The sequence below is a fragment of the Aulostomus chinensis genome, chromosome 16 (assembly GCF_037954235.1).
Source record: "Aulostomus chinensis isolate RoL2024-O1b breed Wild chromosome 16, RoL_Achi_v1.0, whole genome shotgun sequence".
NCBI lineage: Eukaryota > Metazoa > Chordata > Actinopteri > Syngnathiformes > Aulostomidae > Aulostomus > Aulostomus chinensis.
Window position 1 is genome coordinate 23,675,342 of NC_141335.1, and position 55,719 is coordinate 23,731,060.

At 44.4% G+C, this 55,719-nt stretch overlaps 5 protein-coding genes across 13 annotated transcripts; 3 read left to right on the forward strand and 2 right to left on the reverse strand.

The window, feature by feature from the left end:
• Window positions 1-3,817: 3,817 nt before the first annotated feature.
• LOC147247897 (mechanosensitive cation channel TMEM63B-like) lies at window positions 3,818-24,989 on the reverse strand. 4 transcript variants are annotated; one of them, XM_086181217.1, is made up of 24 exons: window positions 24,555-24,989; window positions 17,125-17,346; window positions 16,900-16,979; window positions 15,297-15,359; window positions 14,492-14,582; window positions 14,355-14,392; window positions 14,104-14,246; window positions 13,198-13,249; window positions 12,985-13,093; window positions 12,824-12,894; window positions 12,192-12,272; window positions 11,939-12,062; window positions 11,417-11,550; window positions 11,195-11,332; window positions 10,915-11,068; window positions 10,683-10,789; window positions 10,488-10,574; window positions 10,303-10,368; window positions 9,717-9,879; window positions 8,708-8,813; window positions 8,360-8,527; window positions 8,107-8,222; window positions 7,948-8,019; window positions 3,818-7,127 (listed from the first exon to the last, which is right to left on the reverse strand). In XM_086181217.1, exons 2-24 carry the CDS (start codon window positions 17,320-17,322, stop codon window positions 6,948-6,950), a joined length of 2,541 nt encoding a protein of 846 aa, XP_086037343.1. In that variant the 5' UTR covers window positions 17,323-17,346; window positions 24,555-24,989; the 3' UTR covers window positions 3,818-6,947. The 4 variants fall into 4 exon arrangements, with proteins under 4 accessions (XP_086037343.1, XP_086037344.1, XP_086037345.1 ...); XM_086181218.1 differs by lacking the exon at window positions 24,555-24,989 and adding an exon at window positions 24,102-24,486; XM_086181219.1 differs by lacking the exon at window positions 15,297-15,359 and adding an exon at window positions 15,656-15,697 and having other exon boundaries at window positions 3,819-7,127; window positions 24,555-24,986.
• Window positions 23,978-26,641, forward strand: mrpl14 (mitochondrial ribosomal protein L14). Of its 2 annotated transcripts, none has more exons than XM_086181228.1 (3): window positions 23,978-24,013; window positions 25,505-25,604; window positions 26,125-26,641. In XM_086181228.1, the coding sequence occupies exons 2-3, from the start codon at window positions 25,528-25,530 to the stop codon at window positions 26,489-26,491; spliced, it is 444 nt and encodes a 147-aa protein (XP_086037354.1). In that variant the 5' UTR covers window positions 23,978-24,013; window positions 25,505-25,527; the 3' UTR covers window positions 26,492-26,641. The 2 variants fall into 2 exon arrangements, with proteins under 2 accessions (XP_086037354.1, XP_086037353.1); XM_086181227.1 differs by lacking the exon at window positions 23,978-24,013 and adding an exon at window positions 25,048-25,309.
• A 41-nt stretch (window positions 26,642-26,682) lies between these two features.
• Window positions 26,683-38,367, reverse strand: LOC147247899 (calpain-1 catalytic subunit-like). Of its 5 annotated transcripts, none has more exons than XM_086181225.1 (23): window positions 38,266-38,367; window positions 36,800-36,864; window positions 35,551-35,797; window positions 35,136-35,205; window positions 33,944-34,062; window positions 33,713-33,846; window positions 33,436-33,604; window positions 33,206-33,289; window positions 33,035-33,120; window positions 32,847-32,921; window positions 31,664-31,824; window positions 31,402-31,571; window positions 31,302-31,313; window positions 30,976-31,187; window positions 30,853-30,892; window positions 30,532-30,597; window positions 30,301-30,358; window positions 30,048-30,112; window positions 29,892-29,960; window positions 29,735-29,813; window positions 29,527-29,640; window positions 29,373-29,431; window positions 26,683-28,769 (listed from the first exon to the last, which is right to left on the reverse strand). In XM_086181225.1, the coding sequence occupies exons 3-23, from the start codon at window positions 35,794-35,796 to the stop codon at window positions 28,743-28,745; spliced, it is 2,115 nt and encodes a 704-aa protein (XP_086037351.1). In that variant the 5' UTR covers window position 35,797; window positions 36,800-36,864; window positions 38,266-38,367; the 3' UTR covers window positions 26,683-28,742. The 5 variants fall into 5 exon arrangements, with proteins under 5 accessions (XP_086037351.1, XP_086037350.1, XP_086037348.1 ...); XM_086181224.1 differs by having other exon boundaries at window positions 36,847-36,864; window positions 38,266-38,366; XM_086181222.1 differs by lacking the exon at window positions 38,266-38,367 and adding an exon at window positions 37,221-38,242 and having other exon boundaries at window positions 36,847-37,098.
• A 2,475-nt stretch (window positions 38,368-40,842) lies between these two features.
• On the forward strand, window positions 40,843-47,890 carry LOC147247900 (calpain-2 catalytic subunit-like). The gene is made up of 21 exons (XM_086181230.1): window positions 40,843-41,092; window positions 41,242-41,311; window positions 41,499-41,617; window positions 42,435-42,568; window positions 42,669-42,837; window positions 42,934-43,017; window positions 43,107-43,192; window positions 43,280-43,354; window positions 43,438-43,598; window positions 43,897-44,066; window positions 44,158-44,169; window positions 44,246-44,457; window positions 44,594-44,630; window positions 44,716-44,781; window positions 44,857-44,914; window positions 45,011-45,075; window positions 45,224-45,292; window positions 45,376-45,454; window positions 47,150-47,266; window positions 47,361-47,419; window positions 47,516-47,890. Exons 1-21 carry the CDS (start codon window positions 40,856-40,858, stop codon window positions 47,537-47,539), a joined length of 2,103 nt encoding a protein of 700 aa, XP_086037356.1. The 5' UTR covers window positions 40,843-40,855; the 3' UTR covers window positions 47,540-47,890.
• Window positions 47,891-48,141: 251 nt separating this feature from the next.
• LOC147247901 (calpain-2 catalytic subunit-like) lies at window positions 48,142-54,947 on the forward strand. The gene is made up of 21 exons (XM_086181229.1): window positions 48,142-48,446; window positions 48,814-48,883; window positions 49,339-49,457; window positions 49,540-49,673; window positions 49,755-49,923; window positions 50,001-50,084; window positions 50,274-50,359; window positions 51,180-51,254; window positions 51,608-51,768; window positions 51,854-52,023; window positions 52,124-52,135; window positions 52,289-52,500; window positions 52,587-52,623; window positions 52,709-52,774; window positions 52,953-53,010; window positions 53,094-53,158; window positions 53,318-53,386; window positions 53,472-53,550; window positions 54,334-54,450; window positions 54,537-54,595; window positions 54,685-54,947. Exons 1-21 carry the CDS (start codon window positions 48,210-48,212, stop codon window positions 54,706-54,708), a joined length of 2,103 nt encoding a protein of 700 aa, XP_086037355.1. The 5' UTR covers window positions 48,142-48,209; the 3' UTR covers window positions 54,709-54,947.
• Window positions 54,948-55,719: the final 772 nt, after the last annotated feature.

Genomic DNA, 55,719 nt, shown 5'->3' on the forward strand with positions numbered 1-55,719 from the left:
GGAGCAGAGGCAGCATCTCACCTGCAGGCCGGCTCTTCACAGACTCACATTAATATTTGATGCCCCATAAAAGTAGCCTCCCTACATTATCAGCCAGTTCAAGGCCTGCATGTTTGTGTTCATAAGAGAGAGAGAGAGAGAGAGAGAGAGAGAGAGAGAGAGAGAGAGAGAGAGAGAGAGAGAGCATTATGGATAAAAAACCCTGACCTAAAAACTTTCTAGGTCACAGGCTTTACAGGCTGGATGGTGAGTCTGTAGATCCAATTTAGAAAGTGTGCGTCTTGTTAACGAGGTGCCCATGTTAGCAATGTATGACTAAGACAAATGAACACACATATACAGTACACACACACACACAGGCACACACACACGTGCATGGACACACACTCAAGGTTTAAATCTTTTTTTTTGTTCTAGGTGATGCGCCTGAAGTCTCTGCCAGCTCCCTAATAAGAACAAAACAAAACAAGAGGAGACACGAGACGGTGGAAGCTGAGGAGGTGAGATGGAACTTCAAAGCTTCCTGGCAGCTTGTTCAGCTCGCAGAAACCTTTATTTCCAGCCATCGAGGTGGTTTTACCTCACAGCGTCACCGTAGTCATGATTCAGATGATTCACTCTGGTCAGGGAGGCTTTCCAGACCTGAGCCAGCTGCACAAAGACTTTATCATATAGTAGAAAGAACATTAAAGAATATGACTCCTCTCTCTAGTTAACGCTGACCTTACTTCTTATTTTCTTGCAAAGAAGCAAAAAAAAAAAAAAGCAAGAATGAAAGAAGGCCCACAGCTCTTTCCTTTTCATCTCTGCTCGTCCATTTCACTCCATCTTCAATCATCATTGAAGTAATTCTCTTCCTCTGAGTTCTTCCTGTGCGACGCGTTCCCCAAACTTGCACTTAGGCTGCAAAGCTGACGTACAGCACCTGCTAAACATCTTGTATTTCCATTTATCAAGTGTGTACGTGCTCATAGCGTTTACAGTGTCGGGAATACTCTCTGTGGCAGAGTGATTCATGGTGCTACGGAGAGCCTGGTCCTTCAGTCTCCGAGTCGGAGCGTTTATTGGTCATCACTCCTCCTTTAGTATGCAAAAAAAAAATCTCTCGTCCTGCAGTTTATACCGAGTTTTATCAGCATGCAGGCAGCATCTTTGCATAGTGATACACTCCTTGAGTGTGTAATAGTGTTGATGCGTTACGACTATAATAGCTCGCTTTGCTCTTCACCACAATTGCTCAACTGTGTAATTCTGAATATGAGCACACGCAGCTCCTCAGAGGTCGCCCCCTAGTTGGTTATTTCAGTGTCTTCTTGCTCATTTAACAACTTGTTGCAGGATTCTAGACCCTAGATGGATTCTCTTCCTGGTTTCTGGGGAGCCTCTGTGAATGAAGCCTTCACCATATTTCTTGTGCGTCTTTTATCATTGTAAATGTGTTTAAAAATGTTGCTAGCACGTATTGTTGGTGTGTGGTTAAAGCTAACGGCTAGGCTAACCACTAGCTGCGGTGTCAACAGAACAGCAGATGGCCTTTAATATATAGAAAAAGCAAAGTTAGTCCCCTCCAAACGTGGTTGGTGTGCAAAGGCGAGCCTGTGTTGTTGGATCCCACAGACGAGCCGCTGTCTCACAAATGGCTGGAAAATGTAATGCTGGTTCTGATAGAAAGGTATCAGACTGCAGACCTGTCAGAGCGCCCATGATGAGCCTTTTCCACAACAAAAGTGGCTACAATGAGCATGTGAGTCCGTGAACGGAGCTGTGGAAGATCAGATGAATCACATCTTTTTTATCATCGTGTGGAAGGACGGGTGTGTGGGAAGAAGGTTAGCTGGCGGAGGCGGTGTGATGCTTTGGTTAAACTCGCAGGGAAACCTTGGATCCTTCCACTCATGAGGACTTCGACACGGACCTCATACCTAAACACTGTTGCGTACCAGCTGCCCTCCTTTCATAAAAACTGCTGCAGTGCCAGCAGAGGGCATCCAACACACAACTGACAGGACTGTAGGGATCTGCTGTTAATGTCTTGGTGCCAGGTACCACTGAACACTGGGGAGGTCTGAGAGTCCAGACCTTAACACACAGTACAGAACCTACGCAACACCAGAGGGTGGTTGTAATGTTATGGCTGACAGGTTTAAGTACAATGATACCTCTACTCGTGTTGTATACTTGTTGAAAGAGTCCACAAGCTGTGTACTTGTGTTTGTCACGCTCGTTGTAGTTCGTCTGTGATACAGTGCGGTATTTCTACTGCATAACACACTGGGACACACTTGATACACTCCTCGCTGACCTCATTTCACTTCGGGTGGTTGACTACAATTCCATGGATTTCAAGACCAAGTCAGACTTGTGCGTCAACAAATGAACCTGTAGGAAGTGCTGGGGTCAGTGATGCTTTATCGGTACGATGTAGGATGACTTTGTAGAGACTGCTTGATTAACATGACAATAAAAAAACAATGAAAATGAGCCAGAATTCTGGTGCCACATACATTTTGAAAGGTTTTTTTTTTTTTTTTTTCCATTAGGATTCGACTTCTTCAGCTGGTGTGTGCGTCTGACATGAATCGTGGAGGTGAACTTAAATCAAACACGGTCATCGATGTGACATCACGATTCAGTGATTGAACCACTGGTATTTGGAGAAGCGCACACTTGTCTTCCTTTGCTAAACACAGAAGTCTGTGCGTTCATGCGGAATCCAATATTATGAAGGTTCAAAACCGCGTCGCTCCACACAAACTCAATCGCAAATGAGCGACCTCAAGGCTGCTTAATTTCATTTGTACCTGCCATAATGTCCTCCATTTACCTTGTTAGAATGCAAATTCCTGGACATCTGGGACAGAGGGGGCTTTATGTCCGGGTGTATGAATTGCTTGAGGGAGAGAGAGAAAATGAATCAGAGCAGGCAGTTGTGTGTGTGTGTGTGTGTGTGTGTGTGTGTGTGTGTGTGTGTGTGTGTGTGTGTGTGTGTGTGTGCGCGCGCGCGCTCTCACATCAGGCACAAGAGGTGAAGCAAGATTCAGGACGTGACACTCGCAAGTGGCGCTTACTCTTCCTGTTTTTAAACGGGTTTCGATGAACTAGCATCCTGTATTTCACCGCTTTTATCAGCGGAGGCAGCCGGTGCTCAACATCGCGCTGCTGTAACAACAATGTTCCTGGCTGTCCTGGGTCCCTCATCCCACCAAGTTCAGAGAAAATCTGTGTAACCCTTACAGAAGTAGCATTAATGTCAAAGCGCCCCCAGATTTGATCAACTATTACTGCTTACCATAGAAGAGTAATGATCTTTTGATCCAATCTCACTAATTGAGCCCATCAGTGACTTGGGTCAGTGGTTGTGCTGCACACCACACCAACTAGCAGTAAATAATGTATTGATATTGCTCAGTTTTTCATGACTAGCAGGATGAAACGTGTTGATTCTTTCTAAAGTTCCACCCGCGGCTGCGTATTTGTGAGAGCAGAGGGAATATTTGATTTTACAAATTGTTCTTTTTAAAAAAAAAACAACAACAACTAAAAACTAAAAAAGTGAAAACCCATGGAAGTGGTAATGGTGAGATTTTTGTGGAGAGCTGCATCACAAGATGTTTGCCCAAGTTTACTGCACCACAAAATTGGTATTTTCTCACAAAATTAGCCTTTAAATCCCCTTCCTACCATTTGGAAATTACAGCACTCCCCATAGCCATTTTGATAAAATTTGGATTAACTGTGCAGCTCTAGTCACACATATCACATTATTTATATTTTGTAATATTCAAATAAATCCCATGAAGAAAGCAATTAAACAAATCCAGACTCTTATTGTCAGACGTGATTAAATACAGATTTATTGTTCAAAGAGCTGGAATAAATCCCAGATATATCTGTATACCTGTGGTACAGACAGCCCTTGGCAGAGAATGATGAAAGTGACAGTCAAACGCTGAGATCTGCTACAGTTACTCGTCCTACACAGCAACATGTACAACTAAAAAAAAAAAAAAAAAAAAAAAAAGTTTAAAAAAAAAAGGGACAAGCACAAAAACAACTTGCACAGGTTTGAGATGCAGACAGTTTACCATCCATCCGCAGGACGTTGAAGGATCGACATCCATCAGAGTACTTGGTTATTTACAGAAACAATCCATTTATTTCCAGTGAACCCAACTGTATACAGATGCAAAGAGGCTGGTCTAAGAGGAGATGGCTAACAGAGAACTAGAAATCATGGTAGACTAACAAACGTAGCTCTGAAATCAAACAAGGCGTCCTGCCACGGGACTCCACGCCAGTCGGTTCAGTTAAGTTACAAAAAAACCCTTCAGTTCTGGTTAGTGAGCGACTCCACCTTTTAGCTGATCATGCTCGTCCCACGTTAAGACGGTTGAAGGAACTCCCTCAGACCTGGACAGTATCTCTGACAGAACGCGCTCGAAGACTTCCCAGAGGTATTTAAAAAAAAAATGGAGGTATAAAACAATAAAATCACCTTATCGTGACTAGAAGAGCACCGTACTCCTGTTAGTACCGCGGTACCCGTGATAGGCACCACTGTCGCCATGGAGCCATCATGGGAACAGTTTGGGCCGGCCGCTGCTGTCGTGACACTCGCAGCCCTTCTCTGTCAGTCATATAAGTGAGATGAGGATTAGTGCACATTTCCCACAATGGTTCTCTGAGCAGCTCTACAATACTTTTCTCATAATACAACCCAATGATAATAATTACAAACTGGTCCGCTGTCGGACTGTAGTGGTACTTTTTCCCGCTTCACCAACAAACAACTCACAGTGTTGTCTTGACTACAGGAGGAAATATAGAAATCTGATGAGTCCTGAGTAGGTTCACGTATCTGTGCGGCTGCTGTCCTGCGTTCACATTATGACTTGGCGTTTGTGTGTGGGTTAAGAGTGTATCAGAACCAGTTCCACTGCGTACGTATGGGTGACAACATGACCTGCGCTCCAGCAGCACGCGGTGACAATCCTGGCAGATGTTGGACGATATCAGGACAACATGATTAAGCATTTACTCGTGCTTTCAAAGGGGAAAGCATTAGTGTTGCCTAAAAGGAAAGTTCCAGTATTTTTTCCAACCTTCGCGCCATCTTATCATCACGTGTTCTGGTTATCACGAGATCAAAATAATGACTTTTTCAATATTGAATGAGAACACAATGACCTGAACCACATAACAGCTGCAGTGTTTCTAAAGGGTCGTTTCCACCGTGACAGACTCAGGTGGTTATTTGAATTGTCAGAAAACATCCTTGACAGACTGAATCCGAACATCGCGAAGCATCTAGTCGCCTGCGACACTGAGAAACTGCTCCAAAAAATAAATACAATTTCCAAATGTGACGGTTATTATTCTTGGGATCCGCCTAAAACCAGCAGTGATGAGAACTCAGAAGGGGAATTTAGAGCAACTCTGACTGAGCTGGAGACGGTCGCTTAGCCCGGAGGATCACGGGAAACAATCCATCAGGTAGGTAAGAGAGTGAGACCTCACTTACGTATCAGACACACACTCCTAGTGGACCCACTCTGACGCAGGCTGTTGCTCCGTATGCTAGGTGCCAGTTGTGGTCGCGGCGTTCTCATTCAATACGAAGGAGGAAGAAACACACAATTCAAATCACTGACCATCAATTTGACCCAAACAAGGGGGAAGGTGGAAAAAAAGACTAAAAAGTACCAGACCTTCCTTCAACTAGCATAAAGCTGAGTTGTGATCATAACCGGATCCGCTCCTCGTCCACAGGTGTAACCGCTAACCTCACGTGTGACCTGCCTCAGATTTGATATGTTATCTCACACATGACTCCAACAATCTACCAAGCAGCACTGGGAGACTGTAACATTGCTCAAGGACATCTGGTAGTTGCAATACGTGGCAGACACCTAATCTGAATAATCGCTTCCAAAATCTGTACATGAAGACGTAAACATATGAACAAAACAAAAAACAAAAGATACAACTGAAAACAATAGATAAAGAGAACCAATCAAAATGAGTATCAAACTGACCCAGAAAACAAAACTGGGCCTTTCTCTCCATCCTCCGAGCAGCACAGGAGGAACCAGAGGGCTCTGGACCTCTTGACCTCCTGCAGCGGCTGTGCAACAAAGTTCCCCTACGATGGCAGCAGAGGTAGCAGCAGTCCAACAGCAGTCCCAACGCCACCTCGGAGCCGTTCTCATTCGTGGGCCGAGTGATCTCCCACGGTGGGGGGCGGGGGGTCATTGAGTTTTACACCTTCAGATTAAAAGCCATGCAAAAATGGCTGTTTCACAAAAGCAGAGTTGTGTAGCTGTCTCGAGTCAAAGTGTCCGTATTAGTAGCGAGGCCTACGTGGGACTGAATCATTTTTGGGACAGGTCACCTGCTGGCTTCCTGCTACCTTCTCCCAGTTTGCTGCTTATTCAAGGGAAGCATCTAGTGCAGACATGTAGGGATGCTAGCTAAGGATTATGGGAAAATCCCTCCGCCCTTTTGACTTGAAGCCATGTCGTACTACAGTACCTTAGTGAGCTTATAGGACAGTTCCTCTCTTTCAAGTGCAACAATGTTAGAGAAATACAGACAGAACTAATTACCCCCCCCCCCGCCCCGCCCCTTACAAGACAAGGCAATCAGCTCTACATCATGTGCAGTGTTTTGGGGTTTTCCTTGGATGTTCAAGGGGGGGCCACAAGATGGTGCTGCACTTCTATTTTTAGAGTAGATTCCCTGTGCAGGTACACAGAGAGAATGTCTTTGATGAGACCCAGTGAGGGAAATGTCCGTGAGTGAGAATCCATTCCATCCTTAGTACTCGATGTGCTTCTGTTAGTTGACATCCCTCGATGGAGGTTGACATGCTTTGGAGAGCTGCTGGTTCAGCTCCCGGTTTAATTCACATGTTCAGTGCAGTTAAACTTTTTCTGTGGCAGGCAGCATCAGCGTCGCACTTCATTATCAATGAGACTGTCCTCACCAGACTGGAAGTCCTCATTCAGGCCATTTTCCATGTTGATTATTTCCTCGTCCTGCGAGGACCCCTGGCCGTCATCCTCTCCGCTGCCTGACCCCGCCTCCTCAGAATTTGGGTCTTGAAGCACCTGAGCAATGTACATCTGCTGCAGAGGGGGGGAAAAAAAAGTACAATGTTTCAGTCTGAGCTTTGTAACTGCAGCATAGAATAAATGTGCAGGCTTCAGCAGGATGAGAGACGCTAAGTTTTTGAAGAGCAAAAAAAAATGACCAAATTCCCAAATAAAAAGTCCTTAAGAGGGAAAATCTGAAACCAACAGTGAATATTGACTTATCCAGCTTGTACAGACTTTTAATAAACCTCCACATGTTGTGTTTTCTCAAGGTTGAATTTTTTCTTTTTATATGTTGTCATGGAAAGCCGTAGACCTGGAGACTCCGACCGTAGCCGGAATCGGAGCAGAGGAGGTTGTGAGTACTTTGGCATGTGTTCATGTGCTGTCTAATCCGATTCTTTCACAGGGAGACCAGGACGGTGACAGACGCAGTTACAAAACTCCACTGGTGTTTAGTTGAGATTAAATGAAGGTTTGAGAACAGCTGTGGTGTGAGAAGGAGCTGGTGTGATCCCAGATCCCAAAATAGTCTCTAGTGCCATAAAAGGATTTCTCTCAAGGACCCAGAATTCATAGGGGCATTAGGGAATTTTTGCTTTGTGCATTTTCTCTCCCAGGTTTCCAAATGTTTTATAATCTCACTGAATATTGCTACTAATAAATTATAAATGAGATTGTGTTTTTTATTTTCATATTTCTCTTTAAAAAAAAAAAAAAAAGAATTGTACCTTTTCCCAGGGGAACCTGATGTGTGGAGGAAGTTTTCAAGCATGCATGTCATCTGTAGCAGCAGCTGATTGGCTGATACAAGCAGGCCCTGTTATGATCAAAAACCCAACTCCATACTTACTGCTGCCTTGTTGGAGGCAGGCACGCACACCGAACGTCCGTTCTCCATCCCATCCACCTCCTGGGTGTCAATCTGATTTAGAAAAATCAATGTTCTAACATGACTTGCTGAATTTAAAAGAACACAAATATTTTTTGCAAACGAGGTAAATCGAGCTACCTTGTAGTTGTGAGCGCTGAGATATTTAAAGTGTCCAAAGCAGACGTGAGAAAGGCAGATGATGATTGTGATGATCAAAACCACAAAGGTGAACATGGATGTCGCAGCTGAAAAACCTGCAGAAGCAGTGAAACAATCATCTGTCAGGTGCTCGTACACAAAATAATCAAGATAAAGCAGAGAGGAGATACGTTGTGAAGGAAGTTGGATGTGTGAGATCATTAGCGGCCAGTAGGTGGAGCTCTTGTCTTACCAGAGCGCACAGTGGAGAAGAAAAGAAGCCAAAAGAGACAGAGAATAGGAGCGGCCACCACTTGGTTGACAGCTCCAGAGTGGATCTTCTTGTCCAGTTTGGACGGCAGGTAGGCGTAGTACATGTTGTATCTGTCCGCTAGGTGTTTCAGCAGCATGTACATCAGGCCTGCACAGAGAGGCCACAACTGTCAGGGGAAATAATCCTATTAGGGCTGACTGATAAGCATCTCACTGAAGAACAGAGCCTGTCTGCTGCCGGCCCCCTCACGTTCTCCCTTCCATCATTGAATCAGGACACTTATCTCGATGTGACGCGGCAGTAGATACAACAAAGGCCAGAACTAACCAAAAGGGACGATGATTGGGCAGGTGATGCTATAGGTCATGACCACGGTGAAGACGCACATCATCCAGGCGTAGGCTGCTCCGAACTGGAACTCGTAAGCTTGGTGCTACGCAATGACAGAAAAAGACAGAAACACAACAATGCCGATATATTAAACTTATAGTCGAGTGAAGGCTGCACTACAACGCCGACACGCTTTGTTTCCCGCTGATCACTTAATTATACACGCCAGTCGCCTCTTTCTATTGTTGATTCAATTAAACAACCAGTTGAGTGTTCAAACGAACATAAGCTCATTTCTCATCGTTTCATACGACTTCCCACAAACGAGACCCCACACTCACATGACACTTGTTGAAACCCCTTTCCTGCTTTCACTTGTAACAGATACTTGCATTAATTATTCCCCTCAGGTTTCTCACCTTCACCTGTTCATCCCCACATATCCTGCTTTCTCCTCTACCTTCATTAGACCACACACAGGAAACGTCCAAGTACCATCTGGGTACTTGATGAAGACTAGACAGGTCGATGCTGGGAGGCTAGTGAGAACGGCCCCTTACTCACCCACGACCTTATATTTCACAAACACAGCTTTCTTCATAGAGAACCAACCAGGGACCTAGCAAATTTCTATTTTTTAAAAAAAAATTTTTTACTCAGAGAAAGCGTTTAAAACAATAAAAATGGATGCAATGTTGGTTGTCAGCTTTGGACAAATTCATAAACATGTTGGATTGGTTCTGCAATGCATGCAAGGTTTTTTTTCCAAACTAATAATTGTTTTCACCCGACTTCTCGCAACAAAACCTGAGACGGTCCTAAGTCTTTAGAGCATTTAGAGACTGAACTCTGAGTCTGCATCTCCTTTGCTGTGGACAGGAAAACAATACAATGTTCCATTCGTTTTCAACATTGAAGCAAAATCAGCTTTTCAAAGTCTTCAATCTGACACACTTCCCATGGATCCATGAAGGCTTTCTGCTTTGTCAACAGGACACACACTCACCCTCTTGACGTTCCTCCGCTCGGCTGCAGACCGGGCCAGGCAAAGGCGGATCATGTACATAAGTAGACCTGGGATCCTCAGCAGGTCCATGGCGTTACCGATGAACGCCGAAGCAATGACATAGTTGACGAAGAAGGCGCCATTGTCAGGAAGGAACACGCACCTAAAGAGGAAGGACAAGTGAACAGACTGTTGACAGGAATCAATCTCACTTCTGAAGAATGAAAGATGTACTGGAGGGTGCGACGTAATTACAGTGTTAAATCGGTAGCGGTTATTACTCTGGATTTATGAAATTAAACACTTGATTAAACCCTGGTTTTTAAATTCCTGCATTCGCTGACTATTTGATATGATCATCAAACACAACGAGTCTCCAATGTGTGCAAAGTGATGTTCCTCCTGCACACCAACATCCAGAGGCTTGACAGCAGCAGCATCCTCAGCTACGTCTAATCACTTTTGTGTACCACACTTATCAAAAAGGTCTTTTAGCCATTTCATGGTTTTATATATATATATACACTTACTAAAAAAACAAAAAAAAAACAGGAAACTACCTGCAGAACAAATGTATGCTACTTACTCAAATCTCACTGTAGCATCTGCCAAGAATCTTTTATCAAAAAGCCAACGGAAGAAAACATCCAAACTGCAGAGATACACGGACAAAGAGATGAGCAATAAATGTGCGGGGCTGGAAAAGAATCATGAAAATACATCATTAGGTTTCACTGCACTGCAGGAAATGAAATTAAAACCATGTTTTACCTGCTGAGCCCCAGCGAGGGCAGCAACAGGACCATGAAGATTAGGAACGTGTAACATTTGTGCATCGTAGTCCTGTTCTCTCCTGACCTACAGGGCCAGAAGAAATATTTACATATTTACATTTTTTTTAAAAACACACGATCACACAAGCTCAGAACACGTCTCACTGTTCACTGGAGAAGCTGTTAACCATACCGGGTCCAGTGGGCCTCAAAGAATGCAGAGTAGTAGACAATGGTGGGAAGTAAAGCGGAGAAGGACCACAGGAGGAGGGTGGGGAAGAACTGGGTGATGATTGGATTCTGGGGGGCAGAGCACAGACATGAACATGCTGGGTCAAGAAGTTTGAGGGTTCCTTTCCCGAGTGTGCAGCAGCAGCACGCACACTTGTCATGGTTTTCAAAGCTTAGTTTTGTTAAACACTCACATTCAGGTACTCCACTGGTTTGGTAACATTGAACTTGTCCATGGTGGAGATGATGATGGCTGGGGTCGTGAGGAAGAAGAGGAGGAGGAAGAGGACCAAGTTGATGATCAAACAGCGGATCCACCAGGAGAATCCTCCCACAGACAGATGCTCCCTGTGGGATAAAGGTTAGACTGACACTGGGCCATGACCCGCTGTTATGGATACAGCTGGCCAGTAAACTGATACCAGTGTTCCAAAAAAAAAAAAGATCTTCTACGGTGAGAAAAGTCCAACTTACCAGTAGACATTTTGTGGATCCGGGGCATAGCCGACAGTCCAGTTGTGTGTGTGCAGCTTGCTGCTGAACACAGAGTTTTTGGGTTCCCGTCGACATCGACAGCCTTGACACTTACAGGCGTTGAAGTCCTTCAAGATTCTGAGATGAACACATTCAATCAAACAGATCACAAAATGTCTCTAAAACAGTCTCCCAGACGAACACTCATGTAAATACACTCACATAGCGGTTATGGACTCGTTTTGAAAGGTGACGAAGGCCATCCCTAAAGGCTTCCTGTTGACTTTCTCTCTCTCCTTCCTGTAGTCATCTTTTAGTTGGGCCTCCAGCTTGGTATAGTAGCTCACTGCTTCCTCCTGTAAGGAGCATGAGGCTTTATTATCTCTAGTTATTCAAGCAGTCATTAGCTTACATTCAAATAAGAAACATCTTTAGGTTATCTTTGTAACTCTGGTTCTCTGATTAGCATCATCAAGGCGACTTCAACTGGCTAATGATCTGTAGTTATGAGGAGGTTCTGTTGAATATGGAGGAGCAGGAGCTCAACCCAACATATTCTTCTCCAGGGTACCATCAGTGGACTGTAAAATTAGACAGATGCCTCCTTTAATATTCATCTCCACAATCTCAATTAGTATCAGCTAGCAAACAACATCAGATAAACAAACTTGGTGAAAACACCAACAGGTGAAATGTTTCCGGGCGGCGTTGTTTTGAGATAAAGTAAGGATGTGTCACTCTGACCTGCTCACAGCCTTTAATGATGCAACAGCAAAGATGTCCGCAGGGCTTCGGGTTTATCATGGTGGTAATGTGCTCTTTGGCCTGCAGATCCAGGAAGAATTTCTTGCTGCGCTCTGCCTTCTTCCTGCATACAAAGCATCAGCTGTGTCACACTGAAGGAGGATTACTTTACTGAAAAAAGCTCAGGTCCTAGAGCAAATGCTAAGACAGGGTAACACACACACACACACACACGTATGAGTCAAACTGGTACCTTTCAGAGTTAAGGTACATCAGCCTGGCCACATTGTAACAGATACGAGCTTCTAGGACGCCACAGTTTTCATACGCCTGCCTATAAAATAAATGCACGGGAAGAAAGAATGACTGGATTATATTTCAGAAAACACAAATGTAGACTTACAGTACGTATCATCTTTACGTCTCAACTAATTTCAACAAAATACCCCCCCCAAAAAAATCGGAAAATTAATCCAGATTTTTTTATTTTTATAATCATGAATGATTACAGCAAAGATTATTTTGAATTTCCATAACGAGTGTGGTTCTGCTCGTAGTACAGTCCATGTAATATAAGACATACGTTACTTGTGACATTTGGTTGATACAATTTAGTGGAGTGGGAGTGCAGACGTCCCCTCCACGCTATTAGCAAATGACACATGACTGGCATAATTCTGTCCATCTGGCTTCCATTACGCACAATTACACTTATAGGCCTGCCATTGTCTGAGCCCTGCTACAAGGACCAGGACAGGAAAAGCTGATGTTAACAGGAAAAAGCATGTTTCTCATACACCATAATACAGTTACCGCACAGCTGCCATGTGGACGGAGCAGTGCACCGTCTATCTAAGCAGGCAGAGCTCAGCTGAGGGCGCTTACTCAAAGTGTTGCTTTATGTCAGTTTCCTCTGCGTATTTGGAGATGCCATTGACAAATAAAGTGCGTTTCACCTGTAAAGAAGCAAAAACAGGGAGGGAATTACAAGAGCATTCAGGCCTTCTGTGCATGTGACAAGGTTGTGTGAGACAGTCGCCACCCACCAGGTCGTCCTCTTTGTAGTGCATCTTGGAGGTATGTCTTCTCATGCTGTACACCGTCAGTAACAGGTAGAGGAACGCAAAGATGGTGTGCAGCCACAGTAGTGTGTTACTGGGTGATTGCAACGGTAAGAATGATTTAGTGACAGCGTGGGGCAATGACACACCTAATTAAAGTGCAATATACAGTAAGCTAATAAAGTAGGATTGACTTACTCTGCATTCAGGTTTGCTATCGTCGTTCGCCCAAAGCTATAGGCATTGTTTTCTGATGACAAAATACAAAGAAACAAGACGATGACTCCTTTGAAGTACTGGCCTGGGAATTGAGTGGGCTTCAGCTTAAATTGGTAGAGCAGTAACAGGACATGTGGCACGGTAATTTTCCATTAACCAAACAAAATGAAAAGCATGAGCTCTTTGACGGCAAACACACTCGTGACACGGGATGGAGACGAAGAGCACGTAGAGACGCGGTCAAGAAGGAACAATCCTACAACCCGGAGGTCAGTTTGAACTGTTGGGACGTCCACCTCCCTGAATGAACATGAGTTTAAAATATTTTGACGCTTTGGTGTGCGGAGTACATCTGCAAATACTGCATTGTGAATTTCAGAATGTTTCTGAGTCTTTAAAACAACAGCCCTTACCAGGTTGCTAAGCGTATCCGCAGTGTAGTTTGTTCATGGTGTAACATTTACTTTAATCTTCTAACAACTGAATTTATGCTTCAAAAACCACAAACGAGGTGTTTGTTGGTGAAGACTTCACAAAACTAAATGTTTAAATCTCCAAAGCTTGTGTTTGTGTACATAATGTGCTGACCAGAGTCTTTACTCAGTGCCCTTCACTGAAATTGTGCCATGTTACTTGAAATAAAGACCACAGGCTTGTTCATCAGCCGCTCTGATAGCTTACTCAAACCAACATTTGCATAAGTTTGTGCACAAATGAAAATATAACAAACCTCTTTTCACATATAAAAAGATAAAAAGGGTTTTCTTAACATTTTAAAGAAAAAGATCCTTGCAACACAGCTAAAACAGTCGCGAAGAAAAAATAAAAACCTGCTTATTAAGGATTTTAGATGTCCTCACACGTCTTCGCTACTGCACTACTTACCAAGTAAGTTTCCCGAGAAGTTTACAGGTAGGATGATACCCACAGAGAGCACGCCCACCACCACTAGCAGACCAATGATGTGGCGCTGAAAGGACAAGTAATGCACAGCATCCTCCCCACACTTCTCCCTGATCTCATCATCCCTGGGGAAGATCCCATCAACAAAGTCAACAACTTCTGTTTAGCGTGAGTGAATATTAGATTCACTTTAATCCGTGTTCATTGAATTACGTAACAGTAGATTGACTTACTTGATGCGGAAAATGGCGGTTAGCCAGGAGCAGAAGCCCTTCACAAAGAACGAAACAATGACAAATGTGAGGTTGCAAACCCATTTTTATGTCCAAAATGCTGTTCGTCCAGGACGGAAGCACAAAGCCATACTTACAGTGTCTCTCTGATCAATGTCCACCGAGCTGGACACGGAGGTGAGGCGCTCGTAGCGTTCAGGTGTGTCTGACGTCAAGGCAGATGCCACACTGTAGGCAGCAGACACACACTTCCATGAGGTTCCAACCCAACACCGCAACATGGACCAAGCACGAGATGTTAGTTCTTTTGAGTCTCAACACACTGGGATTATCCTCAGTATGAAAAGGTGGAAAAGATAAACACACACACGTGCGGTGAAATGGGCTGAAGAGACTCATCCTTGTTTATCCCCTGTGGGCTGCACACAGGATAGAACAGGAACGATCTCTACAGCCACGTCCCCTGCAGCACAGCGATTCAACTTTTCACAAGTGGAACTCCTCATCACAGAGGATGTGACACAGATGTTAGAAGGAAATGCTCTACAGGAAGAGAATCCACAGAGGGATGGACAGACATCCAGCGTTCAACAAGACAGTTTTAGTTTGTCCAGCAGAGCCACAGGTTAGAACAGAGAAGCATACTAATATATATGATCTATTACATACAAATGTGATTGTCGGGTCGATTCATTTTGTATGACAGGACACAGGCTCTGCTGGAAATCCAGCAGGGGTCAAGTGTTCAAAACTACATGAGGTTCTGACGTCATCCTGGACGCTACCATATCTCTAGTGGAATGAGGAGAGAGCCTGCAGCTGTAATGCTCCTCTCCCACATTCCTGGGAGAGGTTGGAGTGGCTCATCTCAGGACAAGCTACTGAGGAGGTGCACCACGTTGGGGCCTGTCTAGGAACAACCACAAATCAGGGAAGCATTACCTCTGCCTGTAAGCATCCTGTCTGTGCGGCTCATGCAGTGCGCTCACACAGAGGAAGTCCATGCTTCATAAAGAGGTCAATACACAGATTAGCACAAAGAGATCTGATTAGCATGGTGAGAGAGGGCAGGGACACCCAACAGCGCAAGTACAAGAGTGACAAGGAGAGGGAGAATAATTAGGAGCCTGGTACTGGCAAATGCCTGGAGGAGAAGGAGGAAAAAACACTAAACCATCAAGAGTGAGAAACAGGCTGAAACCCACAGCGGCCTGGGTAGAATGAAGAGTTATGTGTTTGGTTATCTACAGAGTGAGGAAGAAAAAAAGGCGGTGAGTCTACAATATGGAGATTAAACATACTATTCCCGATCATCCAGACGGCTGTATCGCTGATCCATTCTTCTGATGAAAAAGAGAAGCAAAACAACGCCATTCAGCTTAGTTAAGATGAAACAGTCCTGCTGGCTAGTGAGGCAGCAGGTTCAGACAAAAACCGTGGAAGCATTTCACCCCACAGGCATACTAATGAAGACTCCCGGTCATTTTGCTTTACATTATGGTCTCACACATTTAGCCAACAGCTACAACACTGTTTTAGACAATTATTAACTTCACAATCTAAATCTGAACAAATGGGTCTTGAGCGTTTTCACAGTGTCATGGGACAACAAACAACTTTTTCTGTCTGCTAGAAGAGTAGCCCCCCACTCATCCTCCCACTATGCTGCAAACCCACAAGCAGCTGCAAAAATAGTGAAGCCGCGACATCACACAGACACAGTAGGGGAATGTAGGGGATGGAGCACTGTGTCATCGAGTTTCCAGGGTTCACAGTCAAGCAGGCCTCTCCCTTACTCAAAGACAGATCAGTCCACTTAGACTGTAACACCTACAACACGAGCAGTGCGTCAATCTGGCTGCGAGAAATGGATCAGTGAGCAGACGTCAGTAAATTACCATAAAACTTTTTGTCGTGCATGGTTATATAATAGCGGGGAACTAAACGCTGAGTGCGGTACTCATGGTTTCGGGTCTTAAGAGAAATTAGATCTAAACGACTCCTCATCGCTCTTTCTTCCCTTATTTCAGGTCTAATAAGAGTCAGAGTGAACAAACATGGAGGAGGTCAGTGACAAAGCATGATAATGCGCTATTCCTATAAAAAGGAAAGCTGCTGACATGAACTTCCCGTCTGGGTAGGATCCTTGTGATGTTTGCATCGGTCAGAAAACTGCACCCTCACAACAAAAACTACTCCATTTGCAGTGCCAGCCAATACTGGCCAACAGCTCCGTATAAATCAGCTCCTCGCGGGCTGCCTGCTACACTGGCTCTATAGAAGGCACCGTCCACACCTCTGCAAACAAGGCATGCTGACTTCTCCAGCGACCACATGGAACTCGCCTGACGTCACAGGAGAATCAATTCTCACTCCATTTTTGTCAAATACCAAAAATAGTTGGAGTTCTTTCACATTTTAGAATGGATTGCAAAGTAATTCATCATAAAAACAACAGTGTTTCCGTTCCTACTCACTGGCATGTGCACCAAAAATCATGTAGTTTCCTTCATTACTTAAACAAGTAAATTTGAAAGCCAATTACCTGTCAGCATCAGTCACCAGAGCGAGGCGCCCATAGTCCCACGCTACTTTGCGCAAGAAGGAGAACACAACCAGCAGCCCCTGGAAGTACAAAATTAACAATGGCCATCACAACTCAGAGACGTTTCCAGACGCCTTACATAAACTAACTGATGGTGTTTCAAATCGACTCCTGGAAGCCTCTGATGTCAAACTGAAGCCTGAGCCTTTGGCTAGAAGAACTCACCAAAAAGCACATAAAGTCAAGAGCGAGGACAGTGGGCACCCCACCAAAGGGTAAGCCCTGCAGCACTGTGCTGCGAATCCGAGCCGAGTAGCAGAAGTCCTTGGAGGTGGAGTTGGGTGCGGGCGTCGTGCAGGCCTCCCCATCGGAGCATGCTTGCACTGCCCAGATGGGCAAAGTTAATATCAACACTCGGTGCATCCCTCACTGCAGCATGCCGACAACCTGTAAGGAAGAAGCAACACCGTCATAAGACCATCATAGCTGATCCGTGGCAGCAGCTTTTGTTTGGCCATGCTTATTACACATCGCTTACGAATGATGAGAATGTGCCTTCACCCAGTGCACGGAAGAAATACAAGAAACAGAAATAGAACATCAAGTCAGTGAAGGCATCATCAAATCTAACTTTCCTCTACCGAGTCTGACGTCTGTGTCTTGCCTTTAGTCACATGTTTGACCACTCGTATGGCAACTGGAACCTGCTTGTTTCAGCCGCTTTCTGTTCCTTGTTCAAGTTAAACTACAACAGGGTGCCAATTCAACATATTTTCTACTTCTTCTCAACAAGAAACACACTGACGATGCAATAATCAGCGCTTTCTACAGGCATCTGTGAGACGGGGATCAGAAATGACATCCTACATTTATACTCTTTAGTTTTTTGGGAGCCACAGCCAAAGCCAAGAGGAAATATCAGTCTCTTTAGTTTGCAAGTTGTTCAGGTTAATTCAGCAGTGGCTGGGCTCCATCGTCTAGGCAGGTAGAAAAGACTCAGCTTGCCTGGGCTTGCCTGCTGGACACTGTTAATACAGTCTGAGAAAATGATGACTCAACCAGTGTGACTATGTTTCAGTCATCCAATTATAAAAGGCAAGAAGTGTGTGTGAGTGAGTGTGAGTGTGTGTGTGTGTGTGTGAGTCAACCTGTTGGTCAGGCTTCACATGAGCCATCATTACATTTGTACTTTATTTCTGCTCCATGAGAAGCAGTTGACTTGACTAACAGGGGAAAACATTGCTAACAGCTATCAATAGCATGTGAGCAACACGCTACACGCATCTTGAGCCCTTTCTGATATGAGATTCAGCTATCGCACCACCGGGCCCTTACAGTGCTGGCTTTGTCCATCAACACTGAACCAAACAAAGCTGCTATCAAGGCCCAGTCAAGATTATTTTCTTAATAATCTTTCTTGCTGCCACTCAACATGTCTGAACTACAAATCTTCTCTTTACTGTTGAAACTTGTTGCTACTTTCTAATCTGAATGGGAGCTGCTGAACACACTGCTGTTGACTCTTAGAAAGAAAGGTGTTTTGTCATTGTGTGGGTGATGGCGGGTCTGCTAGAGCTCTTCCTGTCAGGGTCCCATCCTGTTTCCAAGGGGAAACTGATGATGGAGGAAACTCCTCACAGTCACCTTGGCTTTCTTTGCGGTTTCCTTATGGGAAAAAAAAAAAACCTCTGAAGGGATATAATCATAATGCAATGCACTATTTCCTGGAGTGCTATACTGATAATGAAAGGCATTAATTCATCAACAAAAGTTCTGCAGGAATTATTTGCATTAACTTTTAAGACAAATTTACTTTCCAATGTTGCAGAATAGCCTGAGATCTGAAAAATTCCCCTTTTTTGGCTCTGAAATGTACTTTCTTTTTCTGATTCAGGCTAGACTTCCTTTCTTTAGGTCTTGCAGGTTCCTCCTGACCCCTGAAACACTAAAGGTTACGCCATTCACTAGACTTGAACTGCTTAAATCGATAAGTTACATTGAAAGTGTTTTTTTTTGCCTTAAGAGATGCACGTTTTCAGCTCACAAAGATATTTTCCTTCCTCGTGAATCACATCTTTGTGACTACTTTGTGATTACTGAGCATGCAGCTGAGTTAGTGAAGAGACGTTTCTGGACAGTTTTCAATTTGTTTTGGTGCTGTGGCCATTAGCTTCAAGCTACATCTCTGGCCAAATCTTTCTGGACTCTCACATCACAAAGAAGTAACGCAGGTGGGAAGCATTTCTTTGCAAAGCCAAAATCACCTATTTACGCCCATTTAAAAGCAAAAAACAAAAAAAACTTTTTCGGTCCAAGTATTGCTTCAATTCAAATGATGAAACTTGATGGTTTAGAAACTTCTAACTAAATAGAAGACCTTACAGCCCCTGATTCATGTTTGAAATAAGACAGAGAATTTTTTTCTGACATTGGAGGTTTCAAACTTGAGATATTGATCAAAAAAGGTTGTCACTTCTGATAAGGAGCTGTGTTGTCTGAGCTGTGTGGAAAGGCTCCAGAGTGGAGGATCCCACTTACAGGGTTAAATGTGTCCCACAGGCTGAACTGAGGGTTCAGGGAGGGCTAGAAGACATGTAGGTATTCTGCTGCGAGCAGCTAATGTGTTTGCACAGTTGCACTGCTATACTTGTGCCCTTCGACCCACTACTAGCAGCATTCACAACGCTGCTCATCTGCCCTAACACTAAGTCATTTATCCGCTCCCTAGAATGCTGTGACATCACTAGAGCGGGATGCAGCCAGAGCTCAACAATAAGCCGATAGAGACCACAGGGTTCAAATGGACCGGTCTCAACCCAAGGAGGACACAACATACCCCCCTGTGCCTTCAACCGCACGGCTGCACGCCCTGAACCCAACGCTGTTTAACATTCAACATCAACATCCTCAAACACAACTTCTACCTAAACTCATCTTAATCAGGATACAGTCAGGCAGTTCAAATATCTTTTCTGCTTGAGAAGCTTCACTGTTACACTGTTTACATTGTCTGCACTTTATTCACTCACTCCAGTCACCTTACTCTTCATTTTACATTGTGTACATACTGTATGTAGTATATTTATTGTATTTTTATCTTTAATCTTATTTTTATTCTCTTATTTATTCCCACTGTCATGTCCCTGTTTTGTTTTGGTTTTTTTTCTATTGTTTTTTAATGTCATGCTGCTCAGTTGTACTGTACTTTAATTGCCCCTCAGGGATAAATAAAGTCATCTGAATCTGAATCTGAATCTGAAATCAATAAGTTGAGACCAGAGCTCCGGACAGCACGCAGGTACAATTTAGGCAAAACACTGATGTTAAAATGCGCTCGTCCTCTCTGAATTCAAGTCCACCATAAACTTTTCGGCAGCATAGCAAGTGAAATACATCGTCTCTGAAGAAACTAAGAGGGTTCTTTCTTTTCCTTAGACTTCACCAAAGTCTTTTGCTTCTAACTTCATCATATTTTCTGTGTCTAGATTCCTAGATAGAAGCGCTCTGTGACTAACTCCAGCATGACTCTGTGGAACAGAACTGCTGCGCCACCTTTCCACCTCATACTGGTTGCTATGGTACCGTCAGTCAGGCACACATTCTCAAAATACAAATAAACATAAAGGGCAGCCGGGGAGACATTCCATCCATATAAAACTCAACATAACATAGAGAGATGCTGCCATTTGCTCTGAAGTTTCACTGTCCTGCACAATGTAATTTACTGGATTATCTGGGATATGCAAGTTTAGAACATCAGAGGGGGAAAAAAAGGCCAGGCAAACAGCTGGAACGCTCAGGATGGGTGAATAATACAGATGCACACTGAAATCCAGTGAGCAACAGCACACACATTCATGACGTCCTGCAATTTATTTCATGTTATTCTTCTGATCTGTTTATAACTCATTATTCCTTTTATAGTTAATATTTGACTTGCTTGTTCTTCCAAGCAACACCCAGATTGTTACTTCCACTTTACCTCCTCAATGAATAAAAGCAAGTTTAAAAAAGGAGAATCACTCACAAGTTGTCATTAGGGGGCGGCGTGGCTCAGGGGTGGAGTGGCCGTCCAGCAAACGAAGGGTCGCTGGTTCGATCCTCACTTCCCCCAGTTAACTATGTCAAAGTATCCTTGAGCAAGATACTGAACCCCAAATTGCTCCTGATGACCCTGCAACGGACTGGTGACTCATCCAGGGTGAACCCTGCCTCTCGCACAATGTCAGCTGGGATAGGCTCCAGCCCCCCCGCGACCCTTAACGGATAAACGGTATAGAAAATGGATGGCTGGATGGTTGCAATTAGTAAGCACAGCTAGTTCTGTTAAACTGCTACAAGTGTCTGCAACACCCAAACAAACTGTTCCAAATGTAACATGTTGTTAGTTAATGCTATCCAGCCAGATAACATCCAGCCAACCACTCCCATAAAGGAGAGAGCTATCGTTGGCTTTCATAAGAACAAGTTCCACGTCTAGAAAACTCTTGATTTCAGTCTGCTCTTGAATCTACATGTGATTGTTCAGACCGTGAGCACAGTCTTTGACAGAAATAGTTTGGGGTTTTGTTTTTTTGTTGTTGTTGTGTTGTTTTGTTGTTTTGTTTTTTACACACCCACACACCCCTTATGGATTGCTTCGACCTTGAAGAGAAAAAAAAAAAAAGGACTTCAAAGTAGAACCTCAGTGGACTCATGTTGGTGGTGCCTTCAACATGAGTCCACTGAGGTTCTACTTCGTAGTAGAACCTCAGTGGACTCATGTTGAAGGCACCACCAACGCCCTTTTAATGGTTGTCCAGTCAATAATGAAGAAACCTGAAACAAGAAGTGCATGCACATCCTGAGAGGACGATGCCATCACAGTTTCACTACAAATGCATTATGCAACACCTCACACTCTCAACCCGGCTATTCAGGCAACACTACTGGCTGATAACGCAGGTTTGCACACATTAGCTCACTGATATTAGCCTGTGAATCATTAACGATGCAAATACTCCCACTCAGCTGTGATTGTCACAGATCAAGGAAAGCACCGGGGTAATGGATGCCTTCACTATGTCACAGCATGTACGTGGATTAATGCAACAACCACAAGAGAAGAGGGGGCAGGGTTGCTGCTGCTGCTGCTGCTATATGACAAAAACACTCCAGACAACAACAGCTGCTTCCAGTTTTTTGTTGATCTGGCAGCAACGGAGCACAATTCCAGATCCAGATCCAAGACAAGCCACCCACCAAAAGCCTCAAGCTGTAAATTATCAAACAAATTGCATTATCGATGCTTCTGTCCTTGAGGTCTACTTTATAAAGAGGGGACAGCGAGTGGCTCCCCATTTTTACTGTAAACCGAGGCCTTAAATGATTTCATTTAAGAGACCACAAAAAAAAAATGTAAATCACTTCATTGTTTAGTCATTAATTGTGTGGATGCAACTATGTGACGAGGGCTGCGCAATAAAAAAATAATAATAAATCAATACAGGAATATACGGTGGTTTTTCTCACGATACAGTATCAATACTCCAGCCCCGGACATTGATGCAGCCGCACCGTCACCTCCATGCAGCTGCCAGTGGTTCAGTCAGACAGAGACCTGTCATGGCAGACAGTGTTAAATTAAAATGAACATTAAAGCCGACATCCGTGTGCACTGAAACAAATGTGCAGAATACACACGCGTTGTACGCAGCAAGTTGCATTTTCAGTTTTAATTAAAAGTTATCAGTAAATTATGTAGATTGTATCAGTCTGGATTGCATCACATCAGAATTTTCATCGTTAAAAAGTCACCATTCAATAACCAAAGCAGGTCATGAGAGCTTCGTGTAACACCGACCCACAAACGTTTGATCAAAAATGTGCCTTCGTTAACATCAGGTTGTGGATAGGCTTTCATATGTTTCTTTGTCCTGTCCATGCCACAAAATCCAACAAATACTAATGTCATGAGTCAGGCCTTAAAATACAAATCTGATGCGAAAAGCAATGAAAGTAAACACATTCTTGACCTTGTATTTTTCTGCAATGTAAATTTCTCAGGGACTGATCCTTTATTTGTACAGGGTGGAGATGGTACGGCCTGACAGCTTAAAACACAAACCAGGGGACATGTGTCAAGATTGCAATTTCATAAATAGTAATAGTAATTAATAGTAATTTTTCGAGACAATCACACTTTTAGTTTAAGAAGAAATTAGCAGCAAATGCTTGATATAGATTCATTTCTCTTTGTGTGAATTGTCAATAGAAACTAGGGCTTACTAATGGAACAAAAAATGCAATTGCAATTATTGGAGTGATATTGCAGCTGTGGTATGATTCACAACAATAGAAGGGAACTTGTGCCTCCAGGCCATTTGGTAAAAGATCAAATATGGATATATTGTGAAGGTCCAGCGAAAATGTAATGAACGTCAGTCAGGACATGGAACTGTTTCTCATCTTCAACTTAGACAGTCCTTTTTTTAAGATATAATGGAAATCTATTAAAATGAACACATTTTGTCTTGTATTATGATGCATTCACACATTTATTCGTCGTTTGCACTGCCTAAGATACAGTTTACAGTTTCAAGTGACAGAAATGTAAGGGTAGGGAACCAAGAGCGTCACCACATTATGTATTGGAGGAATACTTATCACAACTCTTCACCTTGGTAGAGTCAATAATTCACTGATGCAACAAAAATAATCAGATCAATCGTGGTTATTATTGCAGCCTTATGGCCTCTGGCATGAGGCAACACGGACATAAATATTACGTCAGACGTGCACAAATGAAAGGGGTCTTCTATCTTGAATGAAATGTGATTTAACAGTAATAAAGCAGTGGCGTTCGAAGCAGGCAGCCAGCTGGTGTTACACGTCACATAATTCGTTACCGTCAGGAGAGAGTCTGGACACGGCGTTGCTCAACCGCTAACACACAGATAGGCGACACGTGTTAGGAATTACTGATCTGAATCATCTGCTCCGGGTCAAATTCCCACCACAGTCCGCCTAGAAACTAGAACTACTTTGTGTCACGTCAATATCTTCTCCTTGTATCTTTTACAGTACTGCCGGGTACACGCCATCCCTCCGACAGCTGACAGACGAGCATTGTCGGGTAGATCCTGGCGCCCCGCTCGGTTCCAAGCCTTGAATTATTAATACGACAGCAAATATCCTAAACGAACCGAATACGTCCGACTCACCGAGGACCGGCAGGAGGGCTTCACCCACGGGTTGTGGCTGGAGTGTAACGATAGTGAACAACAAAAACAATCCTAAATCTCAGCTGCCTAATTGGATTATGCTAACTAAAACAAACTAAAGTGACTCGCCTGCGTTCGTTTTAAAAACAAGACCAAACAAAAAAAAATAAATAAAATAAAACGTTGGCTGCTAAAGTTTGAAGCGCAAAGTAGCTCCAATGTCCCTTCAGTATTCTTCGGCAAGAGGTCGTGTTGACGTTACACCGCGTTATGCAACGTTAATGTGACTTTAGCTGGTGTCTTTTATTGTTCTATCACCACACCATTAATTCTAGCCAAAGGCTGACAAAGCTCTCAAAAAAAAAAAGAAAAAAAAAACTACCGAGACACAACTGTTGCTTACCACCCAGTAGGAGTGATTTCTAGAGGGGAACTCGAGACAAACACACTTACCTGGTTATGATACGCAGCAGGGGCACAACCTGTCACACTGAAGTTGGTTAATGTGAGCTAGCACTCAACCGTGACGTTTAGGTTAGCTATTAGCTCCTCGGTGTAGCAAATAACAGGTGGAGGCTACCGAACCGCCGTCGACAAATTTCCCTGCATCAAAGGGGATCCAGATGAAAAAAAAAGAAAGAAAAAAAAACTCGGGCAAGACCCTAAACTTAGCCAAAGTTATTTTAGACTTGGATCGTTATTTAACATAACAGTCTTCGATCAGTTTAAAATGATGCACAAGTCGACGCTCCCACGACCGTGACAGCCGGTTGGACCGCTCTCCAAACCTAACCAGCCGAACGGGAGGTTTAGAGGTTTACGTAAATAGAAGTAGACGACTAAGATGTCGCCATCACGCCGGCCCGTCAAGAGGCTCTTTGTTGTGTCGCTTCTATGCTGGTTTATATCTATGTTTGCTGGGGCGGGCGCATGAAATGACGTCAACAAAGTAATACACAAGCTATTCGTAGCCAGCAGGTGGCCGGCAAACTAATTGTGGAGTTAACTGCGTTCGGGTTGACTTGTTCAGTTAAGATCAAATTATTTAAAGTGTTTGACACGTAAAATGCATATACACCCAGCCAATATTTTGAATGGGTGTTATTTCCGATGCCAGGCTTTGTTATGTTTCTCGGCTCGGCAATGGGCAGTCGGTCGCTTGTTGATGACGCCTTCCGTTTGACATTGGGATAGACTGCGAAAGAAGGGTAACGCGATAGACATTTTTATCGTATAATTTTTGCTTTGAGATTCACTTGTGCTCTTATTAGGGACAGAGTTTTAAAAATACCTGGAAATATGCAGCTCCAGTTAGCATTTGGCTTCACATGAAGATGCAGTGTCAGCGACTGCTAGCGGCAGGCTTAGCTTCTCTGCTAACCATGTGTCATTTCTCCTTACAGCGGATTTAAGGCTCGATGAAGTTATGACTCTCCCTCTTTCAAGATCCCTTACTGGGCTCTTTGTTTATGCATCCTCCGTAATTCAGCAGAGGACCTTCAGGTAAGGCCTTCTCTCAATCTTTACGGCAAACTTTGACAGTTCGAACTTGATTCGAGTTGAGGTTCGTGTGTACTGAGTAATTTTACAAGTTTTATCGAAGTTGTGTAACCCACAAACTCTTACTTGTTCAGTTTCAAACGTCGATGTCTTAAACTTTTTGTTTGAAATGTTTTTCACATTCATGTCGCAATTTGAGGCTGAGCGACTCACAGGCGGTTACTCAGCTCTGTCCTCAGGACGAAGATGTGGATCTGTCAAAAAAAACACAAAAAAAGGCAAGGTGTTGCTCTGAATCAGAATTATTTTCATGCTGTTACAAGCACCTCTCACGTGGCCCACTGTGCTGTCATACAAACATTCGCACCATCCCTTCATTTTTTTTTGGGGGGGGGGGGGGGCTTTCAAATGAACAGTCTGTTTTTGTCAAAGGTGAATAATTGCCCTTCGTAGAACAGTCATTTTTTACAGGATTGCTGGTCTTGTGGATTGAAGTTGACCCACATACATTTTGTCTTCTCAGTGTGTCCCCCGTGGCTGCAGCTATTCAGAAAATGACCCGAGTGCGCGTTGTGGATAACAGCTCTTTGGCAAGTGTGAATCACACCCGGCCGCCCCGAGTGATCCACGTCTACACCAAGTCTGGTGTTGGGAAAGTTGGTGACAAAGTGTTGATAGCGATCAAAGGAGAGAAGAAGGCCGCACTAATCGTAGGACACAAGATGCCTGGGAAACGCATGAGTCCTCGCTTCGATTCAAACAATGTCGTTCTGATTGAGAATAATGGAAATCCAACAGGAACCAGGATTAAAGTCCCCATCCCAACATGTTTACGTCAACTGGAGGGAGAATACTCCAAAGTGTTGGCAATCGCAAGCTCTTTTGTTTAATGGCACCATTCTTTTCTGGTCTGCTCACCCTGTTAATTCTGCGATTACACCGTTACTCTGTGTGTGCTATGGGCTCGAGTCTTTGTCGACGTGCTTGGCATTCTATGGAGGTGTCTCTGTGCTTACAATAAATATAACCTTTCACTCTAATGCACTGTCTATGCTGCCAAATGGGGGTCGAGCTACCGTTACCATGGACACATAGTGACCTTAATGGAAATATTTATTGAAGGCACAACATACATTCTCAACACAAAACACATGACTGGCACATTTTTCACTGCAGTTCATAACATTGTGGTGTCATGTATAAGGCATTCAGGATTGGTGAGCACGTGCTAGAACATAACTAGCAGCTTCCTTCCACTGAAGTCTCTGTGCAAAATAAAGACAGTGGAATAAAACTAAAAAAAAACAGGTCAGCTGCTTGTCCTCGACACCATTTAAAAATGATGTACCGCGTTGACAGTTCTTCATCAAATGCAAAAAAAAAAAAAATGAATGAAAACACTTGACATCAGCTCAAAGCTGTACTGCCCCCTACAGGTGCTAGAATGAAACAACATCGAAGTGATCCGTTAAAAAATATTTCAGTTACAAAATCAGGAAAAATACGGAATTATTTGCAGAAATGTTGCCTTTTTTTAAGCACTATATTTTTGCAAAATAGCTTTTAGTGAGTTTGAGTTGTACTGACAACTGAAAAGTAGACATAAAATCAGCTTTTCTGATGCATGGAAGAGCTTGTGTGAGTGGGACATGCATAGGCTCATGCTGTTTAGACAATGACAGTGGTACAGCGACTGCTTCAAACTGTAGGTTTGCATAGTTTCCTGGGTTCTAGCAGGAGAAAGGCTACTTGGCTTGGATGGAGTTCCTGTATACAGCGGATTTGCTATTTCAGGGGCGTGTTTCAGAAGGCAGGTTTAGTGAAAACCCTGAGTCTTTTAGTCCTGAAAAGGAGGGAAAGTCTGGATTTTCTGTTTCGGAGAGGGGGTTAATGCAAACCTGGAGAAGAGTGGCAACACCAGCCTGTTCCAGAAAGACAGGTAACTTAAACTTTGAGTCAGTTACCATGGTAACAGAGTCTGTAAAGCTAACCTGTTCGGGAGCAGGTTTGATTTTATTTGTCTCCTTACAGAGTCAAGCACTGGGTCATTTTCTCTTTGTTCTTTCAGTCTACTACATATCTACATTATCTTATATGTTCTATCGCCTGCACCGAAACTGATGCGTACTGAAACAGCCACTGGATATTTCCTTTGTTCAATATGTTAAATATGATATCATGATTTATCTCATGGGCGGCACGATGGTGCAGTGGTCAGAACTGTCGCCTCACAGCAAGAAGGTTCCGGGTTCGAGCCCCAGCTGAAGCACAGGGTCTTTCTGTGTGAGTCTCCATGTTCTCCCTGTTCCTGCTGGGTTCTCTCTGGTACTCCAGCTTCCTCCCACAGTCCAAAGACATCAAGAGGGGACCAGGTTAATCTAGACTCTAAATTGACCGTAGAGCCAATGGTTGTCTGTCTCTATGTGTTGGCCCTGCCATGGACTGGTGACCTGTCCAGGGTGAACCCCACCTCTCACGACCCTAAACAAGATAAGCGGTAGAAAATGGATGGATTTATTTCATTTTAGCTACTTCCTTGTTCCCCTTTTGCCAACAGAAACGTACCTAAATTAAAATAAATTATAGTTTAGTTTATTTTTTTTCCCAGTCATTTACAAAATTGTACAATCATTTTCATTCCATTTTCTTTGTGGGGAAAAAAGGTGTAGACTGAAGCCTAAGCTTATTTTGTCTACCCTTTTTTTAAAAACATGAATTCAATATAGTCAAACAAAAACTAATTTAATTTATAGATGTTATTCCATTAGTTTACTTTAAATATTAAGCTAAATGAATATACATTTAAAGTTAGGCACTGACTCCAGAGGCAGTTTTCTACCACAACATTTCTCCTTTCGATCCTCTTGCTGGGTGAACCTACTCAGAACTGATGAATTTATTTCAAATCAGCTGTTCTTAAACCGAAAACTCAAGAGTTTCCCATCGGAGGTTAAAGCATCTCACATTTCAGGGTCAGACTCAGAGTTTGTGAACCTCCTTTCTGAAACAGGCCCCCAGTATGTTGAGGTGGGACAGGTTTGAGGGTCATCAGGTTACTGAGGCAGGGGTCTTCAGGGTCAACGTTCCTGGCAGTTGGCAGGGCTCCACATCTGTGCAGTCCCTCCTTCACTTCAGTCCTCTTCAACCACACATGGTCAGGAAAAGCCACTAGTGAAGGGAGACGGGCAGAAAGGTGCAACTCAGTCCTCATGAAATAGCGCTTCAGTTCTATTCAGTGGTCTTAAAAAGCTTCACATTTAATTTGTGAAAAACTGCAGGAACCTCGATTGAGATTAAAAGGCAGCCTGCAACAAGAACTACGACTGTAAGCGTATTGTTTAACAAAGGCCCATGAAGTGAATAGATGATGGGAGTCCACATACAGTCCGTACGACAGGTGTGAACTGGATCAATATCGGGACTCTTGACTGGTAACAGATACGGAAACCCGATCAAAAATGAAGGTCAATTCACAGGAACTTTGCGTAACTGCTAATAATCAATAAGTCTTCAGTCTTTGGCTCGATGGGGTCTGAAGATCATTTCGTCTCATGTACACAAATATGAAAAAAAACTGTCTTCAAAAGACAAGTCCTGTAACAAAGTGTCCGATATTTAGACATTCTCTCGTCTCGTGCCGTTAAGTGAACCCACATCCTTCTACCCCTCCGTTTATTTGTCTGCTCAGTCAACAGCAGCCTCAATCATCTCCGATCTACCGGCTCAACCACACACCCTTCCAGCTCTAGTTCTCATTCTGGGTGATCTCACCTCTGTGAGATTCATCTCAGCCACTCCTGACGCCTCCTTGTCGAGCTGCTGAAAAGACCCTGTTCAAAAGGTAAAAAGTGCAGTTTATGTTTTGTGGATTCTGGATTTAATGTTTGGTGAGCGAACAAACACTTGGAACGGCAGTGGAACTCACTGAACATGGCCTCCAACTTGACTAAGCAGCAGATGAAATTGTCAAAGTTGATCATCTCGTTCTCTGCATACCGCGCCACCAGAATCTGGTTCAGTCTGTTGTTGAGTTTAAATCCTACAAAGAACAATCACCATTTTTAAGAGATCAAAACAATCACATGTAAACACTTGTACTTGGTATAAACGTGGGAACGAAGGAGCCTTTATACCTGCTGCCTCCACAGCAAGACGCATCTCATAAGAACTCATGGCACCGGACTTGTCCAGATCAAACTGTCTGAAAATGACCTGGGAGACAGGAAAACTAATACAGAAACCTGACTTTTCTTAAAATAAACCCGTGATATCCAGTTCTCTCATTCTTACCAGCCACTTCCGGATCTTATTCCAAAGCAGCTGAAACTCCACCAACCCCAAACGGGCGCTTCCATCTTTCTGATTAACGTAGCGTCAAGGGGTTCTCAAATAATCAGGGCAATGAAACATTTTGTTCTGTTTATGGCGGATAGCTGGAGAGGATACGTCCATCAGGTTGACCATGGTTCTACAGGAGTCCACACTGAAGCCATCAGTCTTCAGATCTTTGTCTGGAACAGCGAAAACACTCATCTCAAACACACAAAGCAACACCAAGGCGTGGAAGAGAGGGAGTCTGGGGAATAGATGGTGTCCACACTGCAGTGGAATCTCATACAGCAACGGGAGATGTGTGACTGATATGTAAACGTTCCTGCAGCTATGAATGTCACGTCCAAAATAAAAACACAAGACTCACGCCGGGAGACGACTCTGTTTAGAATTGTCCTGAGCTCCCGAATGGAAATCTCCATATCCTGGAGGAAGACAAGAAAACGCAAATGCAAAATGGATCATTTCATTCATGTATCACCACATAATTGTATTTCATATATTTGACCAAATACAATACTTGTATCAGATCATTTTCTCGTATTCAAGTAAAAGCAAACAAAGATTCCCGTGTGTGAGAGATAGACCTAGAACCTACGTCTCCTGCTAGCTGGGCAAACATGGACTTAAAGGAGTCATCAATGTCATCTTCAGTTATTTCATCCTGTAGGAGAGGAAGAGGATCAAGGAAGTGAGGTCACATCAGGACGGGTGATAATATACAATACATGAAACTTTGCTTTTTATAATTAACCATGTTGACTTGTGATTCGCAGGATGTGCATGTGTGTGAATGTCCTCTAAATTTGAATGGTTTTTTTGTTTTGTTTTTTACACAGGTAATAACAATCAGTAAATATGTCCAGTGTTGTGCATTCCAGCTGCGTTCCTGTATTCTGTCTGAGCTAGCGATACATACATCATCTCCCAAATCAGCGGAGACTTCATCATCCAGTTCTCTGCAGTGAATAATTGAAGGTAATTAGTGCGGACCAACGGGCACAAAACCTGATCAGACAGCAAACCAGCAGAGGACACCTACTCCGTTTCTGACTGCTTCTCGGTGAAGACTCGGAGGACAAAGTCGGCTTCTTTGCCCGGCTCGAAGGTGGAGGGGACGATGAGGTACTCTCCAGGAGGTAGACGCAGCCGTGTGCTCACCTCGCGCAGGTTAATGAAGGTCTCAGAGCGAGCGCACGATGACTTGGACAAGAAGAAGTTTTTCTTCAAGTGGACATTCTGGCAGCCCTTAAACTGAGAGCAGCAGGAGACAATGCCTGGGTTGACATGCATCTGTGTCTTTGTTGTTATTAGTCTTGATTAGCCTCAAAGAGCTGTGATCGAGGGTGTAACTGATGCTCCGCCTACCTCCTCTGGAATCTGTCAGAAAAGTAAACGATAAAAACACATTCATGTTAATCTAGTTGAAGGAACCCTGAGAAAATCAGACACAAAAAGGGATCTTCACCTCATACAGTGCAAAGCCAATGGTGTGCATGTCCTGACCCTGGCGCCGATACCTGCGACGGTCCTTCTGCATGAGCGCTACCAAGAAACTGCACGCAACCTCATCGTCCTCAGGGTCATCATCCTCCTCCAGCAACGTGATCTTATACTGAGGGTTGATCCAAAATGTGTCTGCACAATTACATATTTTTGTCAGACTCACGGCCAGGGTAACATTACAGGGACTGCTGGTGAAAAGTTTCTTCCAGTGAGGTCAAACTCACTGGGATGGTTCCTGCAGCCTCCGGCAGTGCTGCCTCTCCTCCACGCGCCATAGAACTTGATGGTGTTCCAGTGTCTGAGGCTGTCCTCGCTTAGAACATCAGGAGTCAGGTTACAGATCTCGAGACGTGAAAACTGCCTCAGGAATTCACTGAAGGACATCCTGGAAGATTGGGGGAAAAGTGTTGCCTTGGAAACTCCGCCGTGACAACTTTTTCAGCTTAGCATTCAATCGGGGGGGGGGGGGGGGGGGCTAACAAGGCTCTCTCCTCAGGTGATAAAAATCTGTCACCACTAAATCCCCATTAATCAATTGGAGTAAGGGATTTCCATGTTACCTGATGAACCAACCATTAAAAATGTTGGCTTGTTTCTTTCTTAATTTGTCCGTTCAGATTCTGAGCCCAAAGTTCTTAGGAAATCAACCCTGTTGTAAGAAAAAAAACAGGTTTTATCCACAATCTCACAGAGCATCACTGCACTACCCACATGGAAATCCATACGGTAACAATCATTGTCGGCCATTTCCATTTTCAGGGGTTCCCACCATTACTGCCATAAGTAAGCTAGCAACAACGACACGGTCAGTTGATCACCAAACACTTACTTAACGTGTTAGTCCTCTTCCTCCGAGGCTTCGGTGATCCACATCACCAAAGTTTCCATAAGAGGATATGTTTTACAGGGGGAGTTGTTAGTGCCATGCCAACCCCCAACCCGGAGGACCAGGTGCTGGATTATTCTAGCCTCTACTCTGAAACCTTCCTGGCTTGGTAGAATCTGCCAGGGCTATGACCCCTGCTGGTATAGCTTTCAAGAGTCACAGAGACACACAAGCCTCTCCATCACGACAAGGTACCGACACAGGAGACGGTCATGAAACACAGCTGTTTTAAACAACACTGAGTTTGCGATGGCTTATGGGCTGAGCAGTTCTTCAACTCTCAAGAAAATGATGTTCACATTCTTGTACCTTTGACTTTGCCGCTATTCTCCTGTTGTCAAAATTAAATATGCTATGGTCAAGTTTCATCCACAGGCAGTTTGTGTTGGTCCCTGTTGAAAGCTTTTGATAGAAAGAGTTTGCTGAAACGTCCATGGAGGAATTGAAATTTACTTCAGACCCCCAACTGCTCTGAGGGTGGGGGGTCACCGTTGATCTTTCCAGCACCTGGTGCATCTTACCAGAACTCTCCATCTTCCATCTGTAGATGCAGGTCTTCTCGTTCGGACGGGTCGATTTCATCCCATTCTGGAGAACTACAAAAGACAAGCAGACAATAAGACATCCTTGACATATTACAGGAGCGATCACAAGTAAGGTTGAAAGGATTTCTGTAATCAGGGATTGTTATATCCACGGAAGCACTGACTTGTCACTCCAGGCACCAGTCCACTCCACCTGGCCCCAGGGGTTACGTACTCGGATTAGACGTTCCCTGCTACCACGGAAATCAACCTGCAGCGCGATATGCAACTTTCAAGCCAAATATCACGAGTACAACAGCAGCTGAATAAAGACAAACAGTCCTGCACCGACGCACCTCCTTCAGGCCGGTAACTGAGTACGCGTGGCCCTTCACAAGCTTCTTGAATGTAACCGCCTCCATGTCGAAGGCACTGGTGATCTGAATTAAAAAGAACCCACAACCACTAATTGAGTATGAATTATGTAGCAGAGACATAAATAAAAGTGCTCTCAGAGTAATTGGCCCTCTCATGATGGTGCAGCATTGATCAGCATGTCTCATGCCAGTGTGAGTTCAGCACTTACATCGATAGAGCAGCCCAGCAGGGAGCCTCTCTCCAGGGCTTTGCTGATGATCCGGTACAGATCTCTGGGAGCTTTGCGCAGCTCGTACATCTCAGACACACCACCTGTAAAGTCCTCAAAGCCTTCAGTGGTGCTTCCTCCCGAAAGAGCCTCATAGGAGCCATTCAACCTGAGAGCCCGAAGAAAAAAATGCACACGCTTAAGCTTTACTGCTACATCTACTTAGGTGTGCCTCCTAAATACGCTAAATAATTTAATAAGCTTTTACAACACCTACTTGGCGTAAGCTTTCTCCAGAAGTGCACTCCAGAATTCATTGCCCTCAGCAGAATGGACAAACATCAGCTCCCCATCTTTGACAGGTAATCGGTCATCAATCACAATATCCACCCATTCGCCGAACTGCCAGAACTGAAACACAGAGCAATAATCAAGAACAGTCAATCTAGATGGCTCGCTTGCAATCACACTGAACAGGGAGGCCAAAGACAAGCTGATCCTCAAGTACCTGGAAGTGAAATATTCCACCATAGTCATCCTGGAAGGACTGGCCATGAGGCACGACCCGATGAAGCAGCGTTTCATTCAGGGTGAGCGACCCGATGGCTGCTAAGAGCCAGCAGTCCCCTGCAAATGTGAAGCAGCAGCTCACAAACTTGTCGGCATTTAATGTACAGAGACACTTTGTTAACCAGACTAACAAAGGTTTTGGCTGTGATTTGGTCCAGACTGAAATACTCTCAACATCTACTGGTGCCCCGAACAGTCTAATCACTTAGGGGAGCCCACAGACCTTTCAGTGATTCATTTGTACCACAGAAACGATACCAACAGAATCCCAGTTACGAGGATCCTTTACAGCTCTTGATTCAAATCATGCGTCAGAAACCCCCAAGTGGAGGTCAGATTTACCACGGTTCATACACCTTGTTGCACTGAACATCCTCTGCCCATTGAGGACTACAGCTTGCAAATATAAATACTTCTTTCCACAAGTCTGTAAGCTCTCACTTCCTGTTAAACTCTGCAGGGAACTTACCCTCAAATTATAAAGTGAAAAAAGTCTATAAGGGTTCAATTTACGCCGACATTTATATGTGTGCTCACATTATTCAAAGTCCAACAAATCCATAAAGCCTCCAGGAATTCAGACAACAGGCAATTCAAATATTACATCATATGCAACCATCTTTTATTGATTTCTTGAGGTTGAAAAAAACATCAAAATCGCACAGTCAAACCACCCTGCCACTCTGGATAACAGCGAATGTGTTTAGAAAACTTGATTTTCTCCTGGGTGGCGACAACAGCTGAAATGAAATTACATTCACTATAGGGAAAAAGTGTAAATAAAGTTTTGAATAATTTATGATTCGTGATAAGACTTCGTGTGGGCTGGGTTGTACACAAACACAAACACACCCGTCTCCCACTGCAAAGTCCAGTGTTTGTTGACAGTCTCATTTTTACAATCAGCCAGCCTGGAAATGTTTGCACCCGACACAAAAAAAACAATCTTAGATGACTTCCATGGTTTTTTCTCCACGGTGCCGCCAACAGATTTCAGCAGTGCACAAAGAAGGAATCACAATGACTTTCTTCATGCTCACATCCTTCCTCTAGCAGCACTATGAGGTTGGACATTTGTAGTTTTGAGCGAAACTTCACATGGTCCGAAGTTTAGACCAGCACAAACTCACCCAGCGCTCCCTGACAGATGTCAGTCCTGGTGGCCCCGCCCACAATGAACTGAGGGTCACCTGTCAGCTCCTTAAGAGAAATGAAACAAATGCGTCACTGTCTCGCTCTCATCTTGTGGAGTTAAGTCCAGAATTCAGATGAGTAAACATGTTTATTGGTATTCCTGACTGGAATCATTGGTATTCCCAGTAAACATCCCTCTTTAATAAACCCTGTGAATGAATGTCCTGGCGTGGGAGTGGTCAGGGAGTGCCGACAGCTGCAGCCGTCCCCTGCCTCTACTGGTGTTATCCTGTCTGTGTCTGCAGACATGGAACGCGACCGTGTCATTGATATGTTGGTTTTTATGCTCTGCAAGTCGTCATCGTCCTAATATTATAAGAGCAACCATATTCCCACTTGTTGTAAAATTACCGTGGGCCTCATCCACTCCACATCTCTGGTTTTTGCGGAGTAGGGGGCGAGCTCCTTGAAGCCCAGAGACTGGGGCTCAGCGGGGAAGCAGGGGTCTTCAAACAGGGAGCCAGACTCCAGGCATTCTTGCTTCAGTGCCTCATAGTCCTGGTTGGCGAAGAGCACAGCCTGATCCTTGCTGCCCATGCCTTCTGCACGCAGCCGGTTGGCGTATATGCTTGCACAGATCCCTCCAGCTGAATACATACTAGCACAAGATAAATATATTAGGCAGCAGCGTGGTTGTGCATGGTGCTGTCTATTATTAGCATCTGCAGCACACTCTCATGGCGGAGCAACAGTGCGGCCAGCAGCCTCACAGCAGCAGCAGAAAGCTGGTGTTCAAGCTAATGATTGATATTTTTACACCGACTGAGCTGAATCGATCGTCTGCAAATGAACCCAGAAAGAGTCGACATCCGCAGCTATGTTAGCATTAAAGTAGCGCTAAGCTAAACACATACAAAAATCCAGGGGGCCTTAGCGGGCCTGGTTTATTTGACCATACACTTGCTCATCTCTCTAAACTCCGCATTCGAGCCTCAAAGTATTTAGTGGTGCCTGGGGGGTGGGACCATGGCCTCATTATTCCTAAAATCCTTGCTACGGCCCTGCAACAGGTAAATTCTCTAAATAATAATCCCAGACATTCCTAACATTACTATTTATAGCATAATTAAATCTCCTTTCCGTATTTGAGCTGTTCAGTCTTTGTTCAGAACAAAAAAAATGGCATAATGGTTCATGTTTATACGGTTTTGTACCTAAACTTCTCTTTCTCCGTTATCATTTTTACTATTCTATCTTTTTTATTTTTTGTTTTAGTATAATCATGACAGTTTTACAGTTATTTTCATGCTACATGCCTGTTTTATTTCTATTCCTATTACATTTTACTTTAACCATGTTTCTGATGTCTTCAAATTGAATTCATATCTTAATTGTATATCTCAACCTTCAGTGAGCACACGTCACTATTCGATTTTTATCTTAATGTCTTCTGATGGTCAATTTGTAAATCGCTTTGAATTTTAGTGGGACAGTAAATAAAGCCTGCTTGACTGCAGTGTGTTCAATCAAAGTGAGCATGCAGCAGTTAGAAACCGACATAAATCAAAGCTCAGCGGGAGGAACGTGGACTGACAGAAGATGTGAAGAAGAGGAAGATGATCAGTGGGAGGAGTGAGAGGAGAGCAGCACACAAACACACCTGAACCACAACAAACAGGAGTAAGAAAGACGTTAGTTAGATGATACCTTGGCTGTGTGGGCAGGCTGGGAGGAAGAATGAGACAAAAAAAAAGAGAGAGAAATGTCATTCACTGATGATATGGCTCTCTGTCCAGTCTTGTAGATTTCCCCGAGTTGCCGAACCCTTCAGCTGGCCCTGGTGGACTTGCTTTTAGCACTGAGTAGATGGAGGGTCCCTTTGTCCTCTGTGAATGCACTCGTTTTTCTGAGGGTTCCTGAGTCTCAAAGAAGGCAAACAGGACTGAAAAATATGGAGCCCTGGAGTGGCCAAAGAGAGAATAAGAATGTGTGGGTATAAAGAGAGAAAAAAAAAAATTCTGAGGCCAAGAGTTAAAAGTTTTTCAAAACACTCAATTAACTAAATCCTGGGAACGAGTTACCTCTTCTGGTCTCAAAATAATTACTTTGAGTTATGTGTTGTGGCCCCTTATTATTCTCTTTCTATGTCCACAAAAACTGCAACAAATAAATCTCTCTGTCCGCTCCAAGGCTCCGTAGCACCCCAGTGGTCACGCTGCTCCTTGGGCATCATGTCCTGACTGGGAGAACTGGGACGTTGATCTTTTTTTGATGATCTTTTGTGTGGCTCCACTTGGGAGAACTGGGACGTTCGATGATCTTTTGTGCGGCTCCACTCACACAGAATCCTAATGAGCTGAACGTGAGGCAGCTCTGACAGGAAGAGGGGAAAACTTGGATGGAGCAACTGTGGTGAGGGAGTGAGGGAAATGACTGAGTTAGAGGGGGAGAGCAGCAGACAGTCCTCCAGGCAAACAGGGACATTGTTTACAGGTCCGGACCCCCACTCTGAGGCCCCACATGCCAGCAGGAATGTCCCTGTAGTCTGTCAGAGAGGCTGCTGCTGCCCAATGATGAAAAGTATATCACTTGAGCCCCGAGGAAAAGCTGATCCAGGCAGTTCTGCTGTGGTGATGTCATCCATAGGGCCTCAACCTCCATTATAACCAAAACTAGTCTGTGGCACTAAATACACAGCTCTCACACACTTCTGCATGATATGTGCGTGTGTGTGCGTGTGTGTGTGTGTGTGGTTGTGGATTCAAAGGCTTGCTGCGATCAAACAGTGCCAGTATGTGAAGCATGTAAACAGGCTGAGACTGCTCACACTCAGCACCTGTTCACAAGAACCAGGCCCGGCTCCTCACACTGGCCTGCTGTCGGCTTCTCACACACTTACACACACACACACACACACACTTCCCTGCACTCGCAACGCTTCAATGAAGTCAATCTGAGTACCTGACTGATGTTTACTTAAAAAAAAAATGATACAATAAAAAAACCGCATCTACGCTGTGACAGCGCTCGTTGTCATAATCCCGTTAGAATAAACACACCGTTCCTCTCCGGCAGCTGCGCACGAAAGTGCACTTACATGGAAGAAAGACACAACTACACACTCACCACCGGGATAAACGCTCCGATTCAGGCTCCTGGAGACCGGGAGAGCTCAGCGGCGGTGTGAATCCGGAGAAGGTGGCCGAGGTTTGGTAGCCCTCTCAGCCGCATATGCACACTGCAGACCAGCCCCTGCAGGAGGAGGAGCCTCACTAACCCTGAACAGCACGCACACACACACACACACACACACACACACACACACACACACACACTGCCACCACAGTTGCCAATCACATGCACGCAAACAAAGGAACGACAAAAATCAAAACATCTATCAAGGTTTTAGTTTTGTTTTCTCAGCATGGATACGGAATAATGTGACTAAAATGTTGTTTTCTGAAGCAAATCAATGCTCGCTAGGATGCCACTTTGCTGATGTTTGCGTGACCAGCGTGAATGGTCCTTGACTGAGGGACAAGATCATTTCTGGTTGTCACCTTTAATACTTTTTCTTTTGTTCTTTTAACAATTGCCTGTAATGTTGAACAGATTTTTTTTAATTGAGCGTGTGAGCGTCGAACTCATGTAAACTATAATAATGATTGATAACCGAAATCATATTAAAGTCTGTAAGCCTGCTGATGGAGTTTTACACGAACAAACCCAGTTTACCTCATACATGTGAAAATGTTCCATTATTTCTGTGCATTATTGTTCTTTCAGGCCACCACCCTCATGGTCCGCTGACCTTTACCGACACTAATAACTGCACCAAAACTCATGTAAATCCAGGGTTAACCTCCTGGGGGCGCTACAGCACACCTGATTCATCTTGTCTTTGTGACAATCCACCCTTCCATGAAAATTTAATCCGCCAATCTAGAGTCCTCTATGTCAATACAACAATAAATCTTACATTAAACATGACAATAGTGGCCAGGGTGTTGTTGGGGTTTGGTTTTTCTGTCAGTAATTCAACATATTTGGTATTCTGTTCACAATCAATGAGCGCTGGGCAAATACCAGCAGAAATGGTCGGCCACGATTAGATTATTCCCTCATAATGTGACGGTAAAATGTTTCCTTAACATTACAATCATCAATATTGTCAATAACAGAACTTGTGTTACCTCTGGCTTCTGTTTTGTTTGTTTTTTCAAGTGAACAAGCGATGTGGTCACATGACACATACGTATCTATAATGGATCACGCTAAACGCACCATAATCAACGGGATGAAATTCAGCTGTCATCGACGGCGTTCGTCGTCTAACTGGAACAACTGTAAAACGCTTGAAAGATAGTGCAGTAAATGGCTGCAAAGGTTAAAGGTCACCTGCCACCAAGTGTTTCTAGCTCAGGATAAACCCAGATAGCTGCAAATGTCATTGTCCTTTTTAGGTCATAAATCAAGTAGGGGCGTGTCTTATTTGTCCAGTCAGCTGATTGAATCCGACTGAAAGGGACTGTCACTGATGCATTTATCTCTGAACATTTCCAGACGATCAGATGAATCCTTGTTCTGCCCCCACCGCAGGTTGGATACCACACGGACTGGTGCCATCGTTGACCCCAGCTCCCTACTCACGGTAACACGTGAGGAAATGTGTTTGAACAATAAACCCAGCTCAAATGTCGGTTAAGTGTTTGATACAACAGCAGTTTAATGAGCTGAGACCAGCGCAGTAATGGCAACTATTCAACTATTAAAGTAAGGCTGCTGTATTGTGTTAACAGTGACCAAGGTTCTAGTAAATGCCTCTGTTTACTGGATCATCTCTGTTTGTCCAGTGAAAACAAGGGAGGATTCACTCGTTCGTCTGTGAATGCACATCCTCATTCACCCTTCTGAGTACACATGCGGCCTCCTGATGTCAGGGGTAGTGTGTTCTGGCCCAAACTAGCAGATTGAGTTTTGACTTGTTTGACAATGGATTAGCTTTGCTGTACTTGGGATGGGTGGAGGATGTGTGTCCAGAACGAGGATGTACTGCAACTGTTTCAAACAGGTGCTGCAGAGCTGCAGAAACGAAGGAGGAGGAAAGTCAGACAGCAGTCCTTGAAACATCCTCGGACACAGATGAGGCTCCAAATCTCCCGTCTCCAAAGCTCATACCAGCCCCCCGGGCTTCATGTTGCAATCTGCTCCTTATTCTTGCTCAGTTGCCTCATTAAATATGTTTAAGCTTCGGCTTGCAAACCTTCAGCTCCAGGTTCTGCAGGTAATCCTTTCCGAAAAAAACAACAACATTTATGCCATATCCTGGATCTTCAGTCTCCTAATAACATAACAAATGATCCAACTTTTGTTCTCTCTGTTTTTGTAGTCTTCTTGAACACACACACACACACGCACGCACGCACGAACGCACGCACGCACACACACACACTCACACACACACACACCAAATCAAAATCAGGCTCTGAGAAAGATGCTTGGAGCCGCCTGTAGGTGTGTCCCTGTTTGTGTTTCAGCTGTGGTCACAGAAACCTCGCTGCAGATTTGGTTGCTCTTGCCTGCTTTGTTTGTCTCACCTGTCCACACCACAGGAAGCCCCTCCCTGTCTGTGAGCATTCCCCTCACCCGTGGCCTCTATAAAGGAGAACCAGGTTCAACGTCTCTGCTTCGTGTCCAGGAAACTAGAGAGGCGAGGATGACATCCGCAGCGGGTCGACTGGCCCATCAGCAGGAGAGGGCGCGGGGCGTCGGCACCAACCAGCACGCTGTCAAATTGTGCCAGCAGGACTATAAGGCTCTACGCCAGCATTGTCAGGAGAGGGGACGCCTGTTTGAGGATGACTGCTTTCCAGCTGAGCTCAAGTCTTTGGGCTACAATGAGCTGGGACCTTACTCATCCAAGACCAGGGATGTGGTTTGGAAGAGGCCCACGGTAGGAAACAGCACCGTGATATCAGCCAATGTTTGGGTCTCATGGTTCTGTTACTGAGAACTGCAAGTTTTGACTCCTTTACAGGAGATGGCAGGTACACCGCTAATAGTTTATTATAAAGGTACATTGTGATGCTTCGGTCCTTGCAGGAGTTGTGTTCCAACCCCAAGTTCATCAACGATGGAGCCACAAGGACGGACATTTGCCAAGGAGGTCTGGGTAAGATGAACAAACAGATTTCTCAATGGAGAACTGGGACTTAGAGGGGAGCCGCAAGCCCCCGCCCTCTGTGAGTCAGCAGGCCTTGCTGACAGACCTAATTGCAAGGTTCCCACATGCTGATGTAAACAGCAACTAAGTGCTGGTTCTCAGGGTGCACTCACGCACATCTGATCGTCCCACGCAGGTGACTGCTGGCTGCTGGCTGCTATTGCCTCTCTGACTCTGGATCAGAGGATCCTGACCCGTGTGGTGCCACCTGGACAGAGTTTCACCGAAGGATATGTGGGAATATTTCACTTCCAGGTCAGAGAAAAGAATCTTTGCCTTCCATTGAGTGGGTTAAATAAATCGCACCAGGGCTTGTTTTTAGGGACTAACTTCTTAAAAATGACAATCCATCAATTCATCAGATCACAAATCGTTTGTTCATGTCATTTCCCTGAAAAGTAGCCATTTGACAACAAAAAAATCACTGCTTTGCTTATGAATGTTAGTGAATTAATCTGAATTATGAAACTAGGAAGAAATTCAGCAAATGTATTTGGCTTCCCACATGAATCCTCCTGTGGAGGGAGCAAGTGGGAGGCCACCTTGTGCTGCTTTGGCTGCCGTCATCTTGACTTTTGTCCAAGTGGAGGTAACCATATTTGGATGAGGAAGTGGAGCAGAGAGGAACGAGGGGCTGAAATTGAGGCTTTAACGTCGTCCAAGAGGATTTTATTTTATAATCACAGAATTGATCAACGCAGTCGTCACAAAAACAGAAATTAACTACACTATTAATTCTGATGTAAAGTTGTACTCAGAGGAACTAATTCTCTTTGAGAGCCTCAAGTGGCCACTAAAGGAACTGCAGGTTTTGATACTTGGCTAGGTCAGTGGGCCCCACTGAGCTCATTCAGTGTTTTTTTTTAACTCTTGAACTGCAATAAATATTCCCCTTTTATAGACAGAAAACAGAAATTCATGACTTAGATTGGTTTCCTTCACACAATCCGTTTGACGCTATGTGTCACTTGTGGGTGGAGCTATGTGGCACCAAACATTTTATTCAAACAGAACATTATAATAATATGGCAGAACAGGTTTTTTTTAATATTTGGGACTATTTTCCTCTCAGTTCTGGCAGTTCGGTGAGTGGGTGGACGTGGTGGTCGATGACCGTTTGCCCACCAGAGATGGGAAGTTGCTGTTTGTTCACTCAGCGGAGGGCTCGGAGTTCTGGAGCGCGCTGCTGGAGAAGGCCTACGCCAAGTATGCATTGATTCCGATTGATAACTGACTGATCAGGATCTTAACCCACGTGTAAAGACACTCACAGTGAGTTTTTTTAATGTGCGTCTGTGTCTGACAGGGTGTGCGGCTGCTATGAGGCCCTGGCGGGAGGAAACACTATCGAGGGTTTTGAGGATTTCACAGGAGGAATTGCAGAAATATACAGGTTGAATAAGGCTCCTCCTCAACTCTTCCAGATCATAAAGAAGGCTCTGAAGTTGGGCTCGCTACTGGGGTGCTCTATTGAAGTACGGCACGGTTATCCTCATACTGATTTGTGTGCTGACGTGCTCACCAACAGCACTGAGGTCATCAAGGTAGAACCTTCTTTCTGGTCCTTTCAGATCACCAGCGCCTACGAGACAGAAGCCGTTACGGCTCGAAAGCTTGTAAAGGGACATGCCTACTCAGTCACTGGAGCAGAGGAGGTAACCATCATCTATCAACACTGTCAGCAAGGTAGTGCTAAGGTTCTACTTCACCACAAGCAAACCTCAACTTTCACCACCTACATCAGGTTCATTTTCGGGGCAGGCTGGTCCAGCTGGTCCGGATCAGGAACCCATGGGGTGAAGTGGAGTGGACTGGTCCCTGGAGCGACGGGTAGATGTTTATTAATCCAAAAAGCATCACATGACATTGTTTGTTTTAAGCATTCTTCTTGAAGGTACTCATGTTTATCCCACTTAGTTCGGGTGAATGGAGCTACGTCAGCGGTGATGAGAAGTCAAAGTTGAATCACGTGTCCGAGGACGGAGAGTTCTGGTCAGCCTGCTCCTGTTGACCTCTCAGCTTCAGGAAGAAAAAAAGTCAGTTCATGAGATCTAAAGTGGTTCTGTTGCCCTCAGGATGTCCTACTCAGACTTCCTCAAGCACTTCTCAAAGCTGGAGATTTGCAACTTAACCCCTGATGCGCTCATAAATGACGACGTGGGCCACTGGAACCACTACCAGTTTGAGGGGATGTGGAGGATCGGATCGACCGCTGGGGGCTGCCGCAACCACCCAGGTACCAGGAACCAGAAGTTCTGTTACACTACATGTAGAGATCCTGCAATGGGGTTGTGGGACACGTATAGGGGTTAGAGATGAATTCCAAAAATAAAATGAAAATATTAAATTACAAAGCCATTGATGAATATTAAAACTGTGTTTGGACAGGCTGAGTATGTGTGAGTGTAATGTTTGCATGCTTCAGCCACCTCCAGGGATACTGGGGGGTTGTAAGTCTCTGCTCCCTTTATTTTGGGGGGTCCAAAGCTGCACTACACCATGGAAAGACTGACACCCTTGTGCGTTCCGTGCAGCAACATTCTCATCCAACCCTCAGTTTGTGGTGCGTCTGGAGGATGTGGACGATGATCCTCTGGATGGGGAGGACGGCTGCACCTTCCTGGTGGGGCTGATGCAACGAAATGGGCGACAGCAGCAGAGGCTTAACCGCCGCCTTGAGACAATTGGCTTCGCCATCTATGAGGTATTCATGAATAATTTGATGCGTGTGATTGACGTGGAAATAGCTTGATTTTGCTCATTAAAAAAAAACTCTGTTTGTTGTTTTTCTACAGGTCCCAGAGGAGGTATGTGTTTGTGAAATCGCTGAAGCTGACCCCCTACATCCTGAACCCTCAGTAATGAAACTCTTTCTCTCTCAAGTACAAAGGTCGCAGCAATGTTCATCTTGGCCCAGAAGTCCTGCTGCGACAGAGGGCCGTGGCGATGAGCAGCACCTTTATCAATACACGGGAAATATGTGACCGCTTCAGACTTCCTCCAGGAGAGTACGCCATCATTCCCTCCACCTTTACACCTCACAAGAACGGCAGCTTTGTCCTCAGGGTGTTCTCAGAGAAACAGGCAGCCACCAGGTAGGCCCCCACCATCACCAGAGCCGCTGCGTCTACTGCCATCTAGTGGACAAAACACATGATCGCTCTCGATGAAGATGAATGTTTCCTTGCGTTGTGCTAGAGGGTGCTCATGCTTTGTGCTTCTGTGTTTTAGTCCACTAGAGGAGGACATTGATGCGGAATTAGAGGAGGTAAGACAATGCACTACGGATGACCACGAAGGCTGTTTGTATCTTTGTTGAGGAGCTATAATTTACATCAGTGTCTCCATCACAGGAGGAGATCTCAGAGAATGATGTGGATCCTCATTTCAAGTATCTCTTCAAGCAGATTTCCGGCAATGTAGGAAACAATACAGTAAATTACACATCTAATCCCCTCTGACTGGGATTAAATTGCAATCTTTTTTGTAAACAGGACACAGAGGTTTCAGCCTTTGAACTGGTTGAAATCTTGAACAATGTTGTTTCCCACCGTAAGTACATTGAACTGTTTTACTGATATAGTGGAGCTTCACAATATTCACGGCCAGGACAGCTGAAGCCAGCTGTGTTTTGTCACTTTCTTGCAGGTTCTGACATCAGGACCGACGGCTTCAGCCTGGAGACGGGGCGTCTGATCATCAGCCTACTGGACGTATCCTTTAATAGGCATTAAAGCTACACTTTCCTTTTCGATGCTCCTCCTTGTTGATGTTGATGACATGTTATAAAATATGGGGATGATCAATTCAATGAAAAATCAAATGCTTATATAAAAAAAAAATCTTTAAAAAAATCTCCAGAGGGATGAAAGTTCCATGTTAGGATTACTGGAATTCCACAAACTTTGGTGCAAAATCCAGAAATACCTGGTAAAATAAGATGTATTTAATTTAATTTGGATTATGTGACAAACAGGCAATCTGCATGTAGCATGTACCTGTGCTTTTTGCAGGAGATCTTCAAAAATCATGACCAGGACAACTCTGGAACCATGAGCTCCCATGAAATGAGAGGTGCTGCCACCCAAGCAGGTAACAGACACGAACCCTAGCAGGTAACAGACACTAACCCTAACAGGTAACGGACACTAACCCTGACAGGTAACGGACACTAACCCTGACAGGTAACAGACACTAACCCTAACAGGTAACGGACACTAACCCTGACAGGTAACGGACACTAACCCTGACAGGTAACAGACACTAACCCTAACAGGTAACGGACACTAACCCTGACAGGTAACAGACACTAACCCTGACAGGTAACAGACACGAACCCTAACAGGTAACGGACACTAACCCTAGCAGGTAACAGACACTAACCCTGACAGGTAACAGACACTAACCCTAACAGGTAACAGACACGAACCCTAACAGGTAACGGACACTAACCCTAGCAGGTAACAGACACTAACCCTGACAGGTAACAGACACTAACCCTAGCAGGTAACAGACACTAACCCTAGCAGGTAACAGACACTAACCCTGACAGGTAACGGACACTAACCCTAACAGGTAACAGACACTAACCCTGACAGGTAACGGACACTAACCCTGACAGGTAACAGACACTAACCCTAACAGGTAACGGACACTAACCCTGACAGGTAACGGACACTAACCCTGACAGGTAACAGACACAAACCCTAACAGGTAACAGACATGAACCCCAGCAGGTAACAGACACGAACCCTAACAGGTAACAGACACGAACCCTGACAGGTAACAGACACGAACCCTAACAGGTAACAGACACTAACCCTAGCAGGTAACAGACACTAACCCTGAAAGGTAACAGACACAAACCCTAGCAGGTAACAGACACTAACCCTAGCAGGTAACAGACACTAAACCTGACAGGTAACAGACACGAACCCTAACAGGTAACAGACACGAACCCTGACAGGTAACAGACACGAACCCTAGCAGGTAACAGACACGAACCCTAGCAGGTAACAGACACTAACCCTGACAGGTAACAGACATGAACCCTAGCAGGTAACAGACACTAACCTTAACCCCGTTGAGCAGTCTCGGACCAGAAAATCCACCAAATTGCCCCATTAAACTCTTGTTGCAATGGTTGTTTATACTAACAGCTTTATAATTAACGAACTTTCTGAGCATAAAGGGTTTTCTTGCACACATAAAATCTTTTTTTTCTTTGTAATAATCACCATCCTTATTCTGACAGAATATCCTCTAAAAATAAATTTTATAGCGTGAAATGAAAAACTGGTAACAAATACCCAAAATGATTGCCTGCAGACATACCTGACACACATGTAAGACTCTGGCGTCCTTGTGACCTGCTTTCCTAAAAGGTATTTAGACGTCACACTGTAGTGTTTCAGGGGCTCATTCACATAGATGGCTTCTGTCCAGTGAGCCCCTGCAGGAACCAATAATAGCACTTGTCAGGGCAGTTGCTAACAAACTGGATGAGCCAGTCGGTGGACTTCCTCCCGAGATGTCCTTTATGTGCCACAATAACAAAACAAGCATGGGAGGGGCCGGGTAACACAACCACTCCATTATTATCCTGACAACACTATCTGACACCTCTCAAACACAAGGATCGGGAACGAACAACCACAGAGACAAATGGACTGCGCGTTGACTGCAGTTTTCTGGTCTGCCATCCACTCAAAGAACTTTAGAACGTTCACACACATGTTGCTACCCTGATGGCTCCAGGAGCAAGTTGTTGTTGTTTTTCTTTCTCAGGATTCCACGTCAACAGCGCAGTGCTGCAGGCCATTGTTAGCCGCTACGCCGATGCTCATTACGCAATTGACTTTGACAGTTTTGTGGGCTGCCTTATTAAAGTGGAAATGCTGTTCAGTAAGTGTCAGCAAACGTGAGGATCATGTGTCGATTAACATCTCCTCAGGAGGCTCTAATCTCTCTCTGTTCTTCTCCTTCTTTTCTCAACCAGAAATGTTTAAGGCTCTGGAGAGAGCTGACTCAGGGAGGATTGAGCTGGATATGCAACAAGTATGAGAGATCCTCATCCCCCCCCCCCCCCCCCCCCAAAACAAGCTGCTAGTTTTGCTTTGAAAGATTGTTGAATAATTTCTTTTTCTTTGTCAGTGGCTGTGCCTGGCAATCTACTAGTCCAGTTTGGAGACGAAGCAAGCAGGAAAACCCTTTTTTTAAATTAGGTGACCCCAAAAATAACCAAGAGAGATTCATATTTACTAACGATAAAGTCTATCTGTAGGTGTGAAGATGTACTTTTCTGTGTTTTATGGTATTAGCCAGTAAAAACTTGTCTTAGTCTGTCTATGTGTTTTTTTTAAAAAATAATTTTAAATGTATTAAGTTCTCTTGATTTGTGGAAAATAAAAAGGCTACTGGACAAAATGATCATGAAAATCAAGTCGTGAAAGTGGACAGAGATATTGTTTGAAAGATTTATTATTGGCTGTTGTTTGGATGAATCACAGGTGAATAAATGATGTGTCAAAAGTGTTTACAGTTTATTCTTGAGGGGCAGCAGTGTGAGTCAGGGAAGAGGTGGGGACTCCATCAAGTGTGTAGCGCAGCAGCACATTCGTCCATCCACGTGGATCACATTAAATCAAACTCAAACCAGATGCACCCTCGGCTGGATCAGGCAGGTGAGCCACAGCAGCAGACGGGTATGCACCGCAAAGGGTGTGTCAAGAGCTGAGCTGTGCAGTACATATCACACACAACTCACCCTCTCCATACACCCACACACCCACACACACACACGCTAACAGACAGACAGGGACTGTAGAACATCGCTCAATCTTTTAAAATGTCCGGCATCGTAGTCAAGCTTCTGCACAATCGAGATAAAGCACACGGGATTGGAACCAACTCTCATGCTGTGAAATACCTCAACCAGGACTTTGAGTGTCTGAGGAGAAGCTGTCTGGAGAGAGGACGGCTGTTTGAGGATGAATGCTTTGAGCCTCTGCCTTCATCCCTGGGCTACAATGAACTTGGGCCAAATTCCTACAAGGTTCGGGGCATCGAGTGGATGAGACCCACGGTGGGTAGGCAAGTAGAAGGAGGCAAGGCTGCAGGCATGGGCGAGGTCTGATCTGTACTATTTGCAATTAAACATCAAAAATGAGTGAGATTTCTGCTGGCAATGCTTTTTTCTGGTGCAATATTTTATACTATACTAATTGATCTTATTGTATTTTATGCTTTTGATTATTTTATTAGTAGCTTTTATTATCTTATCTCAAATTTCCAATTTTTCATTTGTGAAAAACTTGATGAATTTACTTCTGTGAAAGGTGCTTTATATATATATATATCAATTAACTTCTAATATGTTTGATGTAAGTAGATATCACACATCGTGATGGTCACCGATTTTTGATTTTTAAAAATGTTTTTGTTTTCTTTAGGAATTGTGTTCCAATCCAAAATTCATTGATGACAATGCTACCAGAACTGATATTTGTCAAGGAGCCCTTGGTGAGGCGCGCATGCGCGCGCGCGCGCACACACACACACACGCACACACACACACACACACGCTTTGGAGTCATTTCCCAGAAACCTGTATCGTTGTATACTTCCATCTACAACAATCCAAGAGTGGCAAGTGGCTCTATGTTGATATTCTTTAGTGGCATCATATTGTTGTGTTACGAGGACACAGATGTCAATGTTCACTGACTGCAAGAGTCACTGTGCAACCTGAAACTTCCTGTCCTACAGCTGTAACGACTACACCCAGTTTGGCACAATGCATACATGTATGGGTGAGACAGGGTGGTGCTGCAGCTCATGAGCAACACACAAAACAAGAAAATAACCACCATGCCCTTAGAGGTATCAGTGCAGGCGGAGCATGCTTCGGTTTAAGGATGAGTCATGTGGTCAGAATTTGGAAGTTGACATTCATGAGATGTCAATGTTGTGTTCAGGTGACTGCTGGCTCCTGGCAGCTATCGCCTCCTTGACTCTAAACAAGCAGGTTCTGGCTCGTGTCGTACCCCACGACCAAAGCTTTGACAAAGACTACGCTGGCATCTTCCACTTTGAGGTAAAATTATTTGACACATCCGTTAGAGTGTTAAACTTGACCCTCGGAGTGGTTGTGTTAGAGTGTCTCGTCTTGTCATCAGTTCTGGCAGTTTGGAGAGTGGGTGGACGTGGTGGTCGATGACCGTTTGCCCACCAGAGATGGGGAGCTGCTGTTTGTTCACTCAGCGCAGCGCTCAGAGTTCTGGAGCGCGCTGCTGGAGAAGGCCTACGCCAAGTATGAAAGAACATCAGGATCGGTTTTAGTTTCTACGCCCCTGCTCTAGTCCTGCATCAATTCTCCTTGTTTGCTCTGCAGGGTAAACGGATGCTACGAGGCTCTTTCAGGGGGCAGCACCATTGAGGGCTTCGAGGACTTCACGGGAGGCATCTCTGAGAGGCACGACCTGACCAGACCTGATCCTCACCTCTTCAAAATCATTAGGAAGGCTCTGGACAGAGGCTCCCTACTGGGATGCTCCATTGATGTGTGTTTGAGCTTCTTGTGAGCAGGAGTCCGGTGTTTTGTTTCTCTCCCCTCACAAGCTTTTTCTCTTCATCCCAGATCACCAGTGCCTCCGACTCAGAAGCCATCACCCATCGCAAGCTGGTGAAGGGCCACGCTTACTCTGTGACAGGAGCGGAGCAGGTGAGGACAAGTGGGGAATGCCTCATAATACAGGTTGCAGTTAGTTTAATCAAGCCCCCCACCCCAAGGCGGTGGAGGGCAGATGTGTTCAATGTCGCAAAAGATGTCTTTTTTCTTACTTGAGCTTTGGCTACAGTACAGTACAATTGCCTTCTCACTGCCCTCTCATTTGTATTTGTTTTGTGTCAGGTGGACTACAGAGGAGGCAAGGAGCAGCTGATCAGGATTAGAAACCCATGGGGTGAGGTGGAGTGGAACGGAGCCTGGAGTGACAAGTGAGTATTGTGCACCTGTGGGTCATTTAGGCTCTGCAAAAACAATAAACTCATTAATTGTCGTTGGCAGAAGTCTGGTCTCCTGACTGCAAACTTGGCTGTTGCCTCTGAATTCTGAGAACGGCGTGTTTTAGATTTGTCCCTGTCGTGTTTTTCATGGGACGACCCAGCCTGATCAGACACATCTACGTCCTTTGTTTTTGTGAAGATATTAAGAATAAATATTCTGTCACGCGGCTGCACGGCGGTGCAGTGGTCAGCACTGTGGCCTCACAGCAAGACGGTTCCGGGTTCGAGTCCCGGCTCGGGCACAGGATCTTTCTGTGTGAGTCTCCATGTTCTCCATGTTCCTGTGTGGGTTCTCTCCGGTACTCCAGCTTCCTCCACAGTCCAAAGACATCAAGAAGGGACGAGGCTGATTGGATTCTCTAAATTGACCGTAGGTATGAATGTGAGTGTGAATGGTTGTTCGTGTCTGTATGTTGGCCCTGCGATGGACTGGCGACCTGTCCAGGGTGAACCCCGCCTCTTGCCCGTTGACGCTGGGATAGGCTCCAGCCCCCCCCCCCCGCGACCCTTAATGTAGGAATAAGTGGAAGATGACGATGGATTCCGTCACGCTAGTAATACGCACAGACAAACACTCCCAGTGGAACAACTGGTAGGTCCTGAAATCCAGAAGGCTGTGAGACCAACTCAGACAGCACATCTTTTTGTTGTGCTTCCTGTGTAGGTGGAGACTGAAGTGCTCCTATGTCAAAGTATGACTCAGTGTGAAGGCCTGGGGTTGGATTGTCTAATAGTCTGGTTCTGTTTCTAGTTCCACTGAGTGGAGGTATGTGGACGATGCAGACCGGAGAAGGCTGACCAACCGCTCTGAGGACGGGGAGTTCTGGTAATCAACTAAATACCACACAAGGCCTTAAAACTGCACCTGTAAACTGTTGTACAACCACTGGCATAAATACTACCACTACAACTGTTTTAATGACTTACTGGCTTGGTGCTAAATAATTCACCCTGTGCTCAAAATTTCCTGTTGGAACAATGCCAAAGAAAAACAGGAAATCACCCTCTAAATAATGTAGTAAGGAGAAAATGACCCATCATTAGTGTGCAACATGAGGCTTTTAGTGAAGGTTAAAGGTCACGACAGCTAGAAAACAAACAGGGCTAAACAAGGAAGTGAATGTGATATTCTTTCTTAGCATCTTTTTATTTTGGTTTGTTTACCCTCTTTTTCCGAAGGATGTCCTTTTCAGACTTCCTGCGCCAATATTCTTGTCTTGAGATCTGCAACCTCACCCCTGATGCACTCACAGGCGATGAGTTTAAGAAATGGGCTGAATCCGAATTCGAGGAAACATGGAGAAGAGGAGTGTCAGCCGGTGGCTGCAGAAACTACCCGAGTACGGTCCACCATCTTCTTTCCCCTGGGTCTTCCTAAACATGCTGTTGGCCGACTTCCTGGTGACCTTTTCTTTATCTGTCCAGACACTTTCTGGATGAATCCTCAGTTTGTCATAAAGCTGGAAGAGGTGGATGACGACCCGGATGACGGGGAGGAAGGCTGCACCTTCATAGTGGGCTTGATGCAAAAGAACAAACGCCGCAGGAGGAAAATGGGGGAGGACTTGGACACCATTGGCTTTGCCATCTATGAGGTACTGAGCTGCCCTAAAGATGCCAGTGTGTGTGAGATCGGTGTGTATCCTCCCAAGAAATTTCACATCTTACAATGTGTTTGTCTTTGTCTTATTCTAGCTGCCTGAGAAGGTTCGTATGGAAAGAAGCAGATACTTCACAAACGTGATACTGGGGAGGACTATTTTTTTCATGGATATGCAAAGAAGATGTTGCAATAATGTTCAAAATTCTCCGAAAGCACTATATATGACCTCACAAAACTAAATGTATGTCATTTTCTAGTACTCCGGGATACGACAAGTGCACCTGAAGAAAGGATTTTTCCTGTCCAACTACTCATCGGCGCGTTCTGAGACCTTCATCAATCTGCGAGAAGTATGCAACCACTTCTGCCTGCCTCCCGGGGAGTACCTCATCATCCCCTCCACGTTTGAGCCCCACAAGAACGGAGACTTTTACATGCGAGTGTTCTCTGAAAAACAGGCCAACTTCCAGTATGTTTAAACACACGTGCACTATGAGAGTGGAAATAACATAGTCTGACATTCATTGAATGACAATGAGCTTTCGTTGCCTTTAGGGAAATTGATGATCCTGTTGACTGCCATGTTGAAGAGGTAAGATCATACCACTTACACTGACAGAGACGCACTGATATTAAAAAAAAGAGGAATAAAAAAAATGTGTCTTTGCCATCCCCAGATTGATATTGATGGGAAGGATATCTGTGACAGATTCAAGAGATTGTTTGGACAACTTGCAGGACATGTGAGTGTGTAACACAGCCCAGTGGTCTCTGTACAGCAGCTCATGAAACGCTCATGTGCCTATTTATTCCTAAGCACAATAGGACTTTTCTATCTGAGGGTTATGTAAAAACAAATTTGTGCATAAGAGCATTTTAGGGCCCGTTTATATGATTTTACAAATGTCATATTCTCCTTAGGATGTGGAGATTTCTGCTTTCGAGCTGCAAAAAATCCTCAATCAAGTCGTGGGGAGACGTAAGAGAAATGATCCACTTCTTCAGAATGTGCAAAGTTTTTAACCTGAAAATCAGAGCAATGTAAATGTGTGTCATTTACAGGATCTGACATCAAAACAAACGGGTTCAGCCTGCAAACCTGTCGCAACATGGTCGATTTGCTGGATGTATCCTTTGTCTTCCTCCTCACTGGTGCTTTGGCATCCTTGGTGTTTCCTGCTGCGGAAGAGAGGCAAAGCAGCTGCAGACATGTGATTCCACACAAATGAAAGCCATGACAAAACCTGACCCACATTTTTTAAAGTTTCTTTGACTTCTCCTTAAAGAAAGATGGAAGCGGCAAACTGGGATTGGTGGAATTTAAGACACTGTGGACTAAGATTGAGAAGTTTCTGGTAATTTGTTTGTATAAACTCTCATTTAGCATCATTTATTAGTAGACTACTGATTGTGCATAAAACCTCGGGCTCTCTCAATTAGGATCTTTACAAAGAAAGAGATGCAGACCAAAGTGGCTGTATGAGTGCTCCTGAGATGCGGTCTGCGGTCGAGGCAGCTGGTGAGACATCTGTTTGAATATTTGTTTTCTCTTTTGATTTGCTTCCATTCCACATACGTTCCTGGAGAGCACAATTTTATTTGGCATAAAACCTCCACGCTGATTAGCCAGGGGTGAGATGCTATTTTTGTCTGTTTTTCAACACCTGGGGGTGGAGACTTAGCTTGGAACACCTCCTAGATAGCTGCAGAGATGGCAAAAACCTCATATTTAGCTTATTTATTTTCTTTTAACTTGTTTTTGCTGGCACATTCTCAACGTTCTACTTGTTATTTAGCTAACTTGTAGCCTGTTAGCTTGTTCTTGCTGGTCTGCTGGCTATAATCTGGTAGTCAACACACTTGCAGCCTTATAACTTGTTTTTGCTGGCACACTGTTCTATTATCCAGCTAACTTGTAGCCTATTAGCTTGTTTATGCTAGCACACTTTTCACAACTTGTGTTTTTTTGCTAACTTTTAGCCTATTAGCTATGTAGCAAACTTGTAGCACGTTAGCTTGTTTTTGCTGGCCTGCTGGCTAAAGTCCATCTATTATTTAGCAAACTTGCAGCCTATTCATTTGTTTTTGCTAGAACTCTCCATAGTCTACCAGTTATTCAGCTAACTTGTAGCCTATTGGCTTGTTCTTGGCGGTCCACTGTCTATAGTCCAGCTGTTATTTAGCTAGTTTGCAGCCTATTTTCATCTTTGCTAGCAGTTATTTGGCTAACTTATAGATTATTAGAGGCACTGCAGTGTCTCTCTGAATTCCTTGTGTGCTAAACTTTGTTGCACTTTGGCAGGTTTCTCTCTCAACAACCCCCTGCATCAGATCATTTTGGCTCGCTACAGTGAATCAAGCCTCACCATCGACTTTGACAACTTTGTGTGCAGCCTGATCCGCTTGGAGTCTCTCTTCAGTGAGTTTTAGCAGTTTGTTGTTGTTGTTGTTGTTTTTTTACAGGCATGCAAACATTATTCTGATGTTTACCTTCTTTTGCCACAGAAACCTTCAAGACCCTGGACAAATACGGGTCTGGTGAGATAAACTTGGGTTTCATGGAGGTCAGAGGCTCTCAGTGAAATTGACATTTAAACATAAAGGGAGAATTTAGAGACCACAGCTTTACTCATGTTTGTGTTCTCATCCACAGTGGCTTGAACTGGCGATGTTGTAGAGGACCAGCCGTGAACCAAATGTTTCCTGTGTTCATTTATCCAGTTTATAAAATTTTTTGCACACTGGGTACAACTTAATTTGTGAATTACAGTGTACATGATTTGTTTTGATTGAACAATAAATGTCACAAATATGAATCCTGTCTTCCAGTTTTCAGTATTAAATATATTGCTTTATCCTGCACATACTTGCTCACTGCAATGATAACCTGAGAGTCAATATTAGCTGGCACAGTTTGTAGAATCCTGTCTGTAAGGTAAACAGGAGACGAGTGCAATGGAAGAAAGTTAGCTAATTAGCATACAGGAGGGAAATGAGGAATCTGCCAGCGTGGTTCTGTCCTCAGTAGCAAAATCTAATTACTGAAGCTCACTATTGTGCACGTCACAGTACAGGTATGTTGTGAGGAAGCGTAAAAGTAGAGAGTTGCTGTAGGCTGGAGAGAAAGCTGACCAACAGGACCCAGCACAAGCAGCGTTTAACTTTTAATCTACCATCATACCACAATACAGCCGCGCGCCCAGACACCCTGTTCTCAACCTTGCAACTCGTTTACTGGCTCTCTAAATAGTTCAGCAGTTTTTCTTTTTTTTTTTGTTTCACACCATAAAAGCAGGTGAGCGGTTCAGTACCTGTGAATTGTCAGTAGATGGCAGCTTTCTTGTGAATGTCTGCATGGATGCCAGTGGTGGGGGGGGGGAATGGCCAAACCTGCTGAGCCTGAAGCAGCATGAAGTTTTTCAGTGCAGCAGCCATTTCCTGCTCCCAGCGTTGTATTTCCCTCCACCAAGCAGCAGCAGGAGCAGCTGGCTGCCATTTGCTCTGGAAATGCAGCTTCATGTTGCTCACAATCATTCCTTCATCAAACAGATCGTCAGCTTTTTTTTGGTTGTTTTTTTGTTTGGCGTGTTGAAAAAAAAAAGTCCATATGTCACTACAAGCTTGTTCTTGTTGGCGTGTGGAGTTTGCTGGAACATGTGGAGGCATTTATACACATTCTTGTTGGAGC

Bases quoted from the DNA above. Each gene is read 5' to 3' on its own strand.
- LOC147247897 (XM_086181217.1), bottom strand. From the start codon at position 17,322: ATGCACCGAGTGTTGATATTAACTTTGCCCATCTGGGCAGTGCAAGCA. The intron at 10,790-10,914 runs GTGAGTGTTTAA...TCTGCCCCCCAG, and splicing joins AACCAGTGGAGTACCTGAAT to AATCCAATCATCACCCAGTT. The intron at 10,575-10,682 runs GTATGGTTAACA...CTGGCCCTGTAG, and splicing joins TTTGAGGCCCACTGGACCCG to GTCAGGAGAGAACAGGACTA.
- LOC147247900 (XM_086181230.1), top strand. From the start codon at position 40,856: ATGACATCCGCAGCGGGTCGACTGGCCCATCAGCAGGAGAGGGCGCGG. The intron at 41,618-42,434 runs GTCAGAGAAAAG...TTTTCCTCTCAG, and splicing joins TGGGAATATTTCACTTCCAG to TTCTGGCAGTTCGGTGAGTG. The intron at 42,569-42,668 runs GTATGCATTGAT...TGTGTCTGACAG, and splicing joins CTGGAGAAGGCCTACGCCAA to GGTGTGCGGCTGCTATGAGG.
- mrpl14 (XM_086181228.1), top strand. From the start codon at position 25,528: ATGACTCTCCCTCTTTCAAGATCCCTTACTGGGCTCTTTGTTTATGCA. The intron at 25,605-26,124 runs GTAAGGCCTTCT...TTGTCTTCTCAG, and splicing joins ATTCAGCAGAGGACCTTCAG to TGTGTCCCCCGTGGCTGCAG.
- LOC147247899 (XM_086181222.1), bottom strand. From the start codon at position 36,908: ATGACATTTCTCTCTCTTTTTTTTTGTCTCATTCTTCCTCCCAGCCTG. The intron at 35,798-36,846 runs GTATCATCTAAC...ATCTTGTGCTAG, and splicing joins AGCCTGCCCACACAGCCAAG to TATGTATTCAGCTGGAGGGA. The intron at 31,572-31,663 runs GTGAGTTTGACC...GTAATTGTGCAG, and splicing joins AGGCTGCAGGAACCATCCCA to ACACATTTTGGATCAACCCT.
- LOC147247901 (XM_086181229.1), top strand. From the start codon at position 48,210: ATGTCCGGCATCGTAGTCAAGCTTCTGCACAATCGAGATAAAGCACAC. The intron at 50,360-51,179 runs GTGAGTATTGTG...TTCTGTTTCTAG, and splicing joins AACGGAGCCTGGAGTGACAA to TTCCACTGAGTGGAGGTATG. The intron at 53,011-53,093 runs GTAAGAGAAATG...TGTCATTTACAG, and splicing joins CAATCAAGTCGTGGGGAGAC to GATCTGACATCAAAACAAAC.